The 71,493-nt window shown below is 36.2% G+C and overlaps 5 protein-coding genes and 1 long non-coding RNA gene across 9 annotated transcripts in view; 5 read left to right on the top strand and 1 right to left on the bottom strand.

Annotated features, from left to right (window-relative positions):
• The first annotated feature begins 4,143 nt into the window (after nt 1-4,143).
• selenow2a (selenoprotein W, 2a) lies at nt 4,144-7,782 on the top strand. The gene is made up of 4 exons (XM_073833402.1): nt 4,144-4,244; nt 6,303-6,400; nt 6,491-6,567; nt 6,679-7,782. The coding sequence occupies exons 1-4, from the start codon at nt 4,216-4,218 to the stop codon at nt 6,760-6,762; spliced, it is 288 nt and encodes a 95-aa protein (XP_073689503.1). The 5' UTR covers nt 4,144-4,215; the 3' UTR covers nt 6,763-7,782.
• A 1,487-nt stretch (nt 7,783-9,269) lies between these two features.
• selenow2b (selenoprotein W, 2b) lies at nt 9,270-12,420 on the top strand. The gene is made up of 4 exons (XM_073833400.1): nt 9,270-9,430; nt 10,098-10,195; nt 10,366-10,442; nt 11,518-12,420. The coding sequence occupies exons 1-4, from the start codon at nt 9,402-9,404 to the stop codon at nt 11,596-11,598; spliced, it is 285 nt and encodes a 94-aa protein (XP_073689501.1). The 5' UTR covers nt 9,270-9,401; the 3' UTR covers nt 11,599-12,420.
• Nucleotides 12,421-15,509: 3,089 nt separating this feature from the next.
• On the bottom strand, nt 15,510-17,198 carry LOC141326434 (uncharacterized). The gene is made up of 3 exons (XR_012353889.1): nt 17,066-17,198; nt 16,698-16,787; nt 15,510-15,904 (listed from the first exon to the last, which is right to left on the bottom strand). It is a non-coding gene; the product is annotated as an uncharacterized lncRNA (long non-coding RNA).
• A 5,244-nt stretch (nt 17,199-22,442) lies between these two features.
• Nucleotides 22,443-40,251, top strand: slc4a1a (solute carrier family 4 member 1a (Diego blood group)). Its single transcript, XM_073833397.1, has 21 exons — nt 22,443-22,574; nt 24,106-24,171; nt 24,287-24,342; nt 26,175-26,272; nt 26,417-26,463; nt 26,548-26,713; nt 28,600-28,735; nt 28,959-29,028; nt 29,251-29,293; nt 29,381-29,565; nt 29,662-29,863; nt 30,440-30,643; nt 31,798-31,946; nt 32,034-32,228; nt 32,339-32,587; nt 34,122-34,211; nt 35,053-35,219; nt 35,821-36,062; nt 36,177-36,346; nt 37,225-37,398; nt 39,511-40,251. Exons 2-21 carry the CDS (start codon nt 24,109-24,111, stop codon nt 39,556-39,558), a joined length of 2,754 nt encoding a protein of 917 aa, XP_073689498.1. The 5' UTR covers nt 22,443-22,574; nt 24,106-24,108; the 3' UTR covers nt 39,559-40,251.
• A 1,414-nt stretch (nt 40,252-41,665) lies between these two features.
• ubtf (upstream binding transcription factor) lies at nt 41,666-57,431 on the top strand. 2 transcript variants are annotated; one of them, XM_073842029.1, is made up of 22 exons: nt 41,666-42,916; nt 43,736-43,834; nt 46,027-46,077; nt 47,514-47,686; nt 47,831-47,914; nt 48,028-48,183; nt 48,786-48,850; nt 48,942-49,065; nt 49,160-49,270; nt 49,362-49,495; nt 49,822-49,963; nt 50,098-50,139; nt 50,241-50,354; nt 51,958-52,113; nt 52,194-52,340; nt 52,578-52,688; nt 52,785-52,873; nt 53,022-53,211; nt 53,317-53,364; nt 53,879-53,944; nt 54,055-54,162; nt 55,250-57,431. In XM_073842029.1, the coding sequence occupies exons 3-22, from the start codon at nt 46,041-46,043 to the stop codon at nt 55,352-55,354; spliced, it is 2,202 nt and encodes a 733-aa protein (XP_073698130.1). In that variant the 5' UTR covers nt 41,666-42,916; nt 43,736-43,834; nt 46,027-46,040; the 3' UTR covers nt 55,355-57,431. The 2 variants fall into 2 exon arrangements, with proteins under 2 accessions (XP_073698130.1, XP_073698122.1); XM_073842021.1 differs by having other exon boundaries at nt 41,666-43,450.
• A 2,088-nt stretch (nt 57,432-59,519) lies between these two features.
• The window catches only part of atxn7l3a (ataxin 7 like 3a), a 14,816-nt gene continuing 2,842 nt past the window's right edge, over nt 59,520-71,493 (top strand). For 2 of the 3 annotated variants that reach the window (XM_073842001.1, XM_073841992.1), the window contains exons 1-11: nt 59,520-59,725; nt 60,310-60,417; nt 61,741-61,873; nt 61,972-62,143; nt 62,420-62,517; nt 62,641-62,663; nt 62,750-62,795; nt 62,901-62,938; nt 63,039-63,107; nt 64,723-64,766; nt 66,657-66,728. In XM_073842001.1, the coding sequence (XP_073698102.1) occupies nt 60,367-60,417; nt 61,741-61,873; nt 61,972-62,143; nt 62,420-62,517; nt 62,641-62,663; nt 62,750-62,795; nt 62,901-62,938; nt 63,039-63,107; nt 64,723-64,766; nt 66,657-66,728 (746 nt within the window). In that variant the 5' untranslated portion in view covers nt 59,520-59,725; nt 60,310-60,366. The remainder of the gene's footprint in view (nt 59,726-60,309; nt 60,418-61,740; nt 61,874-61,971; nt 62,144-62,419; nt 62,518-62,640; nt 62,664-62,749; nt 62,796-62,900; nt 62,939-63,038; nt 63,108-64,722; nt 64,767-66,656; nt 66,729-71,493) is intronic. The other variant, XM_073842009.1, reaches the window with a different exon arrangement.

The following is a 71,493-nucleotide window of genomic DNA, read 5'->3' as shown; positions in this document are numbered from 1 at the left end:
ATTTTTGACCAAAGTGTTCAGAGGTTTTTGGCAAAAATAGTCATTTTTCATATTTCCTGAACATTAGGTGGCGCTACAACGAAACCTCAGGTCATTGTTATCATAAAAAACACCAAGTTTGGTCTGAATATGACAAAAAACGTTGAAGAGATACAGCCCCATGTCCAATTTGACGAGCTTTTTGTCAAATTCGTTTGTGCTGTTTTTAAGAACGGATAGGTCTATCAAAAAGCTTTCGATAACTTTTTCCTGGCGTGGTCTGAAGATGGTCTGAGCCAATTTTGGGTGAAAATCAGACAAACCATCTAGAACGAGTTCTAAAAAGTTCTTTTTTCAAACTATTCTGAAATTACACATTGTGAAATATTCTGACAGAAATTTAGACAGTATGGCTCAAAAGGTATGAGCATGAGTGAAACTTTCGACAAGTGGTGGCACTAAAGACTTTGAATTAAAGACATCAAATTTGCTGTTGTTAATGTTGAGACTGTCCTAAATCAGTGTGCCAAATTGTATAACTTTCCTGCAAGCAATGATGGGAATAACGGCGCTATAAATAAACAGCGTTACTAACGGCGATACTTTTTTCAGTAATGGGTAATCAAACAAATTACTGTTTCCCCCGTTACAACGCCGTTACCGTTACTGACTTTAAAATGCACGTTACTATAACTGAGAACACCGAAGCGGCACATAACCAGTGATGATGATTGGTGTGTCTGTAAGCGTGGTGTAACTGAGAACGCGATGATTGCCTTAGATTGAGTAAATTTCCATTGTTTGCCAATCAGAGGCAAACAATGGACAACATCACAACATCACAACGATGGCAAGTCCAACAAGTTCAAAGGTAGCTTTTGCAAACTGGAAGTATAAGCACAACTTTCCCTCCCTGAGGTGAAAGGCAAAAATATTTATGTAACGTGCAACTTATGCCCAGGAAAAAGAAGTACTACTAGTTACTTTGCCTGGTAATTAGTTACTTTTATAATGATGTAACTCAGTTACTAACTCAGTTACTATTTGTGAGAAGTAACTAGTAACTATAACTAATTACTTTTTTAAAGGTACGTGCCCAACACTGCCTGCAAGTGGATCTATGGGCTGCCTGCCATAGGCTTCCAAAGCAGACAAAGAAGAAGAAGAAGAAGAAGAAAACTAACAGATAAGTGCCATTGCACCTTTAGTGCTTGCCCCTAATTAATAGACCTATAATTACCAAATATAATTTTTTTATTTTACTGGACAATTGTAATTTACCCCAGTAATATATTAATATTTTCAGTTTTATAGTTACAGTCTAAACAGTATTATAATTCAGTGCCCTCCACTAATATTGGCACCCTTGGTGAATATGAGCAAAGGTGGATGTGAAAATAAATCTGCATAATGTATCCTTTTGATCTTTCATTCAAAAAATTCACAAAATTCTAACCTGTCATTGAAGTAAAACAATAGAACCTAGGGGTGAAATCTCATTATGAAATAATTGTTTTTCTCTAGTTCACATTGGCCACTATTATTGGCACCATATTATTGCAACATCCTTTTCCCAAGAAAACAGCTCTGAGTTTTCTCCAACAATGTCTAATGAGTTTGGAGAACACCTGGCAAAAGAACAGAATCTCTCTAGATTCTCCAGAATCTCTCTCTTCCCAGCTTTATGTTATTGCTTCTTCTCTTCAGTTTCTACAGAGTTCAGGTCAGGGAACTGAGATGGCCATGGTAGAAGCTTCATTCTGTGCTCAGTGACACAATTTTTGTGTTGATTTCGATGTTTGTTTTGGATCATCGTCCTGCTGGAAGATGCAACCATGGCCCATTATAAGATTTCTAACAGAGGCAGTCAGGTTTTGATTTTTTATCTGCTGGTATTTGATCGAATCCATGAAGCCATGTATCTAAACAAGATGTCCAGGACCTCCCGCAGAAAAACAGGTCCACAACATTAAAGACCCAGCAGTATTTTTAACCGTGGGCATGGGGTATTTGCACCAAAACCATCTGGAGGGTTAGCTGCCAAAAAGCTCATTTTTTTCGTTTCATCTGACCATAGAAGCCAGTCCTGTTTGAAGTTCCAATCATGTCTGACAACTGAATATGCTGGAGTTTGTTTTTGGGTGAGCCAGGGGGATTTTTTCTTGAAACCCTCTGGAACAACATGTGGTGATGTAGGGCTGTTTGATCATTTTATTTTAGGCTTTCTGACCCCAAGACTCAACAATTCTCTGCAATTCTCCAACTGTGATCCTTGGAGAGTCTTTGGCCACTCAAACTCTCCTCCTTATCGTGCATTAGGATAATATAGACACACATCCTCTTTTAGGCAGATTTGTAACATCTTTAGTTGATTGGAACTTCTTAATTATGGCCCTGATGGTGGGAATGGGGATTTTCAGTGCTTTAGCTCTTTTCTTACAGCCACTTTCTATTTTGTGAAGCTCAACAAACTTGTTCTGCACATCAGAACTACATTCTTTGGTTTTACTTCTTGTGATGGATGATTAAGGGAATTTGGCTTTTGTGTTCCTCATATTTATAATCCTGTGGAACAGAAAGTCATGACTGGACAGTTTTATACTCCTAGCCACCCTTAATATTGTAATATTAATGGGAATATACTTCAGAGATTTTTTTACTTAGACAAATTTCTAGGGATGGCAATAATTGTGCCCAACGTGAACTAGAGAAAAACATTTATTTCATGAGATATCCCCCCCATTTCCATCGTTTTGCTTCAATGAAAGGTTAGAATTTTGTGAATTTTTTGAATGAAAGATCTAAAGGATAAACAATGCAGATTTATTTTCAGTCACCCTTGCTCATATTTACTAAGGGTGCCAATATTAGTGGAGGGCACTGTATGTGCAGCTCAATATGTATACATCTAAGGGGTTCAGCTAGCAAAAAGGATTGGGAACGCCTGCTTTATGTCCGCTTGTGTACTACTATGGCAATTTTAAGGGTAAGTAAGGGACAAAGATGTCCCTTTAGAGATAATGGCCCTGTAACAAGCTGTTGTACCTCAAAGGAGCAATTTTTCCACTTTTTTCTGAGAGTGTAAATTTTGTTCTTCCATCTTCATTTCTCAAATTTGCTCATTATTTGGACATACCTGACTATTATATGTTATTTTCTAATCATAAGATAAATGCAGGAGAAAAGTTGGAAGCTGGAAAAAAATTAAGCTGAAAATATAACACATCTGTGCCTCTTCTCTCTCTCTCTCAAACTTTTCACTCGGCCAGTCAAAACCATTGCATTGTGGTGTCAGTCGTGAGTCCTGTATGACATCATCATAATGAGCCCATAATGGTGTAATGTGGCTCCAAATCACCGTGTCTCATTTGAAACCCACCTGGCCCTTAATAACAAATGACACAGCAAATCAGTGCACTATTCTGTGAAAATGACTGCAGGAGTGAGTCATCGGTAGAAGCGAGCCGTGTTCAATCTTAACAACAATCGGGGCCCAATTTAACAAATGCTTTAGTCTGTTTTTTTTTCTTTCTTTCTTTTACACAGGCAGTGATGGAGCAAATGATTGGTGCACGTTTGAGATCTCATGCTATCATATATTCTCTTGACGTCTTTACCCCATCAAGGACGTTTTGGATGTCCTACTTTATTTTTTATGTGTTATAAGCAATGAGTATGCTGTACTAAAGTGTGCTACATGTTCCTACATTCATAAAACCTGTGTCCTCTGAATTAAATTGATGAGACGATTAGAAATAATTATGTAGGCCTAGTAATCTGACAATTAAATTCAAACTGACTATACTTTCAGACATTTAAAAATAGCTATAATGTAAATTTCAGTAACAAGGTTAGTTAATTCATTTAATCCCACCAGTAAATAAATAATCAATTGTAAGTAACTGATTGATCCACATGATAAAATCAGGTAACAGTTCATTTTACAGTGTCCTTGTTACACATGTACGAGACGCTAGGATTCTCCAGCCCCCCTTTCTATCCAAGAAGTAAAATACATGGCTCACATACATAAGAATTTGGAATTAAATGGGTTAATGTCTGCTGCCATCGTGTGGCTTTTCAACGACATGTTTCTGAGGCTGTTTGGCTGCCTTTTTGTTGTCAAAATGCCTCTTCCAGCTGATAGAGGGCACTAGAGGTTTAGTTTCATATAAGATCAGTCAGAGACGCGGAAACACAATAGTGTGAAGCACGCAGTGACGCAGCTGGGCAGATATGGGTGTACAAATAAAAGTTGAATACTGGTGAGTGATTTTACAACAAGTAAACCTGCCAATTATCTAAAATATTACGTAATTTATAACCGTTTGTCTCTACTGAGGTAAAATGTTTTGGTATTGAGGTATATAGTAGATTAACCAGCTCATGTAGATTGCTAGCTCTGCTATCTTTGTTATTAACATAACACTATTCGTTATCTCATCGTCCTTACGTATTCATGTCATATGTAAGTTTATCATACATCATGTTTTAACACGTGCTATTCTCCAAATGCCCGGCGTATCTCGTAAACAGGTTTCATAGAGAAGTGGTTTAAAGATCATGGGTGCTACCACAAAGGTTTAAGATGATCCATCCTGTCATGGGGTTTTAGCAGGAAGACTGCGTTGTTCATATCTCTTAGGAAAAGGAGAACAAGGGACTTCCATCCAGACTCTTAAGCAACCCAGGAACCCCCTAAAATACTATATTTACTTATAGTATAACATTGTCTAACAACTACAGACATTAGCTTTTTAATGCTTAACAGATTGTGTCATATGTAGACGTATATTAAAACAAATTAAATATATATGTATGTATTTGTATTTCTGAATAACTACTATAATACTATGTCATATATATTTGACCCTTGGTTCCTGGAGGGCCGCAGCCCTGTGGAGTTTTGTTCCAACACACATACTATGCAGTTTTCAGTTAAGCCTGAAGGACTTGATTAGTTGGATCAGGTGTGTTTAATTAGGGTTGCATCTAAACTCTGCAGGGCTGCGGCCCTCCAGGACCAAAGTTTGACATTCTTGGTTTATAGCAAAGAGATATGACGCACAACAACTGAACTGTGAGGAAAGTTATGTGCGATGGTATGAGCTAGATTGATGTCCCCAGAGAGATAACCTGTGATAGTTATGGTATTCAGACAATTTTAGGACTGAGTTTTTCCCCCTCCTACACAATGTTCTAAATGGAAGCCCTTTCCACCATGGAAGGAAAAATAAATAAATGGGTAATTGCTACTTTTAATCTCACAATTCTGACATTTATTTTTTTTTAATTCCATAGTATAATCAGAAACAGAATTGTGAGATGTACACTACCAGTCAAAAGTTTTTAAACAGAGTTTTTTTTTTTTAAATCAGTCTCTGCTGCTCACCAAGCCTGCATTTATTTGATTCAAGGTACAGCAAAAACGGTACAATTTTGAAATATTTTTACTGTTTAAAATAACTGTATTTATTTTAATATATTTTAAATTGTAATTTATTCCTGTGATTTCAAAGCCAAATTTTGGCATCGTTACTCCAGTCTCATGATCAATCAAAAATTATTCTGATTTGCTTTATGTATTATTATTATTATGTTGAAAACAGCTGAGTAGAATTTTTTTCAGGTTTGTTTGATGAATAGAAAGTTCAGAAGAATGCCATTTATCTGAAATAGAAATTTTTGTAACATTAGAAATGTCTTCATCAATTTTGATCAATTTAAAGCATGCTTGCTAAATAAAAGTATTAATTTCTTTAATTTCTCCCCCCCCCCCCCCCCCCAAAAAAATTATACTGACTCCAAGCTTTTTTTTTTCTGTTTCTTGAGCAGCAAATAAATAATATTAGAATGATTTGTGAAGGATCACGTGACACTAAAGACTGAAGTAATGATGCTGAAAATGTAGCTTTGATCACAGAAATAAATATATTCTAGTAGAAATCAGTCATTTTAAATTGTAAAAATATTTCACAAATTACTGTTTTTGCTGTACTTTGGATCAGATAAATGCAGGCTTGGTGAGCAGAAAAGACATCTTAAAAAACATTACAAATATTACTGTGCAAAAACTTTTGAGTGCTAGTGTAAATCTCAAATTCAGAGGAAATAAGTCAGAATTCCAACTGACTTTTTCCTGAATTGTGTTGAAGTCCAAATTGTGAGATAAAATGTCATTGTTACTTTGTTTTGTTTTGTTTGTATTCTGTAGTATAAAGTGGCTTTCATAGTTCTAGTGTCCTGATTCATTGTCAGAAACTCATTTGCCTGGAGCCAAACATTTGTCGGATGGCACAATTACTGTCAATTTTGTGTCACAGTGGCGGATGAGGGTACGAGCCCCGCTATCAGGAGCTCAAGCGGGTCGTCACTGCTGAGTTCACTGATGCGGATGTCAGTGGCTTCGTTGGCCGCCAAGGTATGTTGCAGATACATGATAATGCGATCATTTATATCTGGATTATGAATGTGAGCAAACATCATCAGCTCTTCTGTTTCTCTTTCCCAGGGAGCTTTGAGATTGAGATCAATGGACAACTGATCTTCTCAAAGATGGAAACCAGTGGCTTCCCTTATGAGGATGATGTAAGTACATATCTCAGCACTGGACAGGCTGTATAACATTTTCCCCTATAAAAAGCTGATGATTTCTTTTTCAAATGTGTGTGTGCATCTCTCTTTCATCCCTTCCAAAAGATTATGGATGCTATCCAAAGAGCCTATGATGGCCAGCCAGTGGAGAAGATCACCAAGAGCCAGCCTCCATGTGTCATCCTCTAAAGTTTCACTACTTAACCCTTCACTTTTGGCTCTAAAAATGTCAATTTTGAACTGTTTTGTTGGCATAACTGAAACATCTAATTCTGAGGTGCCCAAACTTGGTCCTGAAGGGCTGGTGTCCTGCAGAGTTTAGCTCCAACTTGCCTCAACACACCTGCTAGCAAGTTTCTAGCATGCCTAGTAAAAGCTTAGCTGGTTCAGGTGTGTCTATTTGGCATTGGAGCTAAACTCTGCAGGACACCGGCCCTCCAGGACCGAGTTTGGACAACCCTGGTGTGGAGAAAATTGTATTGCATGTTCCTTAAACATCCCCTCCTCTGCACTCCTCTGGTCTGTTTGCTGGACGTTAATGATTATCGTAACTCTAAAATGAGTAGTTACGATATGAGGCCTTCAGTCCACGCATCCTTTAAGCTGGAGGAGTAAGATGTGGGGATGCTAGGAGGAGACGGCCAGTGCAAGGGTTAATGTCTTTGTTTTTCTTTTGCCGTTGAAGCCACATTGCCTACTGGGGTCACTGTTCATCTGCTGATTGTTTGTTTTTGCTTTGATACACTAATGTACTAAAATGTTTGCTGCAAGAACGGAATGCCTAAAGCTTGGGTCATCTAATTCACATTATTTTTTGGTGTGTCTGAGTGCATAAATTGTCCACCATCCCATATCCGCATGAAGAGATCTCAAATAAATGAATATACTATTGGTGAGTACTTGAAATGCTTGTTTGATTTACTGTAGGGCACACTCTAGACCAATTTTGCTTGGTGTCACAGCTCAGGTGATTTGCCTCTGGCAAACATTTTGTATAGTAGTTGTTTTTGTATTAGTAGTGTAGTGTAAGACTTTTGCATCGTTAAATCAAACCAAATATCTGGTTTAAGGGCATTTTAAAGACTTGCAGACACTGCCCCATGATGACTGTGCTTTTGTTTTGTTTTGGTAGGTATGTGTGTTTAGAAACTATTGTAGACCCGGTTTATGAAACATCACTCATACGGTTAATAAAATAATGAGCTTTCATCTGGTTTTGTCCTCCAGTTGTGTTTGGATCTCTTGTTGTCTGATACCTTTGTTGCCTGTACCTTTGCTCTTCACATAGCATTTACTGTTACATGTGTTCCGCATTCATCTTTATTCTGTTCATGTATAATCAAACAGAACACTGTTACAAAAAAATGAGGTACTGGTTTTGATATGTGTGTCATGGTCTCAGCAAATGTTTGATATGATAGTAGTAATATTGTTAATTTAAACTGACTCCAATAGGAAATTACATTAAACAATTAGTAGTCTTTTTCAGTCTTTTTAATTAAGGCAGAAAATCAAACCTAATTCAATGTAGCGCAGTGGGGTGGAAGCTGCTTCTTGTGGTTTTAAAGCCAGTGATGTTTAGCTGCTTAACATGGTCTAATTTATTCTTTTAATTTGTTAATAAAATAAAATGCATGGATCAAAAGTTTACATGCACTTGATTCTTATTACTGTGTTGTTACCCGAGTGATCCACACCTTTTTTTTTTTTCCCCTTTTCTTTTTTCATGTAGTGATAGTGGTTCATGAGTTCCTTGTTTGTCCTGAACATTTAAACTGCCTGATGTTCTTAAAAAAAAAAAAAAACTTCCTACAAACTTTTTTTTTTTTTTTTTTTTTTTTTTTTAGCATTGTGTACTTCCAACAATGACTGTATGATTTTTAAATCCATTTTTTCACCCTGAGTACAACTGAGGGACTCCGTTGGAACTATTCTAGAAGCTTCAAATGCTGACTAATGCTACAGTAGGAAAAACAATGCATTAGAATTTGAAGATCAGGGTAAATTTGACTTATTTAGTCTTCTGGGGAACATGTATCTTCTGTAGCTTTTGAAAGGCAGTACTAAATGAAGATTTATAATAGGCAGCATCAGGAAAATGTACAGCCCTTGCATCGGTGAGCATTTGAACCTTCTGTAGTAGTTGAAAATATGTGCCTCACTTGTCCTCAGTCTGAAAAGATTGATCTCAAAATCATACAGTCAATGTTGGAAAGGGTTCAAATGCACAGAACATAATGAAAAACGTTTTTATGTGAAATATCTCATTCAGGTCAGTATACATGCATATTGTATGATCCCTATTATTTTGGTAAAATAATGAACGTAAATTCTACAAGGTGTATGAAAAAATTTAGACTTGAACTGTATGTTAAATCTGTATGTAACGCTTTGTTTCACATTTACTACTGCTGAAAGCGATCTTAACTGGTTTACTGCATTTTGGTCTGACCTTTTAGCTGCCAAACCATCAAAATGCTGGCTTTAAACTAGTTTCACAGCGTGTGAACTACCTTCTTGTGGTTTGCGATGTGGGTGTACGTGGGTGCTGAAGAGTGGTGAGCGACAGCGTACACTAAAAAGAATTTTTCATGTAGCTGTTGTGTTGACATGTACTTTGATGTATTAGTGAAAGGTTAAAGAGGTTGATTGACAGTGACGAGCAGTTACTCTGTAGGCGTGTCCCACAGGTGGAGGTGAGCTGATCAGGGTGTAGTCTTCCTGACGCAGGTGTCTCCAGTGGGGAAGAGTGGATGTGTTGTTTTCAGTCTTCTCGAACAACCAGGTAACCATTAACGTTCACAGGACAGAACCTAAAGTCGAGAATCATGGGGGTGAAGATAAAAGTCGAATACTGGTAAGATTCTTTACTTTGGATCCAAATGCATTTAACCTGTCTTTGACCTGCTGTTGTTTCTCAATGTAAATACTTTCGGTGCGAATACTCTGTTATTTGTATGTTTCGGCCATATTTCAAAAACCTAGTTTTTCGCATTTCGAAGTAACTACGATGCCCATAAATCCTGTGTATTTAGACGGCATACTCCGAACGAGTCGGTTCGCTCGAACAGTTCGTTTAAAGAACCGATTCAAAAACCGAGCTAGCGATTGTTTACCTAGTGTTGTCCCTGACATCGCAGCGCAGCATATTTACATGCAGAATAAAGTCATATGTGGTCATATATTTAGTTTTATCTTTTTTTTTATCAGTAATGTTTTTATTGTATTTCATGTGTCGATTAAAACCTAAATGTGTTTTCTATTTACGTTAAACAGTAGGCTACTTAAAATGTAAATCATCATGAATCAGTATGATGTTTTGTAAACCGGTTCAACCAATTCACTGAAAAAAGGACCCGAAGTTCACGTAGCAGACGTCGTTATTGTTATCGTACGATATAGAGAAACCGGTTTAAGCAGTCGTGTATGACAGCTTTTGAAAAAATAAACAAGCCGGTTATACACGCAGAAATGACTGAGCATATTTTGAACAGAAATAAACATAGTCTTCTCTAACCCACCAGCGGCGGATGAGGCTACGAGCCTCGCTTCCAGGAGCTGAAGCGAGGCATCAGCGCCAAGTTTCCTGATGCAGAGGTTTCAGGCTTCGTGGGACGGAGAGGTGGAGTACACCGTGTCATTTTGACTGGCCGCATATAGACACCGTCCACATATAGCATACTTTACATAAATTCCTCATTAACTTATTACATGAAAAGTTTGTGGCAGTGTCACCTGTGCCTGGGCCAGTGTGTTAACACGGGCCTATTATTTCTTTCCCTTTTCCTGTAGGATGTTTTGAGGTACAGATCAACGAACATCTGGTCTTCTCAAAACTAGAATCGGGAGGTTTTCCGTATGAAGAGGATGTAAGCATCATGAAATATTTTTTGTGTGTGTTTATTTGTTTGTTTGTAATGTGGCCAACTATAGTTTCAGACTTGATGTGTACTTTTGGGTTAAATACAGCTTATCCACATTATTTTTATGATTAAGGTAATAGATTAAAATAATATGGTAAGACACACCAATTTCTAATATCAAGCAGCAAAATGAACTGTTTTGTACAGCTAAAAACATCTGGAAGTGGATGAGACGGGAAGGAAAGTCAAACACATTAAAGGAGAAGTTCGCTTCCAGAACAAAAATGTACAGATAATTCTCACCCCCTTGTCATCCAAGATGTTCATGTCTTTCTTTCTTTAGTCGTTTTTTTTTTTTTAGGTAAACATTTCAGGATTAGGTTTTGTCCAAAAATGTATAGTTTGGCACAATTTTGCTTTGACAGACTAAATTCAAGCATTTATTCAGAGTTCTTCCATGAACATATTTTTAAGATAATGAAAAACAAATTCAGTCAAGTCTGTCTACGCTCTTAAAATAAAGGCTCCAAAGGGGTGTTTTTGCCCAGATGCTGTAGAAAAAAAACAATTTTTGGTTCCCCAAAGACACTAAAAGTGAACAGTTCTTAAATGAACCATTTTGAAGAACATTTTAAAAGTCTAAACAAGTCTAAAAATCTTCCACTACAAAGAACCTTTTCTGCATTTGAAAGGTTCTGTGGATGTTCTTTATGGAATGATCACTGAAAATAAAGACATTTTTTTTTATGAGTGTACAATTGTACCTACGCTCTTAAAAATAAAGGTGCTTTAAAAGGTTCTTCACAGCGATGCCATAGTAGAACCATGTTTGGTTCCACAAAGATCCATTCAGTCAAAAGTTCTTTAAAGAACCATCTCTTACTTAACTTTTTTTAATCTGAAGAACATTCTTTTGGCCCAAAGGACCTTGTGTGAAACAGAAAGGTTCTTCAGATGTTAAAGGTCTGTTATGGAACCGTTTAGACAAAAAAGGGTTCTTTTTAAGAGTGGAGTAGCGTCATGTGATGTTTACTTATTTTAACTTTCAGCTTTTTTTGTCTTCTTTTTCCAATCCCTATAGATCATGGAAGCCATTGTAAAGGCCAAAGATGGAAAACCTGAAAAGATCACCAGAAACCGTAAAGAGTGCATCATCCTGTAATGCTTTGATCTTGATGCCCATTACCATCTCAGCTCCCATCAGCGATTGGTTTATTGCAGAAAATGCTGTAATTGTTTTTGAAGCTCTTCACTTTGTCTCCTTTATTACTCGAGTTTTTTTTAGACGTAAATGATTGCCATAGCTCAAAGTTCAAAAGGTATGGTATGAAGCTTTAGTCCAGAAAACTCTGAACTCGACGTAGAGTAATAAAGAAGATAGTGAGGAGAAGAGTACTTTTTTTAAGTTTTATTTGTTTAGTTTTTTGACTCATTTTATTCATAAGATATAATGCATGCATAGTCTTATTCATATATATATATATATATATATATAGAACTTAAATTTATTGAGTAGGATTTCAAAGATAAAGCTATTAGAATGACAAAATAGACACAAATATTGGTTACACTCTTAAAAATAAAGGTTCCAAGCGGGTGTTTGTGCAGCGATGCCATAGAAGAACCATTTTTGGTTCCCCAAAGAACCTTTCAGTGAACGGTTCTTCAAAGAACCAATTTGAAGAACGTTTTAAAATTCTATAAAACCTTTTTTAACTATAAAGAACCTTTTCTACATTTGAAAGGTTCCATGGATGTTCAAGGTTCTTCATGGAACCACTGATGCTGATAAAGAACCTTTATTTTTAAGCGTGTAGGGGGCAATTGGTAAAATTACTTACTTTCTCTCACTTAGAGTACTGAAACTGTTGATTTTACTAGCTCACTGACAATTAGCTCACCATTTTAGATTTATAAAATGATTAATGTGGTCCATGTGATGCAAAAATCTATCAATGAATAAACTTAACAGTTTCTGAAAATATTTGCACATTGTTTTTGATATGTTGTCACACATGCCTAACATTTAGCTCTTGTAAAGCCTCTCTAGGCTAGTAAATTTATAATCAATTTCATCATGAATTATTAATCATATTATGATGCATTAGGTGTTTTAGTACAGCAGTGAATATTAAAATCCTTCAGGCTGTAAACATTTTAGCCAGCAGTAGAGGGAGCTTCTCTTGGCAACTGTTTTTTCAGTACATTTGCTATTGCTTACCTCATGGTGAAACTGTCTATAATAAAGAAGATTTCTTAACTACTTGCAAGTAACAGATTGATATATTATGATATATCATTACCAGCAAGAGCGGTGTAAGGTAATAGTGTACTGTAAATATTGTGCACTAAACAGAAAATATTAAGTATGGTGATTAAATTCAAGGAAGGCTCAGAGCCAATATAAGACATCTCTGCTGTTATAAAACAAAACACAGCTAGGGCATTGACACCAACATTTCATTATACCAAAGTGTTAAAGTACATGTAGTAATGGTGCGTACATGCTTATTACGGCTAAGATAATAGGAGGAAAAAATTCGGTTAGGAGGTTTACTGCACTGTAATTTTCAAAATGAAAATTGTGTGAACGCCCTTAAAGCAGCGGGTGATAGTTTGTGTGTATGGTTATCACAGAACAGTCAAGCTGGTGTGTTTTATCATAAAACGCCAGAGACTGCAGGAGGGACACACCTATACATACACACTGTGTGCTGTACAATGTAATATGCGCAGTGTAGCATGAATGCTGGGGAATAATATCATACAAACACTCTTCAGTGTAAGGCACACTGGTGTTACTTGGAAGAGCACAGATACTTCCAAGAGCATGAATACTAAATAATAGCAGTGTACAAAAATAACTACAGAATTAAATTATTATTATAGATGGCCAATATTTTGTGCATTCATTTCTTAATCAAAATTCAAGTCTCGAGTCTATGAATGCAAAATAGCATGATTTTTGGTTTGATTCTACAATGTGGAAAAAAAGCTGGTTAAATTGTCCCTCTAGTTACATTTGTGTTGTCAACATGTTGTTGAAAATAAAACAACTGTAGGGCTAGATGAACCCCCACACCCTTCATATTTTCTCTTGACTACTTGACTATAAATGGCAGAAAATCTCATCTCAGCACTTTTGATGAATGGTTATGCTATTTTTAATTTTGTCATTTCATCAGAATATCAAGATTTATGTGATAGGTTAATTGCTCTAATTGTATGTCTCTTAAAAGTATAGTGATCTTTACTGTGATCTATACTAGCACTGCATTTTGTTGAATATCAGAGTTTTTATTTTGAAGACAAAAGTTAAATTGAACTGGCACTTTTTTATGTAATACCTTTTGTAATTAATGGGGTTATTCTTTAGTATTTCCATTAATTCAATGTACATTTCAGTCAGGTTTCATTAAAACCTGCTCTAAGATTTTTTAATGTTTTTTTTTTTTTAAGAATTCTCTTCTGCTCACCAAGCCTGCATTGATTTGATCCAAAATACAGCAAAAAAACAAGAAATATAATAGAAATTGATACTTTATTTAACAAGAATGCCTTAAATTAATCAACAGTGACTATAAAGACAATTATAATTATACAAAAGATTTCTATTTCAGATAAATGCTGTTCTTCTGAACTTTCTATTCATCAAAGAACCCTGGCAAATTTCTACTCAGCTGTGTTCAACATAATAATAGCAGCAGATTCGAATGATTTCTGAAGGATCATGTGACTGCAGTAATGATGCTAAAAATTCAGCTTTGAAATCACAGGAATAAATTGGATTTTAAAATATATTTAAATTAAACGGTTATTATAAATAGTAAAAATATTTCAATTTTACTGTTTTTGCTGTACTTTGGATTAAATAAATGCAGGCTTGGTGAGCAGAAAAGACTTCTTTCAAAAACATTGAAAACCTTACTGTTCAAAAACTTTTGGTAATGTCATCTTTGCTTTTATTAAAACCTATAGGTTAATTGAGTGAATTAATTAAATGTGTTGCTGTTATGACATATATTCAATTAAGATATCACCAATTAAATATGTAAATATCAATATGGTTACACTGTAAAAAGTTTGCTGTAAATTTTACAGTAACTTACTGGCAGCTGGATGCCAGTAAGTTACTGTAAAAATGTTTACAGTATTAATACTGTAAGTGCATTTACAGTACTAAAAGGTCTTTACTGTAATTTCATTTACAGTATTTTTACTGTAATTTCATTTACAGTATTTTTACTGTAATTTCATTTACATTATTTTTACTGTAATTTAATTTAGTGTTTTTACTGTATCTTCAATTACAGTATTTTTACTGTATTTTCAATTACAGTATCAGTACTATAGAGTTTATTTTCATTTATTTTAAACATTTTTTACCTGTAAAAACAATCCAATTAACCTACAGCACTGTAATTCAAGATTTTTACCACCCCAACCCCATAAAAATCACAATAACTCATAAGCATTAGTTCTGATAATATTCTTTTTAATTGTTGAACATTTTCTTTTTAAAAGTACAGAGACTTTGTATCATGGCAAACATACACATACTGAAAAGCAAAAATAAGTAAGTACACTACCAGTCATAAGTTTTTGAACACTAAGATTTTTTTAAAGAATTCTCTTCTGCTTACCAAGCCTGCATTAATTTGATCCAAATTTAATTTATTCCTTTGATCAAAGCTGAATTTTCAGCATCATTACTCGTCTTCAGTATCACATGATCCTTCAGAAATCATTCTAGTATGCTGATAAACATTATTTAATTTTTAGATTTTTCAGGATTCTTTGATGAATAGAAAGATATTATTTAGCAAGGATGATTTAAATTGATCAAAAGTGATAATAAAGACATTCATAATGTTACAAACTATTTCTGTTTCAGATAAATGCTGTTTATCTGAACTTTCTATTCATCAAAGAAACCTGAAAAAAAAATGTATTTTAACATTATAATAATTTCAGCAACATCATAATAATAGTTTTTGAGCAGAAAATCAAATTATTAGAATGATTTCTGAAGGATCATGTGACTGCAGTAATGATGCTAAAAATTAAGGTTTGATCACAGCAATAAATTACATTTTAAAATATATTCAAAAAGAAAACAGTTATTTTAAATAATAAAAATGGTTCAAAAGTGTATTGTTTTTGCTGTACTTTGGATCAAATGAATGCAGGCTTAGTGAGCAGAAGAGACCTTCTTTAAAAACATTTAAAATCTTACTGTTCAAAAGCTTTGTCTGGTAGTGTAAATAAAATAAAATCATACAGTAAAAATGTGTTTGTGTTGTGTTAAATTTTAGTAGTTTTGAGTCAAAGTTGACAAGCTCTCTGATGAGAAACGGCAGAATGGGATTCAGGCTGATGCTTGCTGTTTGCACCCTCTTTCCAGAAGTCCATCTGATCTGTGACTGTCAATGCATTTGCTGCCACAAAGGTTGACTGTCTGAACAAACCTGCAAGCACAAGAAAAACAGTGTTTAAAGAATTTGCCTCAACTGTCAAACTTGGTGCTGTATGCATTTAAAAAAAAAATGATATACTACATACGAACGCAGTAGTAAGAAAAAAAACTGAAGAAACTTTTTCTTGAAATTTTTTATAAAGAATTTTATGAATGGGTCAGTAAGTCACTGATTCTAGGTGTTTAAAAAAGGTAAATTCATTCAGTAATGAAACACTGCTGTGTGCAGAGATGCACAACATGGCTTTGTTAAGAACCGTTTTTACTAAATGGAGCAAAAAGACAATACTTTCTTCATGATTTAAATCACTTAATATTACATTCTTGTTTATTGAATTTTGTTGCCCTGACACTCAAAAGTCTGCCACAGACCATGCTAAATGCTAACCAATCTGTTCATATAAACATTCTAAACGTGTGTTTCCTAGAAAGTCTGTGCATATAATAAGCCTACTATGATTAAAAATCTCTAATTGTTGCTTTACAGTAACAATAATCTAAATTGACAGACGGTAAGATTGCTATTATGAATTTAAAGATTACAGTAAGTTAAAGATACCTGAAGCAGCTGCATTTTGCTGTTTAAATGCTGGATTAATAGAAATAATTTTAATGTGCATGCAAACTCAATCTTGATGTGACAAGACATGGTAATAAAAAACATTCCCCGGAAATAAATACCTTTCAAATGTGTACTTTAAATACAATATAACTTGCTTAGGATAAAAGCATCTGAAAAATGCATGAATGTAAATGCAATGTAAAACAAAAATGTTTTGGGTTACCTGATTCTGCATGTCTGTAAAATGGACAGCTGGCTGTATGATGATTCTGCCCCTGATGGTCAGCATCCAGTTAGTGCTTGGAGAAATCTCCTGTAACAGACAGTGTCACAACACCCTTTTAGTGTTACTATAGTTTATGATCAGAAAAGACAACTACTGTACAGTAATAAAATCTACATTTTTAATAAAATAAACATTTATAATATTTATTAGCAAAACTTGTTATATTAATATATTGCTAGCCCGTTACTCTCTTTAAAAAGTTAACCTGTTCTGCAAGTCAGTGGAGAACAGCAGCCTGTGGCTAATTCGGCTAATTTAGTAACGTTAACATTAACTTAGTTAAATTGATGAAAGGGGAAGCTCACCTGTTGTTTGCACCGCGACGACGGCAATCACCAGAAAAGACTCTAATACACCTCCGATGCAGACGACATGACCACGAGACCACAAACTTGAAAATAAAACACAAAAGATGCAGTTAACCGCGGTGTTCAGTTTCACCTCAGTGTTTCATGTTAGCGCGCTGTTTATGTCACGTCTGTCACTGAAGGGACCGTCTATAAAGTTACATACGACATTCATACACACATTTCTTACTTAAACATCATTTGAACAGAATTACCTTGCCAGCTATAAAGAGGCAGCGTTTAAAAGATATTATGCTGCTCTGTGACTAACGTTAAGTTTGTCAACTTCGGCTTACTGACATTATTAGCTTAACGTTACCAGTTCATTATCGTCGATACTATGGCAGTCATTCACAGAAGATCCAAAATACACCTCCGCGCTCCGACGTTACAGACGACATCCAGACCAGAAACTTGAAAATAACAAACAAAAGAAGGGCTTGAAAATACAGTTTAAAATCTCCACAGAAACAGTGGTGTTGCTTAACGCACTTTACCTCAGTATTTCACCTCAGTTTGCTGTTAAGCTTGAGTAAGGGCTCGTCAGACGAACTAACTTGCATTAAAGGGCAGCCGAATATACAAACGTGTTTCTCAGTTTAAATAAAGTTTATTTCGACTAATATAGGTCACCTTAATTTACTCACCAGTCCATGTTTTCACCGTTATGGCGGCGCCCCGGCCGTCAGTCAGAAAAAAAAGGCTACCGACATGAAAAACACGATGAATATTGTTAGTTTGCTGTTAACAAGTGAAAACAAAATTAAAATTGTTCAGTTTTTCATAAAACAGAAATAATATACTAACCTTTTTGTCGAGTTATTGATGCAACATTTCTCTTTTGTCCTTTTTACCGCCACTTCCTCTCAACAGGAGAAAAAAAAATCTCCCTTGCCATTGGTCAATTTTTCGCGGGCAAGTTCACTACTGTAAACGGATTTACAGTAGTGGAGAATTACAGTAGTGATCATATATTTTCCCATAATCCTTTGCAGTTTACAGTAAAATACTGTATATACATTTTACAGTATCTTACTGTAGATATTACAGTAAAATACTGTTCAAATTACAAAAATCGGTTACAGTGTATATATACAAATAATTTGACCATTTAGATTAATCTTTTTTCTGGGATTCTGTTTTTTTTTAAATTAAGACTTATGCATCACCTGAAAGCTGAATAAATACGCTTCCCTGTTGAAAAAAAAAACAGCGGTAACACTTTAGAACAGGTAACACCTATTAACTATTAACTATGACATTTCCCTCAATAAATTCCTAATTTGCTGCTTATTAATAGTTTGTAAAATAGTTGTTAGGTTTAGGTATTGGGTAGGATTAGGGATGTAGAATAAGGTCATGTAGAATGAAGCATTAATAGGTGCTTAATTACTGCTAATAAATGGCCAATATTCTAGTAATATGCAAGCTAATAAGTCATAGTTAATAGTTAATAGGTGTTACCCATTCTAAAGTGTTACCAAAACAGCTTATGCTGGTTAGGTAGGTTTTGATGCTGGGATGCTGGTTTAAACTGGTACTTAGCTGGTTTATGCTAGTCCTAAAATGGTTTATGCTGGTCCTTACACTCTTAAAAATAAAGGTGCTTCACAATGCCATAGAAGAACCTTTTTTGTCTAAATGGTTCCATAAAGAACCTTAAACATGTGAAGAACCTTTCTGTTTCACAAAAGGTTCTTAGTGATGAAAGAAGGTTCTTCAGATTATGAAAAGTTAAGAAAGAAATGGTTCTTTAAAGAACCTTTGACTGAATGGTTCTTTGTGGAACCAAAAATGGTTCTTCTATGGCATCGCTTGAAGAACCTTTTAAAGCACCTTTATTTTTAAGAGTGTAGCTGGATCCTGGATCAGCATAAACCATTTTAGAACCAGCATAAACCAGCTAAAACCAGCATCCGAGCATCCCAGCATCAAGACCTACCTAACCAGCATATTTTTCACGGTTTCCATTAATGTTTGTTAGGCTGGGACTTTATTTGGCCGAGATACAACTATTTGAAAATCTGGAATCTGAGGGTACTAAAAAAATTATTATTGAGAAAATTGAGAAAATTGTCCAAATTAAGTTCTTAGCAATGCATACTAATCAAACATCAAGTTTTGATATATTTACGGCAGGAATGATCTTTACTTAATACCCAAATGATTTTTTTGGCCCATACAATGTATTTTGGGGTATTGCTACAAATGTGCTACTTAAGGCTGGTTTTGTGGTTCAGGGTCACAAATAGTTTTACCGTTTGCTGCATTCATTATTCTAGTTATTTACCTAGAGCGGCTAATGAATCAAGTCTCGCACCTTCAGAAAACTACTAAACACACTAAAGAATCTCCCTTTCAGAATCTGTAAATAGGCTAGTTGGTTTAACAGGGCGCTTGGGTTTATTGCTCACGGGTCATGTGATGCTCCTCTCTGGAGATGCAGTTATTCCATCCTTTAATAGGTCTCATAACTGCAGGCCTGAGCATTAATTACTCTTTTACTCCTGAAAGGTCTCTAACCACGTGAATGCTGACATCATTAATGTGTTGTCAGTGGACTGTAATCATTGCCTGATGTCCCCACTGAAAATCTGCTCTAATGCACCTGGCATATAGGTGCGTATTCCTCCCCATGGAATTTTAACAATGTATATATTATTTTAAATGAACACTAGGCAAATTATAAGTTGACTGCATATTATTAGTATTCATTGTATGTTGGAGTGAGTGCTATTTATCGCTTTCCTTTCATTTGGCATTGTCTTTTTCTTAGTTTTCAGCTCTCAAGACAGCAGCATCATAATTGCAGAGACAGACCTGTCCAGTCCTGCTCACAAAGGCCAGCTTTTTGCAGAGTTTTGCTGCAACCTGCCTGAAGTTTCTAGTAATCATGGAGACCTTTATTAGATGGTTCAGAAGTGTTTAATTGGGGTTGGAGCTAAACTCTGCAGGAAGGTGGCTCTCCAGGAGCAGGAGCAGGAGCAGGATCAGTTGTCTTAGAGCAACCTGCCTTGCTCGAGGGCACATTAGGAATGACACAAGAGGATGTCAGAAGTGCTCTGTTTTCTGAAAGTGCTCTGTTTTCTGAATCGCTGTCACCTGGGATTGAACCTTCAAACTCTAAATGGCAGCCAAATGTTTCAGGTATGTATCACATTCAGTTACATAAATTGTTGTTTTGTATTGAAATATAGAGACTTATTCTTATTTGTTTATATGTATTATAGGATATAGATTGCATGTTAGTATCTAAAAGCTTGTTTAAATTGGAGCGCAGCGGTAAACAGCCTTGGGTCATGCATGTGTTGATAATGTGTTGGTGCCAGGTTACTAGTTCTTTCAAGAAATCATTTTCCCAGCTGTGTTCACCTCCCCAATATACCATGGCCAAAATTGCTGTAAAAACAGTGGACGGTTCTCACTAATTCAGAGTTGGGGTCAACGTTTTCTCCCCACAGTCCTAAATATGTGGCCACATTATTTCATCTGTGTCAAAGTAGATGTTCAGTTCAGATCAATGTGATTTTTTCCCCTCATAACACAACTGAAATATTAAGCTTGATAAGGATGTTCACATAGTTTACATAGACCTTGCAGAATCTGCAAAATGGATGTGCAGGATGTGTACTTCTGTAATAGTTGCATATGAGTTCCTCAGTTGTCCTGAGTGTGAAAAGATGAACCTGAAAATCATACAGTCATTGTTGGAAAGTCATTGTTGTGGGACCTGAAGAGCTTTTCTGAAGAACAGCAGGCAGTTTAACTGTTCGGGACAAACAAGGGACTTATGAACAACTATCACTAAACAAAAAAACAAAAAAAAACAGCTTTGGATCAACACTGTATTTAGAATCAAGTGTATGTAAACTTTTGAACAGGTTTCATTTTTATAAATTCAACTATTATTTTCTCTTGTGGACTATATGTAAACCTCTTTTATGTAAAATATCTTACTCAGGTCAGTACTAAATAAAAAATAACACGCATTTTGTATAATCCCTCATATTTTGGTAAATAATCAACATTTTGCAGATTCTGCAAGGTGTGTGTAAACTTTTGACTTCAGCTGTAAGTGTAAAGACTTACTGTAAGCAAAGCATAATCAGTTTCAACCATGTGATCAAAAACGCTTATGATGCCCTCACTTATGATGTCAGAAAGATCAAACCATTACTTTTAAGTGGGGAAATGTCACAAAATAACTGGTTTGAACAGAAAGTGAGGGATGAAGATTTTCAGAAAACACCTAAGGCATTTGAGTAATTAAAAATTATAATAATTAAATAAAACCAAAATATATATCCGTTTTTCTTCCATTGTATAATCCAATAAACTGTAATGTGAGAAACAGTAACATACAAATCGACTGATATTGAATCATTTTTTTGAATTACACCCTAAACAGAGTGTACTGAGTAATAGTGAAATGAATCGTAAGACAAAGAATCTTAATGAGAACACAAATGGCGTTCCCAGAGAATGACGTGAACCAAGAAGGTTAACAAAATCATCAATGTAGATGAGAAATTCATCAGCACTTGGGCCACTCCCTGAATTACTGTTTTGTTTTATTTATTTCCAGGACATAAACAAGCTCTCATTGGCTCAAGGGGCAGTAGTGTTTCCGTGACTCAGCGGAAAAAAGGTGATATATCAAACTGATGTGAGGGTCGTGGAGGGGGAAACCCCTTAAAGCACCCCCCATCCACCTTTTGAGGGGTGTCCACCATTACCCTACGTGAAGGGAATCCCAAACCTCTGTGCAGGTTGACGTCAGAAGGCAAGATGCTGTTTTACTGATTAATTTGACTTGTTTGTAATGAGCTCCACATTACAACTCCACATAAACCTCTGTCCCTCTATCTCTGTCTGTGTCTCTGTTTCTCTCTCTTTCTCTCTCTCAGTGTGTCATAATTTGGCCTTTATCCAAGTTAATTGTTTTCTGGGAATGGCAAAAACGAAAAGTTATTTATATTTTGTTTTATTGTTTTTTTTGCAGATACCTTTTTACCTGAGGAACTAGCATTAAAGCGCACAATTCACATGAGCCCATGCCTTTTGAATCAGTTTAATGAGGATCCAGAATTAGGTAAACAGGTAACTGAGTTTGTACAACTATAGGCCCTCAAACTCTTTCTCCTTCTCTTACTATGTTCTTACTTTGGTGACTGTTTTTGGGAGTGGTATAAGGGTTGGGGTATTCCTGCTGTAAGGTGGCCCCATCGATAAGGCTATTTCTCTGATTATGAGGTTCTTATCAATCCCTCCCACACCCGGGTTCTCTACGCATGCCGTCGCTTTTCGGGTTGCCGCACACTACGTGACTTTACGCCTTTCTTTTTCCATTACCCCTCCATCTCCACCCATGCCTTTTGAATCGGTCCGAGGTCAGTCTTGAGTTGGGCGCTCGAAGTGTAGACGCGGAAACCCAGCACATAGACCCGCCAGGACCACCTGGGCTCAGGTAAGGTTGTGCTGTGCTCTGTTAAACAATTAAAATTAGTGTTTATGAGAAGGTCTGAGTGGGTGCAAATGAAAAAGTAGGTTCAAATTTGCAGACAGGGGTACACCTGCTAAAGGTGCAATGCAAAAAAAAATTTCAGAGTAGTAGTAAAACAAAGACTAGTTGAGTCTGTTTTATAAGAAAATACTATTTCAGTTTTTTTTCTACTTCGAAATTTCATTTAATTCAGTGTGTTGCTTGCTGTTTTTTTGGAATCGTTTGTGAAAATTTTTCCTACACCAGTTTTTGAATGTGTTTTTCAGTGTACAGACTTCATTATTACTTGCAGCAGTAATTTATCAGTCATTTTGCAAGTGTTCTTTAAATACCTCAAAAGACTGAGATATGAGCCACATATTCACAGTCTCTCAGTTTTTGAGGTATTTAGGGGAAGAAAAAAAACTTTTAATAGAGACAATATATATAGGAAACTCTTAAAATTAATGCAGTCTGGTGCATTTTGGTTATTGAAGTTAGACACTAGGTGTATAATTCTGTCTATAGAGTAACGTTCTTCACTGTATTTGTTGTATATAGGTTTCGTAATTAACCTAGGGAGAGTTACATTAGCAAACGTAACTAATTAGTAATATTTTAATAAACAGTTTTAAGAAGCAGTGTTCTTCTCCCTCTACTAGTTTTAGCATAAATCCCAACTAATGTGGAACTGGAATGAACTTTTTAACTTTTTTGTTTAGTAAGTAATACATTTAAGTTTAGCTTCTTTATCATTCTGGTGAAGTAATAGAGAAAGTTTTGAAGCGCCAAGACTTCACCAAACCCCTAATGTGCTCTATCTGCCTCTGTCCATGAGGGACAGAAGAATCCTTATCACACGATAGAAGTTCAGGCTTCAGATAATTGTCCGTTTGTGGTTCTTACACACCCTTGTGCTAGTTCAGGGTGAGTCTCAGTTTTGAGCCTCTGAAAGACACAAAAATTGAGTTGTGGTCTAAACCTCAGTGCTTGTAAACGGCAGCCTTCACTCTTAAAAATAAAGGTTCTTTATTGGAATCGATGGTTCCATGAAGAACCTTAAACATCCATGGAACCTTTCAAATGCAGAAAAAGTTCTTTATAGTCAAAAAAGTTTCTTTAGATTTTTAAAATGTTCTTCAAAATGGTTCTTTTAAAGACTGTTCACTGAAAGATTCTTCAAGGAACCAAAATGGTTCTTCTAAAAACACCCTTTTTGGAACCTTTATTTTTAAGAGTGTTGCATTTTTTCTAGTTAAAAACATATAGAACATTAAAAAACTATAGTACATTTTTATTCATCATATTTATGTTTGCTATTGCAAATATACTGCAAATATTTCATGCAAATCATTTTAAAGTAGTAAATGTACATGCAGCTTGTTGATTCATTTGTAATGTCTATAGTAACACTTTAATAAAGGGGAGTACATGAATGTAGGATAACCACTGCTTGCAGCAAGTGTGCAGTTCTGACATTCTGACTATGTTATTTTGTTTCTCTGTGTGAATGAAGGTTATGTGTGAGTTCTGGGACAAAGATAAGACAGTCTCGATGATGGAAGCAGTATCGTTTGAAAGGGTGAGGAGAACATCTCATAGCACATGAAGTAGTTGGTGTACAATAGATCACCCATAGGTTACATCTATGCAAGCCTAAAAGTGTACTATCTTTTTCTCACTCTTTTTCTCTATAGGACAACGACATGTCCTATGAGGACAATGAGTCACCTCTACCATCTCCATTCACTTTGTGAGTATCACACAAGTAACACACATTGGTAGAAATGCAAATAAAGTTACGTTATCCTCAATGTATTTCGCAGAGTTTAAGAATCCTGTCGTAGTCAGGCTGTATAAATATATATATATATATATATATATATATATATATATATATATATATTAGAAGAAATATTTTAAACAAGAGAAATTAAGCCTATTTTAGGACCAGTGATGTTTGTAAAATTTTTATTACAATTAATATCCCCACACTGATATTACCGTGGCACATCCAGATATTTCGATTATTATTTTATTAGGTTAATACTTTTTATATTTAAAGCAACTGTATGTAGTTTTGTGCATTTTTGAAACTTAAGTGAGTGAAATTTACAATCGTACATATAGTGCTGCCATATTTACAGTCGGTCGCTGTAAACGTGCATTTCGTTGCCACCATAAAATAATACGACTTTTTTGCTGAATTTCATGCCCGCTTTCCAAATTTACATACTCCCAGAATAGACATTTGGGGGCAGCATCTGTATGATTTTGAAAACTGATATTATACAGTTATTTTTAATGAGCATAAATTAAAGCAAGTGTAACATGATGTGTAAATACAATGCCCTTTTAATGATTTCACTTTACAATAATGAGAATAAGACTGGGATATTGACATTTCATAACTGTCATAAAAATAGCCAAAATAAATAAATAAATAAGAAGAAGAAAATAAAAAATAAGATTCAAACACCATCTAAAAGCTGAATAAATGAGGACAATATTTGGATGAAAAATCTGAGGGTGAAAAAATCTAAATATTGGGAAAATCACCTTTAAAGTTGTCCAAATGAAGTTCTTAGCAATGCATATTACTAATCAAAAATTAAGTTTTGATATATTTACGTTTGGAAATGTACAAAGTATCTTCATGGAACATAAAGTTAACTCAATATCCTAATGATTTTTGGCATAAAAGAAAATATCGATAATTTTGATCCATACAATGTATTGTTGGCTACAAATATACCAGTGCTTATGACCAGTTTTGTGGTTCAGGGTTACATATACTCATTTAATTTTGGGAAAAGCTTAAAAAAAGGTGCTAAAAATGTGCTAATTACTTAAATCTCTTATTATCAGAAGTTATTATTTGATAAACTTTCAGATGGAATGTTGTGGGAGGTGAACAATTAAGCTTAAAAAAAGGTGCTAAAAATGTGCTAATTACTTAAATCTCTTATTATCAGAAGTTATTATTTGATAAACTTTCAGATGGAATGTTGTGGGAGGTGAACAATATTCACAGGCCCAACTGCCCTGCTGAAAAAACCCGCATATGCTGGTTAGGTATGTTTTGGTGCTGGGATGCTGGTTTATGCTGGTTAATGCTGGTCCTTTGCTGGTTTATGCTGGTCATGTTGCTGGTCAAGGACCAGCATAAACCAGAAAATGGCCAGCATAAACCAGCAAAGGACCAGCATAAACCAGCTAAAACCAGCATCCCAGCACCAAAACATACCTAACCAGCATATGCTGTTTTTTTCAGCAGGGTGTGCCCTCCTCAGTTTAAAAAATAAGTCAATAAAAAAGTGGAGGACTACCAACTACAGTACTTTAGGACCACAGACAGTAAAGTTGTAAAATATCGCGCCCTTGTGGCCGACCAGAGCAGTGCGAGGGCTGGACAGAGTGAGGTTTATGTTTCTTGTATCAGGGATGGCTTGAGTCGCTTTGTAAGAGGATGGAGTTCAGTCTGCCCTATGGTGCATAAGATATGGTGAGTGTGTGGAGCTGTGACGGTCGGGTCTCTGCCCTGGTGTTTGTGTTGTAGTATGTGCTCTCTGTCGCCCTCTATAGGACGCCTGCGGGACACAAAGGCAGCTATGACTTAGAGCAGATGAGGCAGCAGGAAGAGGAGCAGCATCAGACCTTCACCTTCTCTAGAGACTTAGAGGGTGTGTTTGCCACACACATGCACATACATATATATATATATATATATATATATATATATATATATATATATATATATATAAACACAAACCATACACCTTACTAAATCACTACTCGTTTTTTTTCTTTTCCATTTCCCTCTTCAGCTGCTCGAAATACCAACACAAATGCCATCAAGAGAGGAGATGCAGAGGTGACACACACAAGCACATTAATTCACTTACTCTTATTTTTGACTTCTTTGTGAAAGGCTTAATGAAATTCTCCTCCACACCAGGCATACGTGGAGTTAAACGAGCTTCGTGGGGAGGTGTGGCAGGAAATGGGACGCTGGCTGGGTTATGAGGAGAACTTAAGCCCTGCAACAGGACAATGGAGTCAGCCCCACATTTCCTATCTCACCTTCAAAAGTCTCATTCAACTCCGCAAGGTCATGAGCACAGGTGAGACAACGAGTGACACGTTTCCTCTGTCCTTTACACACTTTAACTAAAGTGTAGAGAGGATAGGAAATGGGTAAGTGGGGTCAGGAAATGCCCGCATAAACAGTGAAATATACAAAGGCCCATATCTCAACTAGAGCATGTTAATTCAGTGACTGGATCTAGAAAAACACACCAAACAAATTAAAGCTTCTTCCAAAGTTGGTATAATGACATGGCACTTTAACATGATGATAAATGTGAATAACGAAAAGCAAAATAGCATCAGTTCTCAACTGACTCCACGCTGTTCACAACTTCCCATCTTTCCATTAACACAATTATATTGTTCATTCAGACTGATTTGTGAATGCAGAATGTGCACAAACACAAGAGACACCATTTATCGCATTAACCAATCACAGCCAATCATAACCAGTCATATCCTATCATATCGCGATGGAGGCATTGCCTCCTCTCACATGACTTTCGCTATTCATTCTCAGTTACCCCCCAACAAACCCACTGCATGCTTTAGGGTGTCTGTTGACACTTAATGGACTCAGGGGAGGTAAAAAAGACACAGACTCTGGCTGTAACTTTACCTGTTGGCGTCACTGTTGGACAATGTTTTACATTTTTTAATGTGTTAAATGTAATATTGGTATTGTTTTCATTTTTGTACCACAGATTTTTTTTCTAATCCAGTATTTTGAGGAGGCAATGCCTCCCTTGCCTCATATGAGGAAACACCTCTGAGATACAGAAAACATAAATACAGAAAAAAAAATTTGATTTTGAAATATTATTACAATGTAAAACATAAATATAAACATTAAAATTTGAGTTTATGCCTGTGATCAAAGCTGAAAATTTCATAATAATAATTACAAAATAATAATTATCCCAGTATTCAGTGTCACATGATCATTCAGAAATCATTCTTATATACTGATTTATTATCAGTACTGGAAACGTAATATTTTTTGGAACCTGTGATACTTTTTTCAGGATTCTTTGATGAATAATACGTTTAAAAGAACAGCATTTATTTAAAATAGAAATCTTTTCTAACAATAAACACTACTGTTCAAAAGTTTGAGGTCAGTAAATTTTTATTCTTTCTTTTTTAAAGAAATTAATACTTTTATTCAGCAAGGATGTGTTAAATGAATAAAAAGTGATAGCATAGATTTACATTGTTAGAAAATATTTATATTTTGAATAAATTCTGTTCTTTTTAACTTGTTATTCATCAAAGAATCCTGAAAAAAAAAAGAATCACATGTTCCAAAAAATATTTGGCAGCAGAACTGTTTGCAACATTGATCATTCTAATAATAAATAAGCATATTAAAATGATCATGTGACACTTAAGACTGGAGTAACAGCTGATGAATCATCAAATATTTATAATATTATAATATTTATAATAATAATAATTTTATTGCTTTTTTATTAAAAGTTTTTCAGAGGTAAATCAATAACAGTTACATTTTTAACAATATTTCAAGTGTAATTTATGAGATTTGTTGTATTTTGAATCCAGTTTTCCTTTGTAAAAGGCAAAAAGTTGATCATACTGATTTCAAAGTTAAGGATTTATTCGTTTAAATATACATTGAACCAAAAACTATCATAACATCTTAGTTGATAATTCGGTATACTTTATTTTTGACAAAACATTACTGTACTAAAATTTTCCCCCAAATATGAGGATTATGTGTTACCTTTTGTCAATTTTATGGGATAACACCCAAAAAAGAAAAAGATGTCACTACCAAAAAGTTAGCTGGGGTCCCCTAGTGGGCTCCAGAACCCTTTGGTTAAGAACCACTGCTCTATAGTGACCAGTTAATATTTATGTTAGTTCTACTAACTATGTTCTTTATGGTGACCATAACAAGGGGCGGTGCTGCTAGATGTTGATGAGAGCAGCTTATCAAGCATTTGCCAGAAGATGGTGGAACAACTTCTGCTCAAAAAAGAGATCCGGCCCACCGACCGTGATGCTCTTGTGGCCATACTGCAACGCAAGCGCAGGTTAGGCACTATCTTATCTGTGTTGGTTTGTGTGTATGTAGAGGAAAGTTATTATTACATTTTTTATTGCTGTATAAAGTAGTCCTGGGAACAGTTTTTGTGTGCGTGTGTGTTTCAGAAATCTTCGTTTTTTGGTATATGAGTCACAGAGGTCTATATTAATAGCTGAATATGACTGTATATGACTATACACTTTATATGACTCATTGTTTGTGCTTCACAGTCAACTAGAGCCCACTTCAGCCCCGGGTTCAGCAGACATAGAGTTGCAAACATTCTCAATCACCAAACAGGTATCTATCTATCTGTTAGATCTATGTTAGTCTAGTTAACGGTTGTGATCTAGGATGTCCTACTTGTTAAAATTACACCGACATTATCCATCTGTTCTTTCAGTTTTAGACTCTAAAGTTAGATTCTTAGATTCTTATAAATCAATTTCCAGACCTGTTTTAAGTTTAAAATGATCTGCCAGTTTCAACCACTGACTTTTGGACTGCCCTGTTCCTCCTCAGCGAGACATGGTTGATCGTGTGGAGGCTTCTGTGGTTTTATCAGGTGAGAGTACATCCAGTTTTATGCTATAAGGACACTTATTAAATTATATAGCATATTTCATGCCTTTGTTTCTACACTATTCTCAAGGCGTGGTGGAGAACCTCCAGAAACCAGTGGTGGCGTTTGCACGTCTACGGGATTCAGTGGTGATGGAAGGGGTTCTGGAATCTGCGGTTCCAGTTCGTTTTGTCTTCTTTCTCATGGGCCCCAGTCACAGTGGCATAGACTATCATGAGAGCGGCCGAGCCATGGCATCGCTGATGGCTGACTGGGTACAGAGGAGCTATGGACTGGGCACTGAAATTTTATTATATAAAATAAGTAAAGGCTTTTCTAATGTCTCACCTTCATTCTGTACCTGAAAACAGGTGTTCACTCTGGAGGCTTACTTAGCTACAAATGAGAAAGATCTGACCAATGCCATGGCAGACTTCATGGACTGCAGCATCGTGATCCCTCCCACAGAAATCCAGGATGAGAGCATGCTGAAGCCAATCATCAGCTTCCAAAAGAAGATGCTACGTGATAGAGTCCGCCCATATGACACCCGACTCATGATTGGGAGCAAAGGTCAGGCTTTCTATAACTGGTGTCACTGCATTCATTTAACTTGAAATTGTGAACTTTGAACAAATCTCTCACTGGCCTTGTGTGTTTGTTTAGTAAATAAGGGTACAGTTTTTGATATTGAGATTTAGGCATCTGAAATCTGAATAAATATGTTTTCCATTGATGTACAGTGTGGTTTGTTAGGATAGGACAACATTTGGCCAAGATACAACTATTTAAATATCTGTAATCTGAGTGTGCCAAAAATTCAAAATATTGAGAAAATCACTATTAAAGTTGTCCAAATGAAGTTCTTTGCAATGCATATTACTAAACAAAAATTAAGTTTTCTTTTATTTATGGTAGGAAATTTGCAAAATATGTCATTGAACATGATCGTTACTTAATATCCTAATGATTTTTGGCATAAAAGAAAAATTGATCATTTTGCCCCATACAACTAATTTTTGACTATTGCTACAAATATACCCGTGCTACTTAAGATGGTTTTGTGGTCCAGGGTCACAAATAATCTTGATTTACATGAATGTATATCCAGAATTACATGAAGTTAATTGTGTTTGATTATTTTGTTAGCCCCAACTGGACCTGAGAAGCCACGGGAGGATCCACTGGCCCGTACCGGCTATCCGTTTGGCGGTATGGTCAAAGACATAAAACGCCGCTATACGAATTACCTTAGCGACTTCACCGATGCACTGGACCCTCAGGTGTTGTCTGCTGTCATCTTCATCTACTTCGCTGCCCTTTCACCTGCCATTACTTTCGGAGGACTTCTTGGTGAGCACATTCACTGCAAGCATAAACTAATCACACCACTGAAAAATATCTAAATCAGTCGCATTTAACATTTGACTTGCGGCATAAAATCTGGTCCACATTTGATCTTATTTTGGCCAAGAACTGCCCACTGAGATAGGATAAAATCATTCAACCCTTAAATGCATGAATGTTTCGCCAATCATTAATACATATTCCCGGACCTATATATCCAGCAGGGATGGATCCCTAACTTCTGCAAACAAACTCTCTTGATATTTTAAGAACAATTACAGAAGAATAAAATAAACCATTTCTTTACCCTTTGAAACTTAGAAGAGTTCAAATTATGATTGCCGTCATCCTCAGAGTGCACTTCCACAATACATTCAGCATCTGGCTCATATTCATGATCTCAAACATATTCTCAAAACTATTGTTTTAATGACTTCAAAGTCAATATTTTGATCGCTGGCAGCTTATTCACCACATCCACCGTCAAATAACAGTCGCATTTATATTTTATTGTGAACAGTCGTCGCTCTGAAGTAAAGCCATTCAACCAGTTCAATTTTTGCTGATGATATTCTTTTGTTTTATGCTTGCGATAATTATGAGTGAAACATCACATCGGTATTGTCCGTCAATCAGTGCCACCTTGAGGAATAAAGGTGAATTGCATAAATTGAGTCACATCCAATATTTACATATTTTTCTATTTCTCACCACTTTTTACACAAAATAATCAGAAAACAGATGTTATTTTATATTTTTAAATATTTTTCTTGTTATATTGTTTATAATTAATAGATTGAGGAATACTACGAAAGATGATGTTAAAAGTAAAAAAAAATGAAGGAGGGAGAGGGTAGGGAATAACATCCTGGGTTGCTAAAGACCCAAGGTATGCAAATGAGGGTTAACAGATACTCCATCCAAAAATCTGAAGATCAAAAAAATCTAAAGACTTTTGAATACAAGTTATGCAAGCATACAAAATGATGCACACAAGTTGGTGCTTCGAAAACCATTCAGAATGAACAAAAGTGGGAATCCCACTTTTTTAAAAAAAGTTTAACAACCATTGAACTTTCCATTCTACAAACTTTTTTTTTTTTTCTAGTGAAAAAATGCAACATTTAACATCTCTAATCTTCAAACTTGCTATGTTTTAGCGGACAAGACGGAGCACATGATGGGGGTCTCTGAGATGATGGTCGCTACCTGTGTGCAGGGTATCATCTTTTGTCTGTTTGCGGCTCAACCAGTACTTATCATTGGGTTTACCGGTCCATTGATGGTGTTTGAGGAGGCGTTCTTTCAGGTGATGCTTTTAGCAGTGAGAACTGTGATTATCACCATCTGTATGTCTTTACTCATCCATCTAAATGCATTCATCTTTCCTATTCAGTTCTGCAAGGCTAATGGCTTTGAGTACATTGTGGGCCGTGTCTGGGTGGGCATGTGGTTGATCATCATTGTGGTGGTGATTATGGCAGTGGAAGGGAGTTTCCTTGTCCGTTTCATCTCACGCTTCACCCAAGAGATCTTCTCCATCTTGATCTCTCTCATTTTCATCTATGAGACCTTTGCCAAGCTTATCAGGGTATATTCAGTCTTCCGAATGGGCACACACTTCATTAGATTCATTCACATCATTCAATTTGTCGCCAAATTCCATTTTCTTGCTTTGTTCTCATTCTCAATTCTCCTCAGATTTTCCAATCGCATCCTTTAGTTTTGAACTACGACCACTTGAATGAATCCCTGGAAGACCCCTTCCACCCAGTCAAAAAGGTTGTCAATGTCACAAAGTTGCCTGATGGAAATGTCACTGAACATCATGAGATAATAGAGAGAGCCTATCCCAACACTGCCCTACTGTCCATGTGCCTTATGTTTGGCTGTTTCTTCATTGCATTGTTTCTCCGTGGGTTTAAAACTAGCACCTTCCTTCCTGGCCCTGTAAGTATGCCCAGTTTACCATTTTTATTAAAAACTCTTGATACTGTTTAGGCAAAAACTTTTTTAAAGGTTTAGAAAAGAATTATATTTTAAGCAGTAATGATGTATTCTGGGGGGTAATCATTATTAACATTATTATTTAGTACTGACCTGAATGAGACATTTCACATAAAAGATGTTTACATATAGTCCACACGAGAAAATAATAGTTGAATTTATAAAAATGACCCTGTTCAAAACTTTACATACACTTGATTCTTACTGTGTTGTTACCTGAATGATCCACAGCTGTGTGTGTGTGTGTGTGTGTGTGTGTGTGTGTGTGTGTGTGTGTGTGTGTGTGTGTGTGTGTGTGTGTGTGTGTGTGTGTGTGTGTGTGTGTGTGTGTGTGCGTGCGTGTGCGTGTGCGTGTACCTGGTATTCATCACGTTATGGGGACCAAATGTCCCCACAAGGATAGGAATACCAGTAGATTTTGACCTTGTGGGGACATTTCTCAGGTCCCCATGAGGAAACAGGCTTATAAATCATGCACAATGAGTTTTTTTGAGGAAGTAAAAGTTTGCACAATCTCCTGTGAGGGCTAGGTTTAGGTGTAGGGCGATAGAAAGTACGGTTTGTACAGTATAAAAACCATTACGCCTATGGAATGTCCCCATAAAACATGTAAACCCAACATGTGTGTGCGTGCGTGTGTGTGTGTGTGTGTGTGTGTGTGTTTTAGTTTTTTGTTTTCTTGTTTGTCCTGAACAGTTAAACTGCCCGCTGTTCTTCAGAAAAATCCTTCAGGTCACTCAAACACTTTGGTTTTTGGTTCAACTATTACAAAAGGTTCAAACACTCACTGATCTGAAAAAATGATGCAAGATCCAGGGGTGAAAACATTTGAACTGAATTAAGATGTGTACTTTTTTCTCATTTTGCCTAAATATCTTTTTTTTTTTTTCATTTAGTACTGCCCTTCAGGAGCTACAGAAGATAAGTTAAATACAAAATAAGTTAAATTTACCTTGATCTGCAATTTCAAATAAGTTTGGCAAATAAGGCTCTTAATGCATTGTGTTTCCTTCTGAAATATCAGTGTTTGAACCTTCTGTAATAGTTGCATGTGAGTCCCTCAGTTGTCCTCAGTGTGAAAAGATGGATCTCAAAATTATACAGTCACTGTTGGAAATGGTTCAAATACACAAAAATGCTGAAAAACCAATAATTTTTGGGACCTGAACGATACCAGCAGGCAGTTTAACTGTTCGGGACAAACAAGTGACTCATAAACAGCTAGCATTCAGGGATAATTCAGGTAACAACATAATATTAAGAATCAAATGTATTTTTATAAATTCTATTATTTTCTCCTGTGGACTATATGTAAACGTATGTGACATATCTTATTTAGATCAGTATTAAATAAAAAATAACATGCATTTTGTATTATTCCTTTTATTTCTGCAAGGTGCATGTAAACTTTTGACCTCAACAGTAAAGCCTTTAAATGCACTGATCACGTTACTATTGAAACAATGTACACCACCAGATCCGTCGAATGATTGGAGATTTTGGTGTCCCCATCGCCATCTTCTTCATGATTGCTGTGGATATCTGCATCAGTGATGCCTACACACAGGTTAGACAAACACTAATCACTTTGTAGTCTGCTCAGGCTTTCTCAGTTGCTTTAACTCTTTTTTAAGTCTTAACAAACTGTAAATGCAACTGTCATAATTGTTTTATGAGATTTTGCATGTTTTCAAAAAAAAGTGTCTTAAAATATTTATTTCATGCTTTAAAAAAAACTAAATCAATGCCACCTTGTTTTTGGTCATTGTGTGAGCTCTGCTGGTCAAATGTTTCAATGAGGTTTTTTTTTTTTACCATGGCAGTCAACCTTGGAAACCTTTGTTACGAATTTAAATTTTTGTTGACCCAGTACATAAATGTTTACTGGGAAAATCCAATACCGTAATACCGTAATAATAATACAGTAGACACATTTAGATGTATACAGTACATTTGCTTTTTTGTAGCAATGTGTTGCATATAAATAGAGTGTCCATAATTATTTGCATGTCCATTTTACACGTCTTATATTTGAAGTCAAGTAGAGTAGTTCTGTTTTTAAAACAAAAAAAGGAAAAATACTTTTTATCTCCTCACAGAACGTAAAACTACAAGTTTCACAAGCTGGTGTGTAGGTCCTACATGTTCACTGAGAAGCAACTCATCAGTTTTGCTCAGCAAGCCATGTGCGTTTAGTCTTTGTGCAAATTGTAGACAATTTCACATACTCTTGTGCACAAAACACATACAATTTGCTTCAACTAAACACAACTGGTGTAAACAAGAAATTAATTGTTCAGAGATGTAAACTTATAATTTTGAGGAAAAAAACGTTTGTAAATTGACTGTGAATTTTGAACATTATATGTGCCTCATTGTAAATCTGTTTTTTTTACTTCCTGCTTTAGAAACTGGTGGTGCCTAAGGGGCTGACTGTGTCTAACACATCTGCTAGAGGCTGGCTCATCAGCCCATTTGGTGAGAAGAAGCCATTCCCTATCTGGATGATGTTTGCATGTGTTGTTCCTGCCCTGTTGGTCTTCATCCTTATTTTCCTCGAGTCCCAGATCACTACGTGAGTGTGATATTTGGAACAGAACACATTTAAATTCACACAATGTGACCCTAGACCACAAAACCAGTCATAAGTAGCACATGTATATTTGTAGCAATAGCCAAAATTGCTACAAAGTGGGTAAGAATTATCAAATTTTCTGTTATGCCAAAAACCATTGGGATATTAAGTAAAGATCATGTTCCATTAAGATATTTTGTAAATTTTCTACCATAAATATATCTTTTTGATTAGTAATATGCATTGCTAAGGACTTCATTTGGACTACTTTATAGACGATTTTGATTTTTTTTTTTGCACCCTCGGATTCCACATTTATTCCAGAATAGTTGTATCTCGGCCAAATATGGTCTTATCCTAACAAACATACATCAGTGGAAAGCTTTTTTTCAGTTTTCAGATAATGTATACATCTCAATTTCAAAATATTGAGCCTTATGACATGTTTTGTGCTCAAAGGTCACATATGCTAAAAGATCTTCACCATAAGAAAACAGCAGGATAATATAGAAAAATGAATATTCATGCATGAAGATTTTGGTAGTCATAATTTTGGTGTTGCTACACTTCCTTAACCTCACAACTCTTCCTTATCATCCAGGCTGATTGTGAGTAAGCCTGAGAGAAAAATGGTCAAGGGTTCTGGTTTCCATCTGGACCTCCTCCTTTTGGTGTTCTTGGGAGGAGCTGCCTCTATCTTTGGAGTCCCCTGGCTCAGTGCTGCTACAGTGAGATCTGTCACCCATGCCAACGCCCTCACTGTCATGTCCAAAGGCCCCAGACCTCAGATTGAACGCGTGTTAGAACAAAGAGTCAGTGGTATTTTGGTGGCTGTGATGGTTGGTGAGTTCCAAGCCTTATATCTGATGTAATGATACTTAATAAACACACTTCCATTAACCATTCCACATAACCATTAGAATAATACACAGAATAATGAAAACTCTTTACCCACAGGGGTCTCAATTCTCATGGAGCCCATCCTGAAGATGATACCTATGACGGCTCTGTTTGGGATCTTTCTGTATATGGGTATCACTTCGCTGAGTGGCATCCAGCTTTGGGACCGTATGCTTCTGCTTATTACACCGAAAAAGTATCACCCACCTGTTCCATATGTCACCCGTGTAAGATTACGTGTACAGACACACATATACACTACATGGACAAAAGTGCACTTTTTTTGATAATGATGCCTTAATATTGATTGAAAGTGGCAATAAGGACCTGTATCCACTTTATTTTTCCAGTAAGATTGAGCATGGCAATTTGTACATTTTATGGGTCTGGCTTCCGGTGTCATCCACATGCAGTTTTTTTCAGTTGTACAAAACAACTTGTTTTGCTTCTTGATACTGCAAAATGTATTTTTATTAAATTAATTCAAAATTCTTTGCAATTATGCAAACTCAATTTGACCTAATGACATCATTATTACCTTGGCACAGCTGATTGGTTTGTTTTTACATCAGCAGCCAGTGAGCTCGCTGCTCAACATTCAAAAACCCTGCTAGTGCTTCCTGTAGCAGTTGCTACCCTCCACTTCCCCAGCTCCACCTGCATAGATCTGCTACGGGGTGATTTTTATGTATGATATATATGGGAGTTATTTCATATATGTGCAGCAGCAGTGTTTCTTACATGCTCACAGCAGCATGTCTGAGGATGTATTGGCAGTAGCAAGTCTTGGTACTTGCTCTACCACAGCAGAGGGCAGCAGCATAGCAGATCTATTCCAGCAAGACCAAACACATTAACACTGTCATGTACATTCCCACGCTAAACTCTCAAAGAGTTGTCATGACAGAAATGCAGTGTTGGTTTTAATGCAGCTGCATTAAAAATCTCTTATCAGCCCCAAACTTTTCAACAGTAGTGTATGGTGACACCCAAACACCAAACCCGATAATTAGAAGGGAGTGTCCACATACTTTTGGCCATGTAGTCAACATGTTGATTCATCCATCTACAGTATCTAGATATCAATCTCTCTCTTTCTCTACAGGTGCCCACTATGCGTATGCACTTGTACACTTTGATCCAAGTGATGTGTTTGGGGCTTCTGTGGGCAATAAAATCGAGTGCGTTATCACTTGCCCTGCCCTTTGTCCTAATCCTCACCATCCCTCTGAGAATGTTCATGACCGGCCACGTCTTCACTGTCACAGAAATGAAATGTGTAAGTATCTCTTTTATGCATTTCTGCATGACCTTTTCACCCACCGTGTTTTCAGAAAAAAACAAGCAAGTTAGAAAGTGCTATATGAACCCTTCATGTTGTACACATAATGTATGTTTTTTTCCTTAAAGGGGATGCAAAAACTCACTTTTCCATGTTGTTTGAACATTCGTGTGTGTTGGCAGTTTGTGTACACAACCACCCTACAATGATAAAAATCCACCCAGTGGTATTTTTAAATCTTTAAAAGTAATATCCCCTTTTTAAAATCAGGTCATTCTCAGCTTCTTGTCGGTGTGACGGCACACAGACAGAGGCCGCTCCCACAATAGTTGATTGACATGAGCGCCTTACCTTAGACCCGCCCTCACCGAGCTGAAACAGTCTGACTCCGATCGCCATTTTGTAACCCAGGTGCCGGGGAAGACAAGAATGTCTCAGATTGAGCGATTGAGCTGTTCTGTTGTTGGACGTAATAATGAACATAGCAGTAATCATTTACTCCCGACATCTGACCTGCTACATATGTGTCTATGTTCATGCAAATCGTTCCTGATGCAGCTTCACCCACAGCAGAAGTGAGTATAAGGGTTTTTTTATGCGTCTTTGCAAATGGCCTTTCTTAATAATGTGCTTGTTGGCAAGTTTCACCACTAAACACAGCTAAATGTGGCTAAAGTACAAATTACAGCTCATCATCCCAGGACAGAGAGGGGCGGGCGAGCAGAGCTCATTTGCATTTAAAGGACCATGCAATAAAATTACTTGATTTTTTGCAGAGCTGTTTTTGACATGGTAAAAGGATGTTTTTTACACTACTATTGAGAATTTTAACCAAAGTATATTATAGACTTTTCATTAAGATCCTACAGAAACATATGAACTTGTGGAAAATGGGCATCCGATGACCCCTTTAAAGTGGTCATTGGATGCCCATTTTCTACAAGTTGATATGATTCTTTAGGGTCTTCATGGAAAGTCTAGAACATATTTTGGTTAAAATTTCTTAATGGTAGTATGAAACAACACCCTTTTTACCTTGTCAAAAACAGCTCTGTTCATAGTGACCCGTTTTGATGCATGTCCCTTTAAATGCTAATGAGCTCTGCTCACCCTGCCCCCTATTCCGTGAGGTGACAAGCAGTTCTCTGAGACTGATAATTTTAGCCGCATTAATTGCACATTATTAGTGTAACCCCTTAATCCGGGTCCTACTCGCACCCATTCCGAACAGGTCTCGAACCCAGGTCTCCGACATAACAAGGAAGCCACTAGTGTCAGTCGCTAGTCCACATCTTGTGATCAGGAGAGTGAGATTTACCTGCACAGCACCTGCTAGCTGGCCTCCGTTACACTCACCTCCCTAAACCTCACTTCCATCCGAGTCACGGCACCAATGTAACCCCTACACCCGGGTCCTACTCGCACCGATTTCACATGAACATGAATGCATTTAGCTAGATCCAGGGTGCATTCTCTTCAAAAACAAAAGTAATCCTCTGCGTCTTTAACGGCTCAGATGTCGGGAGTATCGCTTAGGACAGTGGTTCTCAACTCCAGTCCTTGGGGCCCACTGCTCTGCATATTTTGTATGTTTCTGAATCTGACACACTCAGTTCAGTTCATTGATCTTTCTCCTGATGAGCTGATAATCTGAATCAGGTGTGTTAAATGAAGGAGACATATAAAATGTGCAGAGCAGTGGGCCCCGAGGACTGGAGTTGAGAATCACTGGCTTAGGAGACATTCTTGTCTATGAAACAATGGTGAACTGTTTACAGCTCACTCAGGGTGGGTCTATGCTAAAACACCAGTGTCAGTCAACAGATGTGGGAGGGGCCTGTGCAGAACTATGCCAAGAATCTGTGAATGGCTTGATCTGAGAATGTGCTTATGATTTGTGGGGATTTAAAAAAAAAACACTAGGTGTATTTTTATCATTATAGGGTGGTTGTGTACACACACTGCCAAGACTTTTCAGTTCAAACAACATGTAAAAGTAAATTTTGTATCCGATGGCCTCTTAATTTAAAAATTTAGACAAAACTCATTTACACCTATGCATTTTTATGTCATTGTTGTGACTGCATATGTTATGTCATCCCTTTGCAGCTGGATGCAGATGATGCAAACGTGAAATTTGATGATGAGGATGACTAAAATAACCCCAGAACACCTCTGGACATCTTTCTTGATTCTTGATTCTTGATTCCAAGCCACTATGAATTCATCTTACTGTGTGCATTACATGAGAATCTTTTGCTTATATTTTTGTACATTCAGATCTTAGCTTAACCAAACGATATGTCTTTATATCATCAAGTTTTAGAATGCAATTAATGCACACCTAAAGTTCATAAACTGTTCATATACATTTCATAGTTGTTTATCACAATCTTTTCTTACTTTTATTTACTTTTTCATGGAACATTGGGCTTTATTTTTTCTTCTTCTGTGTGTTTGTGTGCCTGATTTGTTTTTTAATTTGGAATTTATACATCCTGGTGTTTATTTATTTTATGTATTCGGGGGTTTCATGCAAGAAATCCCATTTCAGTGTGAAGCATGTCAGCTACACACCAGCTTGAATGTAAATCCTGTCCTGTTTTAACAGGTGATGCCTATGCAAAATGTGCCTTTATATTTCCTGCTAGAATTTTGATGTTTCAGGGACACCATACCTGTAAATATTATAGGCTCACAAATACATAATGTTAGAGTAGGTTACTATTGCAAAGATTTGATACTTTAGAGTATAAATGAATATTTGGTTTTATCTATGTTTGGTCTGTTATGGTGTGTGACTTTGTTTTATGATTAAAATGCTTTAAAACATCTACAATAATCCTTAGTAAAAAATCCTTACATTCCTGTCCTAAATTAGTCAGGGGTGCTTGCAAACGCATCCATTTTTCCAGCAGGCCTGACTGCATAAGAAGCCTGGGCGGGCCTGGCCCACCCAATCATGAGCTTGGCCCACCCTGGCAAGCACCCTCCACCCACCTTCTCGAGTGTCCAGCCCATTCTGAGAATTTGATGTCCTTTATTACATGTTAAACCTGCTTTTATGAAAATTAGCAGCTTTTCACCAGTGATTCACAACCAGGGATACTTCTTTTTTTTTTAACATTGGAAAATGTAGAAAGACAAATGTCAATAGGTTTAAATAGTCCCATAATTAGAATTGGCAAAATTTTAATTATTTTTGGCAAAACACAAGGGATCATACAAAATGCAAGTTATTTAGTACTGACCTGAATACAATATTTTACATAAAATACATTTACATATAGTCCACAAGAGAAAATAATAGTTACATTTATAAAAAATGAACTTATACAATTGTTTACATACACTTGATTTTTAATACTGTGTTGTTACCTGAATGACCCACAGCTGAGCTGTTTGTCCTGAATAGTTAAAATGCTCACTGTTCTTCAGAAAAATTCTTCAGGTCCTTCTTTTCTTTGGTTTTTCAGCATTTATGTGTATTTGAACCTTATAACAATGGCTTTATGATTTTGAGATCCAGCTTTTCACACTGAGGACAACTGGGACCCATATGCAACTATTACAGAAGGTTCAAACGCTCACTGATGCTCCAGAAGTTAAAAAAAATGATGCATTAAGAGCTGGAGGGTAAAAACATTTTGAAATTTTTAGATCTGTGTACATTAAACTTATTTTGTCTTCTGGGGAACATGTAAGTATCTCCTGTAGCTTCTGAAGGGCAGTACTAAAAAAAAAAAAAAACATGATATTAAGGCAAAACACAGTATTAACAATCATGTGTATGTAAACTTCTGAACGGGGTCATATTTATAAAATCAACTGTTATTTTCTCTTCTGAACTATATGTCAACCTATTTTATGTGAAATACCTTATTCAGGTCAGTACTAAATAAAAACTAACATGCATTTTGTATGATCCCTCTTATTTTGGTAAAACAATAAACATTTTGCAGATTCTGCAAGGTGAACGTAAACTTTTAACTGTAACTGTATACTCTACCATTCAGAAATTTGGAGTTGATAAGTACATTTATTTGTTCAATATACAGTAAACACTGTACTTGTGTGAAATATTATTCAAAAGATACTTTACATTTATTGTACATCTGTGAAAACAGTTTCAGCAGTCTACCACATAATCCATCAGAAATCATTCTAATATGCTGATTTGCAGCTCAAGAAAGATTTCATATCATTATCAGTGTTTAAAGCACTTGTGCTGCTTAGTATTTTTTGTGGAAACCACGTTTACCTTTTTAAAAATGGAATATTTAATGGCTAGGAAATCTAAAAGAATATTTATTTGAAATAGGTTTTTTTTAATTTTCAGAATTACTTTAAAATAGAACTTTTAACTGTATGTAGTCATATTAGTTTGATGCAACTCTGCTGAATAAAAGTATTCGTTTTTTTGTTGTTGTTGGAAGATAGTGCAAGTTATGTAATTTTGTGAGTCACATGAACTATGGATGGTATTTTATACATCAGGGCTTTATGTATAAATAAATGTCCTTAAAATCAAAACTTGTGACAACACCAGATCAGGTGTTTTATTAAAGGAAGAAAATTCCACTGTATATACTGTTCACAGGTGAATAATTCACACAGTATCCATATTGCTAAATGATTTCAGATATATAGTGAGTTCTATTTTGGTTCGGTGTCAGCGCAGATGATCTAAAAGACAGAAAAGCTTGCGAAGCACTGGCCTGTGTGCATTGTTTCTGGAGGCAGGAGCGCTCGGTGCTGGACTGTGGCATTCCAATGAAATGCGCACGTCACCGCTCTGATGTTTAACGAATCAGCGCGCTCATTGGAAAATCATGTTTTGTCCAAATCAGAACCGTCTCGATTGGACATCGCAGGTGACGCCCACAAACAGACAAGGTGGGGTTTAATTATTTAACGTGACAAAAAGATGTAGCTGTCAGACTGAAAATAGCAAAAACATGTTTAAAGTACACCAACAGTGAAGTCTTTACATCATGCATGCGCTTTGGGAGTCTATTTGACTTAAGTTCAAGAAAACTGCTTTTCTTTTTTTCTCAAAAAAACATAAATCAAAAACACTAATCACTCTGGAGCATATTCAATCAAAACTCACTTCTTTTATTAAAACTTAACATGGTCCTCACGAGTACACAAATGTGTTCAAAACAAGCCCGAAAGGCTAGAGGCGCCTGCAGGTTTGAGGGCGCCTCGGCAGCCCGTGACAGCAGCTCCGCGTTTATAATCCAAATGGAAGCGAAACACGGGCGACCCATCGGTGATGAGAGCGGCTAGCAGCGGAGAGATTGAAAATGCGGATGTCTCTTTGGAAAGAGAAATGAGCGGATCGAGAGAGCTGCGCGCTGACTGGAAGGAGAGCGAGAGAGATGGAGGCGGGGGGAAGTCTCTCAGCTCTGCGGGGACTGGAGCGCCCGTGCCCTGGACCGGCGGCGCAGTGCTGGCTAACATTCAACCCTCCCCTTGTTCCACCATCAGTTCCACACACAAGCAGCGACAGGTAAGATCTAACCAGCGCCTCATCCTATACCAGCCTTTGGGTAAACAAACCTTGAAATAAAAAAAAAACAAAATCGTAGATAAAACGAAAAAACTCAAAACATTCTGACTTTAGACCGTTCGCGGATTTTGTTTTTGTTAAGCCGCCTCGTTTAAATTCGCGTTGACTTGGTGCAAGGCACGGTACATTCCGAGGTCGCCTTACCCGAATTTCCCGTCCTGTGACTCGGGGAAAAACATCCCACAACATTTCGCCGTGTTTAATTCCAGAATTAACTCCAGGAGCCGCTAATCGCGTTTTTAAGCGCGAAAAGGGCACCTTTATCGTGTTTGGAGCCCTCGCGGTCGACTTCATTTCCGAGTCAGGACTCCATGAGGCTCGTGGAGGGAAGAACCAGCCGCCTCTGGTTCGCCATCAGGGAGCTTGGTTATCTCACCGTGTGGGCTTGTTTTCGCTTGCGCCTACCGTGAAAAGCAAACTTCGCGATCACATTTGACCGTTTTCTCGGTTATCTGTGTGTGAGGAGCGAACCGGGTAAGTTTTAAGCCGTTTGCGCTCGTTTTTCTGTCGGTGGAAGTGAATTAGGCTTGCAGCGTGTATGGAGGGTAGTATGGCGGCTCTAGAACAGTCGTCACGCCAGTGAAGCGTCCTCTCTCTCGGCTGTTACGTTTTTCCATTGTGACTTGGAACAAAATGACATGTTTATACACCAGATTGATTCATTTCTCAACCAGTGGATCTCGTTTGTCGTAACTGTGGTTCAATCACCGCGTACTGAGTGAAATTAATCGTATATTTCTTTCATTTTTGCTTTTCAAGCCTTTGAAGACCCTGCTGCCATACGGCTGCACACAACGTGCTTTCACCCCGCATTCCTCATCACTCGAAAGTCGGGGTAAACAACCAGATTTCTTCACGGTAAGAGGACATTTTGGACGGCGGTTACACGTTGTTTTTAGTAGCTTATAAACAGCTTCGATTTTAGGGTTATTTTGGACGGCTGTTGGTTGAGCTTTCACCAGGGCTTTAGGGGGATTCAATGCTAGTTATAGCCGGCTAGCTCCGGTGTAGGTCAAGTCGTAGGTCGGTTTAACAATGTAACGTTTTATTTCATTAAACTTGTTTTTAAGCTATCATTTGTAGCACTCCACACGTGTGGATACAATAAAACCTGTTGTTGAGTTTATAATTAACTTGAGTTTTAAACATTTAAATGGCACTTATTTTGTTTATTATTATATTTAATGAGGTTTTGATATCGAAAAGGCTCTTAAGTTTAAACATTAATTTTAAATGGACCCATATAAATATTTAAACACTAAACTTGCTGTAAAGTTAGAGCCCCGTCACAAAGCTTTTGTTCATAAATGCGATTAAAATCCACGAAGTAGTTTTTCTGAGCATTTCTGTCGTGTTAACGTTCTGTTCTGCTCACACAGGGTCTGCTTATTATGCCATCCACTTTTTTTAGAAACATTTCATGGTGGTAAAAAATGCCCTTCAGCCAGGGTCTATTTTAAAGCTGGACTGTGCTGGCTCAAGCGCCGCCATTACACATTCAGCGCAGCGGCGACGCTGCCTCGCCCTGGAAAAAGACTCGTGCCATTTTGTGACTAATTCAGTCGGCGCACACGACATCATTTCATGACTAGCCCTCGATATTCAAGCATTTTAAAAGAGTCGCTATGAATCAAAGGGGGCGACCCTGAATGAGTCCGTGGCGGAAGCGGAGACCCGCGCCCCGTTGGTTTGGAGGCAGACTCTAGTGCTGCATGCTGTAGCAGTCACTCATGTTGATCCCTGGCTGTTTCTCTTCCCCCTCTCGACGGAGACCGAAAGCAGATCCCGATCCGTGGTCAGCTGGTCCGTCTACAGGCAGCTGCCTGCCTATCGCCCAAAACGCTCCTTCCTCCTCCTGTAGTACCTCCCAGTATCCACTCGTCCGCCGAAAATATACTCCCAATTTCGAGCGACTTGCACGAAACGCTCGCGTCGAAAAGCGAGCAGAGTGCAGGCGAAGCCGTTTCAAGTCTTAGTTCTGTAGACAAAATGGAAGATTAGACGGATTGGCTGCTCTTGCTGGTGTCGACTGCAGAGTTATTTGAGATTTGAAACCGTCACAAGCAATGGGCTCTGTCTCACGATGGAGCGTAAACGCTTAGGGGCGGTGTAATGAACATCAACCATTATGTGTCGGGCTGGATTTTAATTCCACTCTTCAGGCAGCAATTCCTGTTTTCGAGACATTAGCCTACAAAACACCTACACGGTATTCATTCAACTTTTAAGTCAGGAAAAAAAAAATAATTGTCACTATATAAACACGATATATTCAATTTTGAGTCATGTGACGCAAAACATAATAATGGACATTTTATTAAAACTATTATAGTGCTGAAGCCATGGGAATATGCGTTTAAACCTCGTTTTACCTTCACGTTTGTAGTTCTTAAAGGAGTAGTTCACTTTCAGAACAAGAATTTACAGATAATGTACTCACCCCCTTGTCATCCCAGATGTTCATGTCTTTCTTTCTTCAGTCGTAAAGAAATGGTGTTTTAATTAGGAAAACATTTCAGGATTTCTCTCCATATAATGGACTTCTATGGAGCCCCCGAGTTTGAACTTCCAAAATGCAGTTTAAATGCAGCTTCAAGGGGCTCTAAATGAACCCAGCCGATGAAGAAGAGTCTTATCTAGCGAAACGATTGGTTATTTTCAAAATATGTTTACAACTTATACACTTTTTAATCTGAAACGCTCGTCTTGCCGAGCTAGACAATACGAGCATTTGAGGTTAAAAAGCATATAAATTAACTTTTTTTTTTTAAACAACCTATCATTTTGCTAGGTAAGACCCTTTTTTCCTTGGCTGTAATCGTGTAGAGCCCTTTGAAGCTACATTTTGGAAGTTCAAACTCGGGGGCACCATAGAAGTCCACTATATGGAGAGAAATCCTGAAATGTTTTACTCAAAAAACATAATTTCCTTATGACTGAAGAAAGACATGAACATCTTGGATGACAAGGGGTTGAGTACATTATCTGTAAATTTGTTCTGAAATTGAACTACTCCTTTAATAAAATACATTTGTGTTTTTGTTTTGTAGAGTGATTCCAGACAATGAATGGTGAAATGGACACCTCTGCTAAAGAACCCGGTAAGTAACATGAATCGTTTAGAAATATTATACGTTTACATTTGTATTTATTGCCATGAACGGTAATGGATAGACACTGGCGTTTAAAAGTTTGGGATTACTAAGATTTTTAGTATTTTAAAGAAGTCTTTTCTGCTCTTCAAGTCTGCATATATTTGATCAAAAATAGAGAAAAATGCAATTTAAAATAATTGGTTTCTATTCTAATATACTTTTAAATAGAATTTATTCCTGTGATGCAAAGCTGATTTTTTTATTTTTTATGGGGCATTACTCCAGTCTGAAGTGTCACATGATCCTGTAGAAATCATTCTAAGATGCTGATTTATTATCAGTGTTGGAAACTGTTGTGCTGCTTAATAATTTGTGGAACCTGTGATACTTTTTTCAGGATTCTTTGATGAATAAAACATTAAAAAGAACAGAATTAAAGCTAACCATTATCATATATTTTGGGCAAAACTAACCCTTTACTGGCAGAAAATTAAAAGGAATTTGGAAGCTGTTTTTGAAAATAGAATTACCTGTGAATCCTTATATTTTGGTAATATCACATTAGATGGGGGTAACAATATGGATAGAAAACTGTTGTTAATTCTTCTGGCAGCTAGTAAAAAAGTAATTACTAGTAAGTGGTTAAAAGCCAAATCACCCACAATTGAAGATCGATACAGTGTATAATATATATATATATATATATATATATATATGTGTGTGATGGAAAAATTATAATTTTTACTAAACTCAAATCGAAGGGTATTTTTTAGATTTGGTGTAAATGGATGAAGTACATTAAACCAATATGCCCAGATTTTTCCTGAATTGTAACAATTTAACTGTATTTGCAGTCTCTGTGCAAGTTGCCATATGTTGCAAGAGCTCCCCATGTTTGGTTGTGTATATATAGTTGTTAAAAGGAAGAAAATGCATCACGTGTGTAACATTTGAGGTTTTTTTTTAATTATTTTTAGGTATGTTGGCATACAATATTCTGTATCTGTATTTATAATTGAAGAAACTATGTGTCCCAGCCTTTGAATGTATTTTCTTTCTGAAAAGAAAAAAAAAAAAAATATAAAAAAAATATTAATATAAAAAGAACAGCAATTAAACACTGAAGATTAAGCTTTGCATCACAGAAATTTATTATACTTGAAAGTACAGTAGTCAACATTCAAAGTGGACGAAAAATTTCATCAAAGTTGTCCCAAGACAAGAATGGCCATAGTTTTGGTTTTAGGACAACTTTGATAAAAGGTTTTGATACACGTCAAATTTTGACTTGAATGCAATGTAAGGAGTTTTGAATAAAATCATTTATACTCATGGCAATAATTGACAAAAACCACTGCAAGTGAAACTATATTTAAACTTTATGTGACATACTAAAGTGAAAGTCTGCTTGAAGTTTAATTTTGTCTTATGTTTTATTACAGTTTGGGAGCAGGATGACCTGTTGAAGCTGTTGGATGCCATGAAGGTGGCCCTGCCAGAAAAAGATCTGGCCAAGTACAAGACATCTGAGTCTCATTTAGACTGGGAAAAAGTGGCTTTCAACTCATACTCTGGGGAGATGTGCAAACAGAAATGGAATGAAGTTTCACGTGTGGTACGCTAGTTGTAATGACCAAAAAAACTTGCATCAAAAATGTGTTAATTGTCGATCAATAGAAAATAGTATTTGAAATATTGTTTCAGTTTGTAGGACAAGGATAATGCAGTTGTCACATTAAAATTCCTGTTCCTCACTCAGATACGCAAATTCCGCACCCTTACTGAGCTCATCGTGGATGCGCAGGACTTCGTCAAAAATCCATACAAAGGAAAGAAGCTGAAGGTAGACAAACTTATGGCTCAGTGCTAAAAGCTTGGATTAAGAATTACAGCCTCTTTCCTGTTAGTTGCAACGGTAGCAAATATTAATGTTTTGTGTATTTGTCCTCTTTGCAGAAGCACCCAGACTTTCCCAAAAAGCCACTGACACCATATTTCCGTTTCTTTATGGAGAAGCGTGCCAAGTATGCTAAACTACATCCAGAGATGAGCAACCTAGATCTCACAAAAATCCTGTCCAAAAAATACAAAGAGCTCCCAGACCGTAAAAAAGTGAGTGCAATAAAATTAAAAAGAAACATCACTAAAAAAAACTACCCGTCAAAAGGTTGTGAACAGTAAGATTACATTTTTTTGTGAAAAATTCTCTTCTGCTCACCAAGCCTGCTTTTATTTGATCCAAAATATAGCAAAAGCAGTAATATTGTGAAATATTTATATTTAGAATAAGTGCTTTCTACTTATATACATACTACAAAAAGCTACATTTTCAGCATCATTAATCCAGTCTTGATCCTTCAGAAATTATTCTAATATGCTGATTTGCTGTTGAAGAAAAAAATTATAAATATTGAAAACAGTTGAGCACTTTTTTTTCAGGATTCTTTGAATAGAGTTTTTTGAGCAGCAAATCAGAATAATAGAATTGTTTCTGAATCATGTGACTGGAGTAATGATGTTAAAACTAATGCATATACACCATTATAAAGGCATCTGGACTTTAGTAGATTTAAATTTTGTGGCTGCTCTTTTGAAAAGGGAAAAAAAAAATTATATTTTGTCTGGGTCACCTATTGTTTTGAGTGGCACCTTTCTAGATTGGTCAACAAAGCAGGCATTGTTTTAACTAACCTGTTTATTATGACTGTCAACAGGAGAAATATGTAAAAGATTTTCTCAAAGAAAAGGAGTCTTTCATGCTCAGCATGATGAAGTTCAAGTAAGTGACTTTTTGACCCTTTACCATCACATTTTCATATTTCTAAATAATGTCTGTTCTCAAAGAGTTTTTTTTATGTGTTTCTTATTAGGGAAGATCATCCTGACCTTCTAGAGAACGGTAGCAAGAAGTCTATTGTTCCAGAGAAGCCCAAGACTCCCCAGCAACTGTGGTACAGCCACGAGAAGAAGGCCGTTCTCAAAGCACGCCCAGATGTAAGCTCTTCACACACTCGCACTCATAAATAATTTGATGCTGGCTTCTTCACACATGAGTGGCATAAAACACTTTTGGTTTTCACCTCTCTAGGCGACTACCAAAGACGTCAAGGACAGTCTTGGCAAGCAGTGGCCACAGCTCTCAGACAAGAAGAGGTTAAAGTGGATCACAAAGTCTTTGGAACAGCATAAATTGTATGAGGTAAAGACGTTTGCCTTTTATATGGCATGTTTGCCAGTAGTAGTGGACTTTTTTTTTTTTGTAACGTTAAATCTTTCCCATCCTTGTTTAGGAAGAGATGCGTGAGTTTATCCAGCAGCACCCGGAGATGAACATCACAGAGGATGACATTGTCAAATCCACTCTGACCAAAGCAGAGAGACAGCTCAAGGACAAGTTTGATGGGCGGCCAGACAAACCACCTTCGTAAGTGTACCTGATATTAAGTTTGGTTTTCTTTATGCAAACTCTAATTACTTGTTTGTGGGGGGTGAAATGTGACCTGGAAATGTTTGTTTTCAATTTTCCATGTCAGTTTTAGTTTAGTGTTATTCATTTAATTTTTTTTATATTTATATTTAGCTCTGATTTCTTCAGTTTTAGTAAATTTATTGCTTCAAATTTTAAATGTTGTACTTTTGGAAGTGTTTTTTAATAGTTTTAGTAACAATAATAGTACTGTTTTTTTTGTGTGTGTGTTTCAGTATGGTAAGTTTGAAGTTTTTAATCATCTCTCATTTTCTTTTTTTCAGTAATGGTTACTCTATGTTCTGTGCTGAGCTAATGTCCAGTATGAAAGATGTTCCCAGTACAGAGCGTATGGTCATGTGCAGCCAGCGCTGGAAACTCCTCAAACAGAATGAGAAAGATGCCTACCAAAAGCGTTGTGAACAGGTTTGTAGCATACCTAATGCAGATTGCTTTTATTCTGCATGCCACCTATTAATATAAACAAACTGACATAGGTGCATATGGAAGTTTGACAATCCCTTTCATATTTTATTTTATTTTATTTCTTCTTTACACAGAGAAAGAAAGAATTTGAAGTTGACATGAATCGCTTCTTATTAGTAAGTATATCTTTATGACAACAGGCGCTCTGCTCTCTGTGTGTTGTTTGCACCGTTTTTTGTTTGGTTTGGATTTTAAACATGTCATTTGTGAATCCCAGAGTATCTCAGAGGAAGAACAGCAGAGAATACTGTCAGAACAGAAGATGGGCAGCTTTAAAAAAGGAGGTGGAGGCGCCAGTCCCGCTTCCAAAAAGAAAGCCTCAAAAGCAAAGGTCAGTTCACCTCTTAGTCATTTTCGGGTAACCTAAAGGTGTCATATCATGAAAATCGTACTTTTTCTGTGTTTAAGTCCTGTTATTGGGTCTCCGGTGCATCTACCAACCCAAAAAACATAAAAAAAAAAAAACATCCCAGTAACTTAGTTTTGGTAAGCCTTTCTCTGCAAGCTTGTGAAAAAACAAGCTGTTGAGATTTTGCTCTCCCTGTGACATAGAAAGGGGATCATAATATAATATTACTGCCACTTAATCTGTTTCCACCCACCTCGCCACCATTTTGTTTTCGTAAGCAACAACGTTGGTCCAGTTCTTACGCCATGGCAAAAGTTTGAGCAAAGCATGCTAACTGTTCTGTCGTTGACTGCACAGACAAGCACACAACACCATTGAGAGTCCCAGCCTCAGAGGAGACAAGAGAGCAGTGGATGTATTGGTTCATTTACTGTATATTACGCTGCTGCCACACAGATCTAATATAATATGTGACTTCTTTCCCAGCTGTTTACCTTTACAGACATAACCGACTGTTTTTGTAAATAATGTATGGTTTTTAACATAAACTTGTGTGTATTTGACCATTTAAGCGCAATAAGACAAGAAAGAAAACTTAGTTTAGTACTCACATGCCATGTGACAGCCATTTTCTGTGCACGTGCTTAAGATGTGTGCGCTCGGAAAGCCCTCTATCAGAAGTTTAAACTAATATGGTTTAAAATGCATGATTTCAGCATGATAGACATGATAATCAAAATCAAACAGATGTTTTTTGGCAGAGTATCTGAGGTACGAGCTGTAAAAGCGCAGCCCTATTCAGGATAAGGGGGTGGGGAGCAGCAGCTTATTTGCATTTAATGAGCCATGCGCAAAAACGGCATGTGGCGGCTTTCACCTAAAATGGCCATTTTCAAAATGATATAATAAATGATCTGTGGGGTATTTTGAGCTGAAACTTTAGACACACAACTTAGACTTATTTGACATACTTTTATGTAGATCACACCGAACGCGTCTTTTAGTTCTTTTTTGGTGACTTTTAATAAAAGAGCAGTGTGCTGCGGTTTTTTATGTTGCTAAGCAACGACCAAAACAGCTGTCCTGTCAGTCAAATCAAAGGATTATAGCGCGAGCGCTCTAAAATCTTAGTTTTTTGCTGTTAAGTAAACTGTCATATTAGCAGAAACCCTAAATAATACAGCTCCGGGTTACCCACGATAGACACCAAAGGTTTCTCCTCTAATTCTTGCAGTCTCCGGACTTTTTAAGCAACGGTAAACTTTCGTCACCACAACAGAAGGCCCGTTCATTTGATTGGACAATGGAAAAGAACGTGAATGACGTTGGGCGTTTTTCCGCTCAGAGTTGATTTTTTTTCAACTTCAGGTGCTCAGAGCGCTCTTGCAAAAACGCGAGGCGCAGCAGGGGGCGATAACGCGAGGCGCATAAGCAGCGCGCAGAACGCTCACTGCCAACAGAAAACCATTCAAAAGAGGCGCCTCCAACTGCAAAAACGCGTTCGGTGTGATCGTGGCCTTAGTAGCTAATACTTCACTTCTTTAATTCCCTTCCATTCCTCTTTTTATCCTCTTTATCCCAATAGTCCAGTACAGAGAAGCCCAAGCCTCCTGTGTCTGCGATGTTTATTTTCTCTGAGGAGAAGCGTCCAAAACTTCAACAGGAAAGGCCTGATCTTTCTGACATGGAGCTCACCAGACTACTGGCCCGCATGTGGAATGAGCTTTCTGACAAGAAGAAGGTAAAACAAGACTCTTTAGTGACCCAGAGATGTTCAGATCCTTCCATTACTTTTATGTAAATATGTCATCTTTCTTATAGGAGAAATATAAAAACCTGGAGATGACACTGAAGGCAGAGTCGGAGAAACAGGGCAAAGACGACAAAGGAAAATTACCAGAAACGCCCAAAACAGCTCAGGACATCTGGCAACAAAGCGTCATTGGCGACTATCTTGCCCGATTCAAGGTACAGAATCAGAAATGCAAGAAACGAAATGGAAAATTTACCTATTATACCATTCAAGAGTTTGGGTTGTTTTAATTTTATTTTTTAAAAGTTTCTTATTATAACTAAAATTCACTAATACAGTAAAACCTGTAATATGACGACATGAAGTGTGAATAAATACATACATCTACCAGTTGATACATTTTTCCAGTCCTCTCTGATAATTTACTATAGTTTCTCCACTTGCTTTCTCAGAATGATCGGGGGAAAGCTCAAAAAGCCATGGAGGCCACCTGGAACACCATGGAGAAGAAAGAAAAGATCATGTGGATCAAGAAGGCTGCAGAGGACCAGAAGAGATATGAAGTGAGTCCAAACAAATCCAAACATTTGAAATTCAAACTGCCTTTAGTAAAGTAACTGATTTCATACCCTTTTTTTTTAATCGTCTGTTTTGTGCAGAGAGAGCTGAGTGAGATGCGATCACCTGCCCCAGTCTTCACCCCTGGGAAGAAAATGAAATTTGAGGGGGAACCCAAGAAACCTCCCTCGTAAGTTTGTTCTCTGTGTATGTGTGTGTGTTGGTTATCTACAGTTCTAACACCTCTACCAGGAAAAACCTGTTTGTGTGTTTAAGCCAGCTTACTTGTCTTACCTTCCCACTCTTTCAATTCATGCTCTCTTCACCCGTGTCTTCAGGAACGGTTATCAGAAGTTCTCTCAGGAGATGCTGTCAAACGGCGAACTGAATCATCTGCCCATGAAAGAGCGCATGGGTGAAATCGGAGGCCGCTGGCAGAGGCTCCCTCAAAAAGAGAAGGACCGTTACAAAAGGATGGCAGAAGAGAAACAGAGGCAGTACAAAGTGCTGCTCGAGCAGTGGCTTGCGGTATGTATCTGTACTGTTTTGTAATCTGTTCAGCACTAGCACAGATAGCGTAATATCTAATACATTACAACAGTAATAAAATAATGTTTTATTTTTACTTCACAGAGTTTATCATCACAAGAGAGAGCTACGTATAAAGAATATAATTCTCTGGTGAGTGCTAAATTCGGATCTACTCTTTGGATCTTATTAAAATAGACTTGAATTATATAAGATTTTTTGTTTCTCAAACGGATACAATGTTTGTCTGAGATACAACTATTTGAAAACCTGGAATCTGAGGGTGCAAAAAAATCTAAATTTTGGGAAAATCACCTTTAAAGTTGTCCAAATGAAGTTTTTAGCAATGCATATTACTATTCAAAAATCAAGTTTTTATATATTTATGGTAGAACATTTACAAAATATCTTCATGGAACATGATCTTTACTTAATATGCTAATGATTTTTGGCTTAAAAGAAAAATCGATGATTTTGACCCATACAGTGTATTTTTGGCTATTGCTACAAATATGACTTGTGCTACTTAAGACTTGTTTTGTGGTCCAGGGTCACATATTATAAAAAGATATTAATTGATTAAATATTTAATTTCAATAAATTTGGTTCTTTTGTAAAATTTTCTGCCTGTTTAATGTTGTTGTTTTTTTTTGAAACTTTTCTTCAGAAACGGAGGAGCACAGCAAAACCAGGTGCCACCGCTGCTAAAGTGAAACCCAAGGCCAAGCAATCAGTGAGTTTCATCATGCATAGTCTTAAATCACTTTGCGCTTATTGCCCACTATGTGCATTTTTAGCAGCTTGTACTTATTGATTGTTCTGCATGACTTGTGACCTCTACAGGATGAGGAAGAGGAAGACGACGATGATGACGAAGACGATGATGACGATGAAGAAGAGAAGGAATCTGATGACGGATCATCCTCTGATGACAGTGATGATGACGATGATGTAAGATTTATAGCATGCTGGTCACATTTTTTACACATGTACACTAAAAATCTTACAGTTCAAAAACTTTTGACTGGTAATGTTTTTAAAGAAGTCTCTTCTGCTCACCAAGCCTGCATTTATTTGATCCAAAGTACAGCAAAAGCAGTAATATTGTGAAATATATTTACTATTAAAAATAACAGCTTTCTGTTTAAATATATATTTTAAAATGTAATTTATTTCTGTGATCGAAGCTAAATTTTTAGCATCATTACGGCAGTCTTCAGTGTCACATGATTGTTCAGAAATCATTCTAATATGATGATTTGCTGTTCAAGCAATATGTTGTTGTTGTTAGCAATATTCAAAACACTTGATTTTTTTTTCAGGATTCTTTTCATTGAAAGATCCAAAGATCAGCATTTATCAGAAATAAAAAGCTTTTGTAACATTATACACTATACCATTTAAAAGCGTGAAGTCAGTGTAATTTTTTGGGGGGGGTGTGGGGAAGAAAGTATAGAAATTAATACTTTCATTTAGCAAGGATGCTTTAAATTGATCAAAAGTAATGATAAAGACATTTGTAATGTTACAAAAGATTTCTATTTCATATAAATTCTGTTCTTCTGAACTTTGTTCATCTAAAAAAAAAAAAAACTGAAAATAAATTCTACTCGGCTGTTTTCAATGTTTTTTTTGAGCGGCAAATCAGAATATTAGAATGATTTCTGAAGGATCATATTACTGGAGTAATGGTATTAAAAAATCCGCTTTGAAATCTCAGGAATAAATTAAATTTTTAAATATATTCAAATAGAAATCAGTTATTTTAAATAGTAAAAATATTTCAAAATTTTACAGCTTTTGCTGTACTTTGGATCAAATAAATGCAGGCTTGGTGAGCAGAACATTAAAAATCTTGGCTGGCAGTGTATTTTAAAACTGATATCGGATCAGCCTTTGATTTTGCAATATTCATTTTGTTATTGATTACCAATAATGAGTGTAGCAATTAAAAAATCCTATTTTCTCCATCGAACATTTCTTTTTTAGCCTTATCAGGCTTTGAATGAAATAATAATCTTTCCAAATTCTCTTCCAGAATGAAGAAGACATGGAGGATGAAGAGGTTGAGGATAAAGAGAATAAATCCGAAAGCAGCAGCAGCGGTTCCAGCTCTGACTCGTCAGGTTCAGACTCAGACTGAGCCAGAGCCGAGTCAGGCTGAGCCCACAGACTGCCAGAAATGCTGTGAACTGAGCCATGAGCCGGGGGTCTGAGCCTGCTCTGCACTGCGCTCTTCTCACCACAGGAGGGGGCTCACCCCGCTGTCACACATCTGCGTCACCTCTCACAGTCTTTTCCTTTTGTTCTGTTCTCCCCTGCACTTCTGGTTTTATTTCTTCCCCCCTCGATGAATTCGGTCGGCAGGTTTTAAGGCATTTTAGGCAACATGTACGAGGATGTATAGTCTAAATTCCTCCCGACACCGAAAAAAAAGGGTGCAGTGCTCTGCTATTGGCTTATAGTAGTCATGAGGCGTTATTAGGATGCCCTGCTTTTATACTTTAAAGCTAGGAGGACGTAGAGAGCACCAGATTACGTTTTCTGTTCCGTAAACGAGCCAAAGAGTCTCTTAGTTTCACAGATGATTTCGGGAGGTACAGGGGACCAAATAATTGCACTCTGACGAATGTTTTGCTTTCTTTTCTTCTGTCCGTAACGTTACCTCTCTTGTTCCTCTCCCTTTCCTGCTCCCTCCGTTTTTGCTTTGGTGTTTGTTTTCGCTTTTTCGGTTCAAAACAAATGTGGTATTTTCAGGAACAATGAAGCCATTTTGAATGTCGCCGCATGGACCCCGCTGGTTTCGCATGCGGTTCTTGTTCAGCAGCAACTGTTTTCGAGGTGAAAATGGACTATTTATTTTTGTCCTGTTTTAGAAATGCTGTTTTGCGACAGCTGATGGGTTTGAGTTCGCTGTTCATTCAGATAATAAAACCGACTGATGTTACATAATGAGGACTAGTTTATGAGTTAATTGTTTGGCAACGCAAGCGAAAATATGCTTGTTTTGTTTTTTTTTTCCGTGGATGGGGCACCAACATGTTTTTCTTCCATTTGTTAATAATGGTTATGTATTGTTTGAAGCTGACTTTTTGTTCCTCTTTCCAACCACTGTTTTATTTGGTGCTCCAAAGAACTGTTTTTCGTTTTAAAACTATATGTTTTAAATATGATGGATGTGAGTTACCCCACAATTCAGTGCACTTATGATGGAATCCCTAGCTCTCAAGCTCAGTGTTTTTTTTTTCCAGTTTTTTCAGTATTCCTCTGTCTGCATTTCACACAGTAGCCCATAATGTCAACCACTTGACAAGTCTTTCACGCACCAGCTCAAGGAATGTAATGGAGATGTTTTATTTAAAAGAGGGGTACCCTTATTCGTTATGTGTGTGTGTATATATATGAACAGTTTTGAGGGTGACTGGTAAATTCTGTCATTCCAATGCCCTGGCCTGAAATGGCAACTAAATTTAGTTGAACCCACAACCCAGCTTCCTCCGCTGAGCTACCACCTTTTACTCTCTATTTTTTATGCAGCGCTCAACTTAGTTGGGGCACTGTAAGTGATTTTTTCCCTCACTTCCCATCAAAAGGTTGATAATTGGCGTATAAAGGCAAGCAAATAATTTTGAGTTAGGGGGGGTTGCTGTAAAACAGATCTGGATGCTGTATTTGCTGTATCATACATGTGACCCTTAGGCATCTGAAACAATTAAGGTCTGTCTCATGCAAAAAGTTGCGTTTTTGGCTCCGTTTGAAAAACATAGTTTGGTTACACGTGATTTGAATGATGGGCCGGGATAAGAAACCCAGTGGACCTTTCAAGATTTGTTGATATTTTATAGGTTTTTGAGACTTGCAAATAGATTTGGGTTGGGTTCAGTGCTGTTGTAAGGTATTTGTACATACAGCTTTCTTTTTTTTTTTCCTTTGTAATGAGTGAACTTTGTTGCGTTTGTATTTTCAGTTGGCTAAGCAATATGCTGCTGCAGCCAAAATGAGTTTTTGTTTTTGTCAGTTGGGGACATGTTTTTAATTTGGTAAGTTTTAGTTTTTTACCCCTTCCCATGTTTGTTTGTTTGTTTATTTGTAGAAATGGCAAAAAATAAAAAGCTTAAATTTGTACTACAGATTTGAAACATTTGGACGTTTTCTATAGCAAGAGATGTTATATCCCTGCAATTTACAATTTGAGCAAATAAACCTTCTCTTAAACAGTTTTTTGTATTTGTCTTTGTGTTCTTTTAGAGAGTGTGTGTGTGTTTGTGGGCCGGAAATTAACTTTTCCATTAAGTGAAAATTTTTGCCCCCTGTAGTTCATTTTTTACATTTGTGAGGGCAATTTTTTATCACCCCCTTAATAATTGTGTTTCTTTTATTGTAAAATACTTGAATTTAACCAATTACTTTAATCAATCAATATACTTTAAACTGTGGCTAATAACAACCAACTATAAAATTGTATTTAAATAATAGGTTTAAGAAAAGGAGCTAATATGGCAAAAATATGCAAAATTATGACAATTGTTATCGTTGATATTGCAAGACTGATTATTAATGTTGAATAATAGAACATAACTTTTTGTATTTTGTCACATTTCATTTTAATTGTCTTCATTTATCTTGAATTTGATTCATTTATTAGCATTTAAATACTTGTGTAATTGGTATATTTATGTAGTAAATTAAAAAAAAGTAAAAAGTTTACATATACCTATGTAAATGTTATTTTACCAAAATAAGAGGGATCATACAAAATGCATGTTTTTTATTTAGTACTGACCTGAATAAGATATTTCACATAAAAAGCATTTACATATTAGTCCACAGGAGAAAAAAAAAATATTAACTGAATTTATAAAAATGACCCTGTTCACATTTTTTTTTTTTTTTTTTTTTTACATATGCTTAATTCTTAATACTGTGTTGTTACCTGAATAATCCACAGGTGTTTTTGTTTGTTAGTTTTTAGTTGTTCATTATTCTCTTGTTTATCCTACTGCCCACTGTCCTTCAGAAAAATCCGTTAGGTCCCACAAATTCTTTGTTTTTTCAGCATTTTTGCTTATTTGAACCCTTTCCAACAATGCCTGTGTGATTTTGAGATCCATCTTTTCTCACTGAGGACAACTGAGGGACTCATATGCAACTATTACAGAAGATTGAAATGCTCACTGATGCTTCAGAAGAAAACACAATGCATTAAAAGCCAGGGGGTGAAAACTTGTTGAATTTGAAGATCAGGGTAAATTTAACTGATTTTGTCTTTTGGGGCACATGTAAGTACCTTCTGTAGCTTCTGAAGAGCGGTACTAAATGGAAAAAATAATATGATATTTTGGCAAAATTAGAAAAATGCACACATCCTCATTCCACTCAAAAGTTTTCACCCCTGTCTCTTAATGCATTGTGTTTACTTCTGGAGCATCAGTGAGCATTTTAACCTTCTGTAATAGTTGCATATATGTGACCCTGGACCACAAAACCAGTCTTAAGTCGCTGGGGTATATTTGTAGCAATAGCCAAAAATACATTGTATGGGTCAAAATTATTGATTTTTCTTTTATGCCAAAAATCATTAGGAAATTAAGTAAAGATCATGTTCCATGACGATTTTTTGTAAAATTCCTAACATAAATATATCAAAATGTAATTTTTGATTAGTTATATGCATTGTTAAGAACTTAATTTGGACAACTTTAAAGGTGATTTTCTCAGTATTTTGATTTTTTTGCACCCTCAGATTCCAGATTTTCAAATGGATGTATCTCGGCCAAATATTGTCCTATCCTAACAAACCATACATCAATAGAAAGCTTATTTATTGAGCTTTCATATGATGTATACATCTCAGTTTTGTAAAATTTAACCTTATGACTGGGTTTGTGGTCCAGGGTCACATATGAGTCCCTCAGTTGTTCTCAGAGTGAAAAGATGGGTTTCAAAATCATAGCGTCATTGTTGGAGAGGGTTCAAATACACAAAAATGCTGAAAAAAACAAACAAAGAATTTGTGGGACCTGAAGGGTTTTTCTGAAGAACAGCAGGCAGTTTAACTGTTCAGAAAAAAACAAGGAACAGGGTCATTTTTATAAATTCAGCTATTATTTTCTCTTGTGGACTATATGTAAACGTCTTTTATGTGAAATATCTTATTTGGGTGAGTACCAAATAAAAAATAACATGCATTTTGTATAATCCCTCTTATTTTGGTAAAATGTATGCATTTATATGTTTAAATGTGAGATTGGAACGAATTCAAGGCAGCTCAATCGATAAGATCGGTAATACACTAGTGATGTCTAACCGGAGCCAAAATGGCAGCGTTGTTATATTTTCAAACATCATCTGTACTCAAACGACTTATTCAACCAGGCGTCTAATCATTTTCGTAACGTAATATTTTCACTATTTTCATATGTACGTTCGCTTTAAGCATGTTTGTGTTATGTGGCCGTTGAACAGGAAAACAGCGGGTCCGTGAATGACACAAGACCCGGCCCGTTCAGTCTAGGTGAGTAGATACAATTTAAACAAGAGCGCAACAAATATGTTTTATTTTCTGCTCGCGGCGTACTTTGTAACACATTTTTCTGCGGTTTTGAAACAATGTTTTCCAAACCCGCCCATATGGAAAGTTATGACAGAAAACAGGGCAGTGTCACGGTCATACCTGTCAACGGTGTTTACACTGACAGTGCGTACATGTGTGTTCAGTAGTTTATATTAGGTTCAAATAATAAAATGGTTATTAATTACAGGAAACCGTTCGTCTTATTTAACTGCTGTTTTGCTGAATAATTGCTTTGCCCGCCCATGTTCACAGTAACGTTACTCCCGTTATACTTGAATGCTGAACGTAATAAATAATTTATACATTTGACAAGCGTGTTAGAAAATGGACCTTGTAGCCTACAAAATAGATTTGGATTTCACGAAAGAACTTTTAGTTGATAAATAATTCACAATATGAACAAACTTTGCTAATCTCTTATTTTGAGATGGTACACTTTCATCTTGAGATAGTGGTGCGACAATACCATAATATCACATTTGAGTATGATGTAATGTGCCTTTGTTTGTATTTGTGTTTTTCAGTGTTTTCCACTCTCTGCATTGTCGACAATGAGGGCTCTCCTACAATAGTTGTTGCAAATGAAAATGGAGGATATGTCTCTGTCAGGCCTGGATAACACCAAGCTAGAGGTAAAGCTTTGCAGATAATGGGTCTCATTCACGAAATATACAGAACAGTATATACAGTTGAGGTCAGAAGTTTTCATACAGCTTGCAGAATCTGCAAAATGTTAATTATTTTAGCAAAATAAGAGGAATCATATAAAATGCATGTTATTTTTTATTTAGTACTGACCTGAATAAGATATTAGGATATTTCACAAAGATGTTTAGTCCACAAGAGAAAATAATAGTTGAATTTATAAAAATTACCCTGTTTACAAGTTTACATACACTTGATTCTTTTGTTTGTTTGTTTAGTGATAAGTCACTTTTTTTTGTCCTGAACAGTTAAACTGCCCGCTGTTCTTCAGAAAAAGTCGCACAAATTCTTTGTTTTTTCAGCATTTTTGCTTATTTGAACCCTTTCCAACAATGCCTGTGTGATTTTGAGATCCATCTTTTCACACTGAGGACAACTGAGGGACTCATATGCAACTATTACAGAAGATTGAAATGCTCACTGATGCTTCAGCAGGAAAAATGATGCATTAAGAGCTGGAGGGTGAAAACTTTTTGAATTTGAAGATCAGGGTAAATTGCACTTATTTTGTCTTCTGGCAAACATCTAAGTATCTTCTGTAGCTTCTGAGGGGGCAGTACTAAATGAAAAAAATATGGTTTTTAGGCAAAATAAGAAAAATGTATACATCTTCATTCTGTTCAAAAGTTTACACCCCTGGCTCTTAATGCATGATTTTTCCTTTCCTTGAGCTTTTGAACCTTCTGTAATAGTTACATACGAGTCCCTCAGTTGTCCTCGGTGTGAAAAGATGGATCTCAAAATCATACAGTCATTGTTGGAATGGGTTCAAACACACAAAAATACTGAAAACCCAAATAATTTGTGGGACCTAAAAGATTTATTCTAAAGAACAGCAGGCAGTTTAGAGCAACTATCACAAAAAAACAAACAAACATTATAATAGTATTAAGAATCAAGTGTATGTAAACTTTTGAACAGGGTCATTTTTATAAATTCAACTATTATTTTCTCTTGTGGACTATATGTAAACATCTTTTATGTGAACTATCGTATTCAGGTCAGTACTAAATAAAAAATGTAATGCATTTTGTATGATGCATCTTATTTTGGTACAAAAAAAAAAATTAACATTTTGCAGATTCTGTAAACTTTTGACCAACTGTATATCTGCTTTGTTGTTCTTGTAAATTTTGTGTTCATAAATGCATGTCAGAGTTTCAGGCCAAAAATGTAGCCTGTATCATAGACAAATAAGATGCTCACATGATTTAACTCATCTTGCAAAAACCTCTCTGCCTTTTTTGTAGGCCTTGGCTCATGATGTCTACTCTGACCTAGTGGAAGATGCCTGTTTAGGGCTGTGCTTTGAGGTGCACAGGGCGGTCAAACAGGGTTATTTCTTCCTGGATGAAACAGACCAAGAAAGTATGAAGGATTTCGGTGAGTCAGTCATAAAAAAAAATAAACAAATCCATTAATTCTAAAGCCTGGGTTGCATGCTTTTGAAATGTGTTTACTTTATGCTCCTTCTGATGTAGAAATAGTGGACCAGCCTGGTGTGGACATCTTTGGGCAGGTGTTCAACCAGTGGAAGAATAAGGAGTGTGTGTGTCCCAACTGCAGCCGGAGTATTGCAGCCTCTCGCTTTGCTCCTCACCTAGAGAAGTGTCTCGGCATGGGCCGCAACAGCAGCCGAATAGCCAACCGCAGGTCAGAGGGCTTCTCACACTAAATGCACAGACATTATTCGGTCAAGGGAATGCTTAAAGCAATAGTTGACCAAAATGATTTACTCGTTCTAATGTCTGTATGCCTTTTTGTTTTATTTCAGTGTTTTAAATGTTTTAAAAGTTGGGGTGGCACATTTCTAATGATTATTTTCCAAAGATGACACATAGACTTTTTAACATGGAGAGAGATATTTATGATCCCTGAGGGAAAATATAGTAATGTTTCAAAGCATTGATTGTTCTGCTCTTTCTATAGAATAGCCAGCAGCAACAACACAAGCAAGTCAGAAAGCGACCAGGAAGACAATGATGATATCAATGACAACGACTGGTCCTATGGTTCAGAAAAGAAAGGTGAGCGCATCCAGTCTGTCTTTTTCTCTCTTTTCCCATTACTTCCTGCACCATTTTTTTATCTAATCTAGGCCTGAATTAAATAATTCATGATAACAGTTTACTAACCTCATATTTTCACAGCCAAGAAGAGAAAGTCAGAAAAGGTATAACACTTTTATCAGATATGAACTGATAAAGATTCTAAATTGTAAATTACTGAAAATATTTCAAATAAGTCTGTGTATTTTAGAATCCAAACTCTCCCAGGAGATCCAAATCCCTGAAGCACAAGAACGGTGGGTTTTATTTTGACTCAATCTAGCTTTCAGGAGATGTTTGACGGTAGCGCACTGCTTGACTTTAATGTGTTCTGAGTCTTTTTGTTTGTTGTGTCACTTTAGGAGAGCTCAGCGGTAATGTAAATCCAGACCTGTACAAGGTGAGCTGATTCTTTTTTTAATATTCTTTTTCACTCTCACAATTATAACTGTAGTATTACAGCAATGTTGTTTCACTCTCCCACTCATTCACTCATGCAGTATAACTACAGTTCTGGCATCAGTTATGAGACTTTGGGACCTGAGGAGCTGCGATCCATACTGACTACGGTAAACACCCTAATACACATAAATAAATTATTATATTATTACATAGTATACAGAATATATTATTGTATTAAAATCTAGAAAAAAGCAGTAATATTGTATAATATTAATTTAATGTAAAATAACGATTTTCTTTGTGAATATATTTTAAAATAGAATTTGATTCCGTGATGCAAATCTGAATTTTTAGCATCATTACTCCAGTCTTCAGTGTCAATAATCCTTCAAAAATCATTCTAATGTGCTCATTTATTTTTGTAGGACTTTTTTTTCTCCAGGATTCTTTAATAAATAAAAAGTTAAAAAGAAACAGCATTTATTCAAAATAGAAATCTTTTGTTACAATATCAACTTTTATATACCATTTAAAAGTTTGTATTCAGTCAATTTTGTTCTTTTTAAATCTGTTTATTTTTTACAGAAATTAATACTTTTATTCATTAAAGACGTGTTAAATTGATAAAAAGTGATAGACTTATATTGTTAGAAAAGATTTATATTTTAAATCATCAAAGAATCCTGAAAAAAGTATCACGGGTTCCAAAAAAATATTTATAGCACAACTGTAAATCAGCATATTAGAATGATTTCTGAAGAATCATGTGACGCTACATTAAAATAGAAAACAATTTTTCAACTGTAATAATATTTCATAATATTAATGACTATTTTCTGTATTTTCTGCATTAGAGACTTCTTTAAAAAACATAAAACAAAACTTACTGATCCCAAACTTTTGCACAGCAGTGTATATATGCATATATTATTATTATGATTATTATTAAGAATATATTATTATATAATTAGTACATTTTTCTTATTATTATATAGACTGTTTACAATACAATATATATAAAAAAAATATTCTAAAAATATTGTATACTAAAACATGAAATAAAATAATAAAAATGAATGCTACTTAGAAAAGATAAATAATAATAAATTGTCTAAACATTAGATTAGGTCTGTGAATAAAAGTCTCATAATTAACAAATCATTAATTACAGTGGAAAGAAAATCTTAATTTAATTCATCCTCAAAAGGATTTCAACTTTATTTTATCTTTAAAAAATTATCTTATTCTGCATATTTATTAAAAATATGTTTTCTCTCTTTATCCAAACTCTTCATGTTTTTTCTACCATATAGTGATGTTTCAGATTTAAATGCTGGTAAATTAAAATCTTCATTATATTTCTAGATATAGGAAAACATACTTTTTCAGCTAAAATAATACTGAAATGTAGTGGAGTGTTACAGTAGTACAGTTTTTTTGTGTATGACCACCGCAAATTATAGTATATACATTTAGGGGTAAATTAATGTCAAGTGTAATCAACTATTTCACTATATTAGACCAAAAGAAAGGGGCAACATTCTTTGAACATTTGCAGATATTAGGATCCATTAAAAGTGGTATTTCCCCTCTTTTTTCAGTTACAGAATTTACCAAGAATAAATTTCATTTTTTTTTTTTTTGGTGAAATTTTTGTAAATGTGTAAAATGATAATCATTTTACTTTCACTTTACCTGTTTTGCCTGCTATCATTAAATGGTATTATTGGCATTATGCCACTGTAGTTTACCCCTATGCTAACTGGTTCTCTCTTTCCTCAGCAATGTGGGGTTGTATCAGAGCACACAAAGAAGATGTGTACACGGTAAGAATTCACATATTTGTGAACTAACAGGAAACCATAAAAATAAACATCTATGATTATTCTTACAAATGTACACTGTGGCACAACTGACATTTAGAGTTTCTTTCCATTACCTTATTGACTGTGGAAGTCACCAAGTTTGTCGTCTTTCCTTTGCCAACAAAGAGTAAGTATTAGGGTTGTGCCGATAGACGATAGTATCGTGTATCGACGATAGTCAGAGATATCGCCTGTTGCTGATGCCTTTGACGATAGTTAGACGATTATTATTATTATCTGTCAACAAAGAACTTAACTTTAGCAATGCAGCACAGAGAGTCTGTTCTAGGATGCTTCAGAAACTTGCCGCGGTATAAACACACGCATAGAGAGGCCACCGCGCCTTAACGCACCTCGTGCAGTGAGAATGGGAGATTTTCATCATACAGTACGGTAGTACATTAACTGATTCTAAAGGGAGTGTTATATTATATTAGCATTGCAGTCATTAGGATAACAGAGGTAATTAATTTACGATGTATCATAATCAGTCTGTATACAGTAAACATAAACATTCATCTCAGTAACGTCTATAGGCGTTAATTAGAATTACGATGCGATCAGATGGCGCTAAACATACGCACGTGAATTACACGCGCGTCACTTCTCCGCATTCAATATGAACTTAACTACAACATCACCTGATGACAACCTTCAGACATACAGCGGTAACATTATCGCAATATGACGGGTAAAGAAAGATTCATTCATTTACATTCTGGCACGCACATTTACAGCTCACTCACTGACGATAGCAGAGAATGAAACCGAAAGTAACTTGATCAACTCCGGCAGAACTATAGTCAACGCTCTGTACACGCACAACTTAATCATATGCCAAAAGAAAGTCTACCTTTACAAAACGAATAAGGAATTTAGTACAGAGATAATTAATTAAATTAGCACGATAGTATCGTGTATCGGCGATCTCTCAGGCTGACGATAGGGCGATTTGAAAATTGAGCATATCGCCCAACACTAGTAAGTATTTTTCCACAGCAGGCGTATAATACGAGGAATAAAAACGTACTGAAGGCCGAAACATCTGTGAAACCAGTCTAGGAGATTTAAGGGCTTTGCGTATTTTAAGCCGGGCCAAACATCTTCTTTTACTCTATGTTAAGGCTGCTTATAACCCTGCATTGAGCAACATTTAGATGTAGAAATGTTTATAGCTTTTGAACTGTGTGTAGTACATATACAGCGTAGTATACTGTTTTAATTGGTAATTGGTTAAAAAAAAAAGTGACTAATATGCTATATTTGACAGCATGAGAGGATTAAATGATTAAAATATTGATTTTTGAGTGAACCGTTGTTCTAATGAATTACAGTCAGGGGCATATAGTTTTTCACTGTTGGAGTGTCGAAGATGTCTATGTATTAGTGTGTGCTGCTGCTTTAGAGCCAGATATTGATTGTGCATGTGATGTGTGAACGCATGATCTTTTTCATTCGTGTCAATGAAAATGATCATGTTATGTTGGGACTGATTTTACGGAACACAACTGGCAACTATATATAAACCCAATATTTTTGATTGGTGTTCACTTTTCAGTTTTCTTTCCTGTGTCGTTTAATTTGGCCTCGCTTCTGTTAAAAATGTGCAATTGAAATAATCTGCCTCCATCCCAATTGGACATAAAAGTGCACCATCATTTCCCAATCGGTTGTTTCAAAGCACTGCCTGTTTTCACGCAGCAAGAGACTTCTTAAACATCAGCCAGCACTGAAACCCCCATCCCTAAATGCTAATATCTAACCTTTCCAGTCCTGCTGGCGGTGTTTACCCAGTCTCTTGCCCGTCGTTGTCTCTGGTGCAGTGCGTAATGCCACGTTGTGTCCTGGCAGGTCCCAGCGGTGTCCCCAGCACACGGACGAACAGAGGAGGGCAGTCAGGGTCTTCCTCCTTGGGCCGTCCGCGTGAGTTTCACCCCTTCTCCCAACCCTGACCTCTCCCTGTCAGAAAACAATCAATGTACCCACCTGCTTTCCTCTCCTTTCATCTGTGTCTCTCTCTCTCTTAATATACCTATTTTTCATCAAGCTTGTGTTCATTTGTAGCAGCTGCCCAAACATAATGGTGAAAAACTAATAGGTCCTAGTATTGAGCCTTGAGGCACACCATTCATTAGTCCACAAGTGTGACATTTTACAATGATGTTTTATTTGTTAGCATTAGTTAACTACATTAGTTAACCAACTAACTATAAACAATACAAGCATTAACCATAGTTAAATGTCAGCATTTACTACTACTACTTTTTAAATCAAAAGTTGCATCTATTGTTAAAGGATCAGTTCACTTTCAGAATAAAAAGTTTCTGATATTTTACTCACCTCCATCTCATCCAAGATGAGCCTTTCTTTCTTCAGTTGAAAGGAAATTAAGGTTTTTTTTAAAGGGAAAACATTCCAGGATTTATTTCCATATAGTGGACTTCAATAGGGATCAATGGGTTGAAGGTCCAAATTGCAGTTTCACTGCAGCTTCTAAGGGCTTTACACAATCCCACCCGAGAAATAAGGGTCTTATCTGGCAATTTAACAGTCTGCCATTTTCAAAAAAGAAAATGTATACTTTTTAACCACAAATGCTTGTCTTATAGCTCGACCTTACGCATTACGTAGTCATGTTGGAAAGGTCACACGTGGCGGCGATGGAAGTACAAACCTAGTGTTTATAACGTGAACGTGCAAAGAAAGTCAATCGCCCGTTACAAAAAAACATAAACAATGATGTCGGACGATTTGGAAGTTGGAGAAGAAAATGAGAAAATGAATGTACTTTCTGAACCGAAGTACACAGACGAAGAATTAACCATGCGTGACCTTTCCAACGTGATTACATCATTTGTAAATTGCGGATGCGCATCACAGAGCTAGTGCAAGACAAGCATTTGTGGTTAAAAAGTGAAAAGTAAATGGAACAATGGCACTGTTTTGTTTACACACATACGAAAAAGCGGACGGCGTTCACAGCTTCTGTCGTCTCTGTATATGATGATATGAACACACAATATCATCTCCAGCTTCTCTAAGAGACACTTCATTAGCATTTTACCGTTTAATTTGAGAAAACTACCGTCATATCACATACTACAGCAGCTGCAAGTTCTTCATAGCAACCCGTCAAAAAAAAGTTTCGTTTAAAGGAACACTCCACTTTTTTTTGGAAATAGGCTAATTCTCCAACTCCCCCCGAGTTAATAAGTTGATTTTTACCGTTTTGAAATCCATTCATCCCTTCAAAACTCAACTTATTAACTCGGGTTGAGTTGGAGAATGAGCCTATTTCCAAAAAAAGTGGAGTGTTCCTTTAAAGTAAAAAACTGTCAGAAATATATTACTATTTAGCAGTCTTAAGACTTGATGTAACAACAATGCTGCTACTACTTTAATTTTCATTTGATCAGGATTAATTAAATAATTGTTTTATGCCTTCATCTGATTACCAGAAAAAATGAGATGTACATTTTATAGGGCCCTATTATTGTTAAAAAAGGACCCTATACAAAAAAAAAGAATAGGTTTTTATTAATTCACCATTTGTAAACTGATGTTAACTGTTCATGTTTTAGAAATATTGATAGCATTTGTATTAAAACTTTATTCACTGAGTGTAATCCCAAAAATGGAGAATCGAATTGAGAGCTTGCGAATCGAAATCAAATCGAATCGGGACATCTGAATCGATACCCAGCCCTAATATATAGTATATTTTTTAGAAAATGACCAATCGTTTCGGTAAAAAAAGACCCTTGTTCCTCGGCTGGGACTGTGTAGAGCCCTTTGAAGCTGCATTAAAACCAAAATTTTACGTTCAACCCGCTGATCCCCATTAAAAATCCTGGAATGTTTTCCTCAATAACCTTAATCGGCTGAAGAACGAAAGACATGAACATCTTTGACATGGGGGTGAGTAAATTATCAGGAAATTTTAATTCTGGAAGTCAGTAAATCCTTTACCTTTAGTTAATGCGTTGTGAACTAAAGGCTGGTATACACTTCATGAAGTAGAGCCAACATTAGCTGGAGAAAGCCAGAGTCAGTCTGCAGATTTTGGGCAGTCAAAGCTGACAGATTTCACAAAAAAATTACAGTGTATTATGGGCGCAGGCTTAGCTTCAGACTATGAATCCATCCAGTCGGTGGATATCAAACGTGTTTGATATTTTGAGCCAATTTTTGAAAACACTGTTTTGATTTGAAATGTGTCTCCTAGCAACAAGAAACAGGTTTCAGTGTGAGTTTGTTGTGTTCTGAATGATTTAAACTTTAACAGATTGAAAGGGATGATGCCCTTTTTCTCTCTCTTGTAACCATTTTAAATGTCAGCAAATGTTTAGTGTTATAAAATCTGGGGTCAGTTGCATAAAAGGTTTAGACTAGTTAGTCATCTAATTTTTTTCTGTGAGATTTTTATTTTTTTAATTTAGTCACATAAAACAGATTAGTCTTAGTAAATCCAAAAAGTAAGACTGTTTACCCAGTCTTTGGTCAAACTAGTATTTAAGGGCTTTATGCAACTGGCCCCTATTCAGATATCAAAAGATGTAGTGTATTACAGCCCTAACATGAACAAATAACAAGCAACTGACTAATGTTAACAAAATTTAATATATGTTGTAAAAATAATGTGTTGCTCATTGTTAGTTCATGTCAGCTAATGCATTGAAGGGATAGTTCAGCCAACATTAATTAAAGGGATAATTCACCCAAAAATGAAATCTCTGTCATTAATTACTCACCTTCATGTCATTACTAACCCATAAGACCTTTGTTCATCTTCAGAACACAAATTAAGATATTTTGGAAAGTTTTGACCCTGCATAGACAGCAACACAACTGACCATCTTTAAGGCCCAGAACGCTAGGAAGAACACTGGTAAAATTGTCCATACACTCCAACCGTAATTTTATGAAACTATGAGTATACTTTTAGTGTACAAAGAAAACTAAAATAATGACTTTATTCAACCGTTTCTTCGGCTGAACCACTGAAGTCACATGGACTATTTTAACAATGTCCTAACTACCTTTCTGGGCCTTGAATGTGTTAGTTGTGCTGCTGTCTATGCAGGGTCAGAAATCTCTCGGATTTCATCAAAAAAAAATCTTAATTTGTGTTCTGAAGATGAATGGGTTTGGAATGACACAAGGGTGAGCAATTAATGACTGAATTTTCATTTTGGGTGAATTATCGCTTTAACTAATGTTAACAAAAGACCTTATTTCACAGTGTTGCTAGTCATAGTAATGTTCAGTTTAAATGATGACCTGCTCATGCTTTTTTATTTTTTCATGAAGAAGCCCAATTTTTCTAGTGCTTTTCATTTATTAACTTAGCATATTATTTCTATAATTGACACTAATATCTTTATTCAAGCTTTTATAGACTCATTTATATCTAAGGCACTTCACATGCTGTTATCCAGAGCAAGTAAAAAGAGGTTCTTTAGCTTCACAATATTAGAGGGATTAGTTCACTCCTGAATTAAAATTTCCTGATCATTTACTCACTCCCAATGTCATCCAAGATGTTCATGTCTTCCTTTCTTTAGGTAACCCTTGTGCGTTCAAAAAAAAAGTTACACATAGGTGCAAAATGGACAAAAATGTCCATGTCCAAAAACTGTCATAAAAATATGATTTATTAATGTTTTTTTTTCCACTTTCACTGATGTCGATTTTTTAACCAGCGTCTGTTCTCTCCATAGATACCAAACATTCATTAATTTTCAGAATTGTAACCCTTTAAAAGCTGGTTTGTTTACATAATGCCACAGGTGTTTTTTTTTTATGAAAAAATGAAAAATAGTTAATTTCCATATACTAAATGCTAAGCAGAATTTTTTTTTCTTTGCTTATTAGCTTCTTGGGTGTGTCAATGAAGAACAACAATATTAATTTTGAGGCATTTATATTTTTTATGTAGTGTCAGATTTAAAAAAAAAAAAAAAACCCACTTAGGTCCATAACGGTCAAAAAACTGTCATAGAAATGTTATATATTAATATTTTTTTCCACTTTCACTGACTGTTGTTTTTTATCAGCATCTCTTCTATTCATAATTACCAAACATTCATTAATTTTCAGAATTGTAATGCTTTAAAAGCTGGTTTCTTTACATAATGCTGTCTGTCAGTGGGCAACACTAGCTCCAGAGCTTCCTCTGCTGAGTAACGGCTCTCCATCTTGCAAGCAATGAAATGACCAAGTCCTCAAGCGCCACATATGTATAGGTTTGGCTGTGCGAACACTCAAACTTTGTATAAAATCTACCAGACTAAACAATCAGCATTTTCTTGTGGTGAAAACAAAAACAATGTGTTTAGGGGCTTCTGAACTTCAACATCAAATGCAAGCTCACCTTTTATCTCTGTACGAAAACAATAACAAATGAAAAAAGTGCAATCAAGGATTAAAATGTTTGTTTGGGTGAAAAAGAAAAATCCTCAAAGCTCATTGACCTTCTTTGATCTTATTCATAGCTTTCACATGGCCCTATGACCCTGCCAAGGGTGAAACTCATATACATGGAGTGGGATTTTTGATTGCCAGTACAATATAATTTCTTTCAAACTAATTACACACATTACATTTTCAGTAAACACATGCAAACCACACTCTGACATCCTTACCAACATACCCACACAATTATAGCTGCATTATTTTTCCAATTGAC

The sequence above is a fragment of the Garra rufa genome, chromosome 1 (assembly GCF_049309525.1).
Source record: "Garra rufa chromosome 1, GarRuf1.0, whole genome shotgun sequence".
Lineage (NCBI taxonomy): Eukaryota > Metazoa > Chordata > Actinopteri > Cypriniformes > Cyprinidae > Garra > Garra rufa.
Note: the sequence above shows the minus strand (reverse complement) of the source record. Positions and strands in the feature narration are given on the sequence as shown.

What these genes read in the sequence shown, in the direction of transcription:
- slc4a1a (XM_073833397.1), top strand. Translation starts at nt 24,109, where the DNA reads ATGTGTGAGTTCTGGGACAAAGATAAGACAGTCTCGATGATGGAAGCA. An exon ending in CTTCTCTAGAGACTTAGAGG is followed by an intron (nt 26,273 to 26,416) that starts GTGTGTTTGCCA and finishes TTCCCTCTTCAG; the next exon opens with CTGCTCGAAATACCAACACA. An exon ending in GGCTTCTGTGGTTTTATCAG is followed by an intron (nt 29,294 to 29,380) that starts GTGAGAGTACAT and finishes ACTATTCTCAAG; the next exon opens with GCGTGGTGGAGAACCTCCAG.
- ubtf (XM_073842029.1), top strand. Translation starts at nt 46,041, where the DNA reads ATGAATGGTGAAATGGACACCTCTGCTAAAGAACCCG. An exon ending in AACAGCATAAATTGTATGAG is followed by an intron (nt 49,271 to 49,361) that starts GTAAAGACGTTT and finishes ATCCTTGTTTAG; the next exon opens with GAAGAGATGCGTGAGTTTAT. An exon ending in AGAAAGCCTCAAAAGCAAAG is followed by an intron (nt 50,355 to 51,957) that starts GTCAGTTCACCT and finishes TTATCCCAATAG; the next exon opens with TCCAGTACAGAGAAGCCCAA.